The 72,089-nt window shown below is 41.7% G+C and overlaps 1 protein-coding gene across 1 annotated transcript; it reads left to right on the forward strand.

Annotated features, from left to right (window-relative positions):
• The first annotated feature begins 2,120 nt into the window (after positions 1-2,120).
• On the forward strand, positions 2,121-36,204 carry LOC147608623 (uncharacterized). Its single transcript, XM_086789152.1, has 12 exons — positions 2,121-2,416; positions 2,547-2,655; positions 2,832-2,908; positions 20,422-21,291; positions 22,791-23,192; positions 23,392-23,453; positions 32,269-32,367; positions 32,553-32,658; positions 34,494-34,565; positions 34,736-34,852; positions 34,952-35,818; positions 35,920-36,204. Exons 3-11 carry the CDS (start codon positions 2,840-2,842, stop codon positions 35,804-35,806), a joined length of 2,652 nt encoding a protein of 883 aa, XP_086645278.1. The 5' UTR covers positions 2,121-2,416; positions 2,547-2,655; positions 2,832-2,839; the 3' UTR covers positions 35,807-35,818; positions 35,920-36,204.
• Positions 36,205-72,089: the final 35,885 nt, after the last annotated feature.

The raw sequence follows: 72,089 nt of genomic DNA on the forward strand, positions 1-72,089 counted from the left end.
TGTGCTCATAATGAATTGAGGAGGAAAATAAAACTTTAAATCGCTCAGTGTGCAAGCACCACATGTGAAGTTTTGAGGAGGAAAATGAAACTTTAAATCACTTGCAGTGTAGGCACCACATGTGAAGTTTTGAGTATTAATTGAGCTTAAAATGATTTGAGGGAAGACTTTGAAATAAAACTTTACATATTAAATCTTGCCAACGTTTGAATATTAAAAGGCCATTTTGAAATGAAAAGATTCTAATACCCATGAAAAAGATGGAGGAACAACTCTGAAGAAGTAAGCAAGGAGGAAAGAGACATACAAACGAGAAAGGGATTGTTAGAGTCAAATGCATGATTTTAGGTAAATGCAAGAGTAATAGTAACTATTGGCACATGAAACAAGGCTCAACATCCTTTAGAAAGTTGCTTTGCCATTATCTCGATGTTTGTATTGGCTACCTATTACTATTGTGAGCTATCAACTCATCAATCACTCATTAGCATCTATTATGCCATTTTCTTTAAGGTAGGGCTTTCTTCCATGCACAAGGAAAGGTTGTATCTCAAAATATATTTTAAGCATAGTTTGGTTGTCACTGATGCATATGGTTGAACTACCATTGCTAAATGTTAGGAGAATGAGTGAGATTTGCAAGGGTGGATGAAGCCTACCTTTTGCAATATTTAAAAACAACTCTTAGCCTTTACACATGCCTTTTAATTTGGTAGATGGTGTGATACTAACCCTCTTTGAAATTGAATACCCTTCTTTATGTAACAAGATTAAAACATGGCTTACATGAGGGGAAGATGCACTGGATGGGTGAACACGCTCATACTTACAATTATGAATATGTTTGATGCATGATGAAATACTATTTGCAAGAGGAATATGGATGTAAAGGAAGATGATTTGTCATCCAAAGCATTGTAGATGTTGATAGCACCTCCATTTAATACAAAACTTTTATCATATCGATACAATGTTGATGTTTGATCCTCATCATACACATTATTGGCCATTATACTTGCTAGTAGTTTTTAAAGTTTCCTATATAAAAATATAATAACTTTTGTCAAACCCAAGGTTGCTTACCAAAAATTAGCCATATATGGATAGTCCGTTTATATGCTAGTTTAAATGCTTGCATCCACTAGCTTTTTCTTGCATGGCAACTATGTTAGGTTGTTTTCATTCCCCATCCTCTACTTTTTGCAAGCCTTCTGTGAGATTTGTCATCCATAACCATGTTAGGGTGTTCACATTTATATAGCAATGCCCTATCTAGGTCAGAGAAAAGTTCCACTAAAAGGCTTGACCAATATGATTGATAAGAGAAAAACTCTCTATAATGTGGCTACCGTGTGTGTGTGTGTGAGAGAGAGAGAGAGAGAGAGAGAGAGAGAGAGAGAGAGAGAGAGAGAGAGAGAGAGAGAGAGAGAGAGAGAGAGAGAGAGAGAGAGAGAGAGTTTGTTTCAACCTTCATACAAAGCGGATGGGGCCAATAAGCCATGATTGGGAAAGGTGGGTTTGCTTCTACCTAGGCTGGTTGATTAAAAATAAAATAAATTTGGGAGAGGTTTGTCGCTTTATTGGACACCTCATGATGTGTGAGAGTGGAGAAGAGAGAGGAGAACATTTTAACGTCGTATCCCAAGAGACCAAATTGATCTATCCGACAAGATTTGAACTCAAGACCTTTGATTCAAGAGGGGGGTCGAGTCTACCTTTGGGCTATTGTCCATGCATGCAAGGTGGCTCAATTTGGTTCTTTTTTGTTCTAGAGTTGGAAATTTGAAAGCAAATTACCAACACCACACCCACGCATGCCACCACTTGCACAAAGAGGAATCGAACCCTTAACCTCGGAGACTCCGCGGGGTTGGCAAAGAAATTGGTTTCGTTGGCCCCGCATAAATTTTCAAAAATCGGATAAATATATTGCACCAAAATGTGTTTTTTTTTTGCATTTCCATTAAATATATGATGTAAATACAAAAATAGTTATACGTGGAGAAATATATGACGTAAATACTTGTTCACTTTCCGTGAAGGAGGTGAAACAAGGACACGTGGGCCCAACGCTAAAAGCGGTGGGGCCCACAAGGCGGCCGCAACGTCCCAACCAGGGCGTTGCGATCAACCTTAATCAGAGTAATTAAGAGCTTCAAAGCTGTACTAGCAGGAGGCTTAATTGCTGATTTGCTTAGTTTAGGTTATGGAGTTAATCCAAGATCAAGTGGATTAATCCTTTTGCACAGTTGGGTTGCTATCTCATCAGCTTCCCAGCTGCCATTCCCCTTCCTCCTTTGTCTCTCCCTCTCTCTCCTAACCCTAACCTCAGAGCTGGCTCCTTCTCTTCTTCTTCTCTGTAATCTCAGAACTATGGCGGTCCTTCATCTTCTTCCCGGTGTTGATGATGAGAGAGGTTGCTGAACAGCATCATTGTCTGCTCTTTCACAGTTTTCTTCTATTCTGTATTGAAATTTTCTTTCGCACCATTGGACATTCTGTTTTGGCACAGATCCACAGCTTCACAACATGCTCGGTTGCTGCAGGCAGCTTACTCTAATGCTCCTATGGAGCGATCCTCTGTAGAGGAGAGGAGAAACCTCCGATTCTATCCGGAGATTTAGCAGGTTACTTGCAACAATCGGAAGCCAGAGTGTGAGTCACTCTACACTTGCTTAGGCATTACGCCTCTTACAGATCTTAGGCTCCTTTGCCCTAATTTGGCCGCAGAACAACATGGATCAGCTGACGATGACGAAGAAGATTGCTTTTTTCTAGTCTCCTGTTTATCATTCAAACCAAACTGATTTTGGCTACCCTTCCTTCCACAGGTTTTGATATGGAGACAGGAGTAGCTTTCCTGGGAACATACGAAGAGGAAGCTTTTGACCAGCACGATCATCTACAAGTATGTTCTTGATGATTACTCAGTATATAAAGCTTCTTTGCTTCCTAAATAATGTGCATGTTTCCACTGACCTTCCCTTTCGTGATCGAAGTCCCTCTTAAGCTGTGGTGGGAGCCTTTGGCGTGGTGTAAGTCGTAAGCTGTTGATGATTAATGTGCCTTTAGTCTGAAATAATGACCTATTTCAGGTATCCGATTGATCTTTTTGTAGCCGAGGAGTTGCCACTTGGGAAATGCTTAGTAGAAAGTCTCTTTATCCAGAACTCATCATTTTTTTGTAAAAGTCCTGCAAAAAGTGAGTACAAACATAAAGAAGAGAGAATGGAAATCACTACCTTGCATGCCTATTCTGATTGCAAAATGCAAGTACCATCTTTTTCGTTACTCTCTCCTGTTTGGCTTCCTTTTTTGGCCCAGTTAATGGGTTTTTAGAGTTCAATTGTATGTAGCAAACCGGGATAAAGATCCAGATGCCCTGCTAAGCCAAATGGTTTTTATGGAGGGGACAGCTTGAACACGCTTTATGGCGGAGCGTTAACGAATATGTCGATGCATGCCCTTTAAAGCTTATTACTTATGATGGACAAGCTTGTCTTTGTAAATCAGCATTCAAAGCTGAAAAGGAATGGGTGCCATGGCCCTTACTTTATTCATGGCGATGAAATTATGCATGTGATGCTGCAATGCATTCCTGATACAACCGTTGCATCGGTAATCAGGCTTCAATCTGGAGCATATCTCAGCCTTGCATGTCATGGAGTCCAGGAACCTCTTTCCTACTGGAAGATTGCTGCTGGTTTCCACAGATTCACTTTCAAGGTGACATGAAAGGGACAAGTTTAAGTGGGCTATTTCATAGATGGAGAGCACACCGCACCTCCCACTTTGTATTGTGTCTTCTAGACCCATTGCAAGGCACTTGCACCCCTAATAGATGGTAAAAATGCAAGAGAACAATGAAGGAGAGCTGGCAAATACACTAAATCACTACATGGTGTGCTTGAACCCTACTTGTTCTGCAATCTGCAGGGAGGAGAGAAGATGCTGAATTTCTAAGCTGGCTGCACAGCCCATTTTTGCAAGTGCCATGTGGCTGACCTGACCTTTTCTCTTCCCATCTTCCCATCTTCCCTGGTGTTTGCTTCAGGTCTCATCTGCCCTGGCCTGGTGCTAGTTCAGCTGGATTGCGGGGCCTTGCTTAAACCTGCATCTGGTCAATCTGGCTAATGAGGCGTGCCCGGTTACCCCTCACTAGAACTGCAGGCGGCCTCAGTTGCACGACTTTGTGATGTGCTCAGAGGTTTTGATGATTAACAAGATCAGTTGAGCTTGGCTTGCAACTGAGGTTTACATGTTAAGGAAGGGGAATCGGGATGTACAACACTGAAGCAAAGAGTATGGGCTACTGGAATTGATCTAAGGGGATGCAGCACACTTTGCAGCCTGGGTTTACTTTGCACTTTTCTTTCATGCCGTTGTCATCTACCATCTTTCTGATATTTAGAAGCTATTTTTGGGCAGCAGGTAAGGCCAAAGGAGCAACTTGCACAGGCGAACAAGCTTATCTGCAGATTTGAATCGTTGAGCACTTGCTTTCGAGACTTGAAGGAAAAATTTGCAACTGCTGCACTGAGAAGATTTTCATGAAACTTGTCACAACGTAGTAGGAGAGATAAACTTCCATCAACAAACAAGATTTCTTCATTTCCTCCTTGGGTGATTGAATACACTTTCTTTGAAAGACAATCAATGTTTTAGCTTTGATATCCTTGGAGTCTGGACTTTTGGTGCAACTCCTGACCTTTGCATCTACCAAAAGTTGGGGTGCGAATCCGCCTTCTGCCCTAACACAAATAATGTCAGGCACCTCAAAATCTGAACATTGCCCAGTAGTACTATGCATCAGAGATCTAGGGGGTCAGAGGTCCTCCTCGTGTGCACATTCCTGAGTCTTTTTACTCAGATGCAGAACGCGGTGGAAGTTCGGAGTTCCTATGTTGCTCTTGATGCTTGGCAGAGTGTGGCTTTGGCTTTGGAGTGTGTTTCTGACTTCTATCACAAGGTGGTCTTGGCTAGGAGGCAGGAGGTCATTGATAGAAAGAGAGTTGTAAGATGTAGGTTATCTGCATTGCAGAGGGAACACGAAAATCATCCTGATGGTGAATGGATTGCAGACACTTTATGCTCTGTTAGGGCTGAATTGCAACACTCTTTGGAGTAGCATGCAGGTATTGCTATTGTGTCCAGGAGTCCTTTTGGATATGGGAGGTAGATGCAACAATGTCACGTGCACACATGTGGACATGGCTAATCTCACAGCTAATCCCTGGTTAGGTAGCAGTCTTAGGATAGATTTAGGGCAGCCCGCACACACAGGAGTACTTTGGCCATCGCTTTACTCGTCTAGCATCAGCAGGAAGCTGATCGACAGCAGCAGGTACTCAGATATGGGCATCATCAGGGCTGGCCGACATGAGCATTCAGGGTTTATTAGCATATTATGCCAGTCGTGGACAAACAGAACCGGCCGACAGCGGTTATTCTGGTCGACTTGTGAATATTGAGCCCTATAAATAGCAAGCAATAGTTCAGTCAATGAGCATCTGATTCCTACTTTGTGAGGGCAAAAGGACGAAAGGACCAGATGTGCGAGAGATTAGAGCAAATCAACACAGCATGAAATGGATGAATGAGTGTATGTATAATGGTGAAGGAATTCAGTACAAGAGGCCTCGAGTGCAAGGCTCTGATGAAGCAACTCGATATAGTAGTAGATCGGTGACGATGCAGGGATGAAGTCGATGCAGAGTCGTGTGATCAATGATGAAGGCTCGCATCGGTGGACAACAGTGGCACTCCGTAGGTAGTAGTCGAAATAGTCGAAGGCCACCGAAGTGCTGCAGAACTGAGGTGGGATCAGGCTGCTTACAGAGCTGCAAGAGGGCGTGATCAGAGCTGTTGATGTGTGCTGCTGTAGAGGCGTTGGTTAATGAAGGTACAGGCGGCTGCTACAGTGGTAGAGCCGACGAGTTGATGGAGTTAGCTGGGCTGCTGCTTATGTAAGATGCGCAGGTGATGAAATTCCGGTTGCTGTAGAAGGATGCGCAAGTGATGTAGCGTGCAGCAAGATGATGTTGATCAATGATGCATTAGTGATCGTTCAGCCGGCTGCAGTCGTATGATGTGCATGGCTGCTGAGTTGATGTAGATGCTCACCGAGCTGTTTGAGCCGACGACGCTTGTGCGCTGGTCGATGACCATGATGATTGATGCCAATTGGTGATGTGGATGTGTGTTGGGTTAGCCGGCTTATATAGGCATGGCTGGTGTGGTCGGCCAGCCCCAACTGACCAACAAAAAAAAATGTGTTTTTAGATAATATTATGGTGCCCTTTTGGGCTGGTGGTCATAGACCTCCTCTCGGGCCAAAAAGGGGACCATGAGAGAAGATGAAGATTAATGTAATTGGGTGAAGAGAAACACGATGAAGTATTTGGTTTTGGGTGGGGTTGGTTGTTGCGGGTGTACATCATGTGCTCTTCGTCTTTGGTAGAGTCTTTTGAGTTTGGGCTGTACTGGATCAATGCCACAATGCAAGGGTTTTCACATGTAGGAATGCACATTTGGGTTTTCATTCATACATGCGCTCGAAACACAAAAAACAGAATGCGATGCAAAGGGAATGCAAGATGGTAAATGCTATGCAGTGGGTTTTCACGAGCAGTGCCCTCATGGGGTTTCACAGACTCATGCGTTCTTTACAACAATGAAATAATCCAAATGGTGAGGACGGTCCCCCTCTCAAGATGCTGAGGGTGATGTGCTCGCGAAGATGATCGAGGATGGACGGGTTGACAGACTTTGTAAGAATATCGGCATGGTTGTCCCGCCATAGGAATGTACTGGAGCCTGATGGTACCAAGCTCAACCTGTTCCATGGTAAAATGAAAATGAACCACAACATGCTTGGTATGGTTAGAAAAAATAGGATTGCCGGCGAGGGCAATCGCACTCTGACTGTCAACGAAGATGATAGAAGCTGTGTCCATAGGAACGTGCATCTCTTCAAGAAGCTGACGGAGATAAATAGCCTCAATGGTGGCGTCATAAAGGGCCCAATACTCGGCCCTAGTTGAAGAGCCTGCAATGGTATCGTGCTTCTTGCTAGACCAAGAGAAAGGGCGAGATCCAAGTGAGTATAAATAACCACCATGATGAGAACGCCGAGAATTAATATCACCGGCCCAATAGGAGTCCGTGTAACCACGTAGGGTGATCCCATGACTCAAGTAAAGTCCAAACATATAGGTACCTGCTAGATAGCGAACAACCCTCACTGAACTCCAATGTGGCTCCTTCGGAGCATTGAAATATTGACTTAAGATGGAGGAAATGTCAGGTCTAGAGTTATGAGCCATATAAGTTCCCCAACCACTTGGTGGTAGGCTCGCTCTTCATGTGGGGGTGAATCTGATTCGTTTGTAAGTTTGATGGATGGATCCAGTGGGGTGGCCACAGGAAAATAAGAAGTGATTAGTGTTGGCGGCTATCCAGTTGCCAGTCACCACCCAGCCTCGAAGCTAGTCTTGCCGCCTAGTGTATCTATTGGGTAACAAACTCTTGGGTTGGAATCTTCTTTCTTGTAACAACTTTGTAACTGATCTTGCCTAAGGGTAGTACCCGGGTAGATGAAAAAGAAGTAAGGGGAACTATCCAAGGGTTGAGATATACGGGATAGAGAAGAGAGTAGAGAGTGACTACTGAGTGTGTTACTACATTGTAGTGTTGGGCTAAGCCTTCACTCGAGGAATTCGTCTGTGCAATTCTCTATTCTGTACTGTATAAGTCTATCTAATTCCTAGTTTGTGTTAAGTACTTTCCTGTCTGGACATGTCTTCTAACTGGAATCTGGATCCAAAGTCATTCCTATCCAAACATGACTCCTATGTGGAAACAGGATCAAGAGCCTTGTTAGGAATCATGTTAGACGGAGGAACCAACCTCTGCATTGTCATGACTATCTCCCTTAGCTTAGGTAGATCGGCGAAGCAACGCACTAGCGTTAGCTTATCGCATTGGGCACAATTGTATTAGTCGTCACTCGTCCGGAGCCGACTAGGTGGTTCGGAACCACGCAAGTGCCGGGTCTTGACCGGACACGGACACTCTTGGCGATCCTGCTGGGGAATGGTACGCCAGGTAGGGGAGTAGAAAGATAGAGACCAGTTCTAGGTTAGTCTTGCACAGTCAGTCAGTAGAGTAAGCTAGCCAAAAGAAGTCTAGAAAGAAAGCGCACACTAACTAGTGTCAAGAATGCTCACTAGAGAGTCATAAGAGCACAATGGAGCAAGCATGGAGAATGAAGGTAGCTCAAACAGAGCAATGCGGTACTACCGCAGACAGGCCGAGGCTTCAGAGCATAGAGGACAACTGCACCGTCCAAGAAGACTAATAGAAGGGATTCCACGCAGCTGGAAAGACAAATTCTGGAACCATTGAGGAATCCGGAAGAAGATCGCCAGGAGCCACCGAACAGGAGGCAGGAAGCTCAGGAAGGAGAAGAACTGGCAGTTGTGGGCAGGATGTCCCTCAAGTTCCCTAAATTAAAGGGCAAGAGTGAGGAGGATCCAGACGCCTACATCTTCGCCTCTGAAACCACGTTCCTGGCCACTAGAGCTTCGTTGCCACAAAAGACAAAGTACTTTGCGACAATGTTGGGTGGCAAAGCCACCAGCTGGTACGCCCAATACGGTCTAGAGCACTTCCAGACATTTGAAGAACTGAAGAAGGCTTTCTTGAAAAGATTCAGCTAAGACAAGACCGTAATGGAGGTGCTGAAAAAGCTGCAGAAAAAGAGGCTAACAAAAGACTATGCGGCTGAATTCTGAGTAATGCTGATGGGCCTGGATCAGCCCAACCATCCTGTCCCAGCCATGCTGAGCTAGTGGTTTGTGAGAGGACTGAGGGAAAAGCTCCAGACAGCAGTAGCCTCTTACGACTTGAAAAGCTCCAGTGCACAAGGAATGGTGAGGACAATGTAGTAAAGCCCGCTCCTGGAATATTTCGAAGAAAATCTAGACAGGACAAACCTGATTAAGAAGAGAGAAGAAGTTGCGGTTGGAAAGAAGCCGGTGTGCAATGGGAGAGCAACGGCAGGAAAGATGTTGAAGTGCTAATTGGAGCCAATTACAGCCCAGAGCAGCGGAAGCGTCACAAGAAAAGAAATGGAGGAAAATTTGAAAACCATCCGGATAGGAAAGCTGACAAGGGAAAGTCAGGAAAAGGAAAGAGAAGTGAACCAGGAGAAAGGAAGAATGTGTAGTGGCCAAGGCGTGTCCACCGACAAGGAGAAAAGCAGCAATTCCGTGAAGGAATATGACTTACAGGAGGATCTCAACAAAATGAAACTGAATATCAATCTGGATCAAATGCTGAACCTAGTTTCCACCTACAGACAAAAGCTGCTTCAGGCCATTGTACCAAATGAGAAACTAGCACAGATGTCTCTGCAGGAACCGAAAAACTTGGTGGCGGAATGCAAAAATGTGGAAACGGTTCACGACTGTGACACGTCCGTTTTGGAAGTGACCATCAAGATCACAAGACAAACAGTGGAGAGGGTCATTCTGGATGGAGGATTAGGAGTGATCATTATATCAAATAGCCTGGCCAAAAAGCTAGGTATCACTGATTTGCAATGAGCCCCATTCCAGATCCGCATGGCTGACCAGAGAAGGGTCCGACCAGTCGGAATAATCAGAGGCTGCATGTTCACTGCAGTGTTCACAGTCCTCAAGATGACGGAGATAGCGAGTGCATATCCCATGCTGTGGGGAAGACCATGGCTCAGAAGTGAAAGGATAAAGCACGACTGGGATACGGATAAGATCACGATCCGGAGGGGGAAAAGAAGGTATGTATCTCAGCTGCAGGAAAGGACAAGTTGAAATTGCCTAGTCGCCCATTGCACGCAGAAGGTCTCAATTGCCTAGAAGGGCTAGAAGACAATGAGGAAGAGCAGATCATGAAAGAGAATCCGGATCTACTGTCACTATTTGAGGTAGACATAGAAAGGATTGTATAGAGATATGATCCAGAGGTCCAGGTGGCTCATCTTGAAGTGATATTGAATGAAGAAAGCACTCAAGAAGAGGAAGATGAAACTCAGGACAATGTGGAAGAATTGTAGGCTGAGCAGGAAAAAGCCATGGTGGCCCTAAAGCAGGAGGAAGCCGAGCTCAAGAAAAGGAACATCAGAGTTCAAGAAGATGAGCTCGAAGAGGTGAACCTAGGGGATGATCAGCAGCCCAAGATAGTTAGAATTAGTGCCAAGCTGAATCAGAAGTTTAGAGGGAGGCTCCTGGAATTGTTGAATTCCTACAAAGATGTATTTGCCTTGAACTATTCTGACGTGAAGGGGATTGATCCAAGTTTCTATTAGCATAAAATTACAATTAGGTAGAGTAGATACAGAATGAACCCAAACTTGCCAAACAAGTGAAGGAAGAGATTGACAAATTGCTAAAGGTAGGGTTCATCTTTCTTGTGGATAAGGTGGAATGGCTGTCACCGATTGTCATTGTCCTGAAGAAAAATGGGAAGCTGAGGGTATGCATCGACTACCACAAGCCGAACGCCTCCACTAGATCGGATCCGTTCCCATTGCCATTCATTGATTCCTTGCTAGATGCAGTAACTGGGCATGAAACATACTCTTTCTTGGATGGGTTTAGTGGGTAGTAGGGACAACTAGGTACGAATGGCTTTGGAAGATAAAGAAGAGACAGCTTTTGTGACAGAGTGGGGAGCGTTCACCTCCAATGTCATGACCTTCGGGCTGAAAAATGCTCCTGCCACATTCCAAAGGATGGTCCAGGAAATATTCTATGAATATTTGACCTCCTTCATGAGGGTGTTTGTGGATGACTTTAGTGTCTTCGGGAAGAAAGAAGAACACATCACCACCTCACAATGTGCCTAGACAAGTGCAGAAAGGCCAGACTGAGCCTGAATCCAGCAAAGCCCGCCTTTGCTGTGACAAGTGGATCCCTCCTAGGACACATTGTATTTGCAGAAGGATTAGCAGTGGATCTGGCCAAGGTCGCAATCATTGTGAAGCTCCAACCGCCCAAGAATGCAAAAGAATTGGCAAGATTCCTTGGTCTAATCAAGCAGCACAACAAATTCATGAGGATCTCGGCGAATGTGGCCATACCCCTGTACATCCTGACAGTGAAGGATGCAAAATATGCGTGGTCAGAATCTTGTCAGATCCGTTTACTATGCAAGTAGAAGGCTATCCAGAACAGAAAGGAACTACTCCACTACAGAAAAGGAGTCACTAGGAATGATCTAGTCCATCAAGAAGTTTAGACACTATTTGTTGGGGAAGGTGTTTGAGTTCCATTTAGATCACAAAGCACTATTGCACCTAGTGAATAAGCCAAACCTGGTAGGAAAACTGGCTAGATGGATGCTTCTGTTGGAATTCGAGCTCACCATTAGGCACATCCCTGGAAACAAACATGTAGTGGTAGATTTCTTGTCAAGATTGGAGACAGGTGAAGATCCAGAGGGGGTGGATGATGACTTCCCAGATGCCCAGCTCTTCCTGATAGATGGAGAAAAACCGAGCTAGTACAATGAAATGCTTAATTTCTGTGAGACTTGTTCTTTCCGGAGTACATGTCTAGAGATCAGAGAAAGAAGCCGACTCTTCGAAGCAAGTCGTTCATGGTAGTAGCAGGGAAGCTATACAAGATGGGTGTCGATCAAATTCTGAGAAGATGTGTCCCTGAACATGAACAACAAGCTGTTCTGGCAGAAGCACACCAAGGAATAAGCGGAGGTCTTTTTTCCAGAGAGGTCGTCGGTAGAGAAGTGTTCCAGGCAAGACTGTGGTGGCCAACTACATTAAAAGATGCACACAAGTTCGCAAAGGAGTGCGACATGTGCCAGAGGCTGGGGCAACCGAATGATGCAGATAGAATGCCTCATAACGCAATCCTGCCACTCGAGCCATTCCAGAAGTGGGGTATGGACTTCGTCGACCCATTCAAACAAGCCAACACGAAACAAATACATTTTGGTGGCCACGGATTATTGTACAGGTCAAGGCCCATGGAGACTACAAGGCGTCATCTGTAGTAAGTTTCCTTATGAAACTATAATGACAAGATTCGGATGCCCAATAGAAGAGAGAGTCAGCGACCAAGGGAGCCACTTCATCAATGAAGTGATCAAGAAGTTGACATAATAGCACATGATAATACACAAGAAGTGGACAGTCTACTACCCACAAGCCAATGGGCAAGCAGAGTCCACCAATAAGATCCTGAAGGGAATCCTGATCAAGACAGTAAATGAGAATAGGAACGACTCGGACATAAAGCTGCACTTAGCATTATGGGCATTCCGAACAGCTTATACGAGTGCAATAGGACTTACACCCTTGAGCATGGTGTATGGACTGGAAGCAGTAGTGCCCATGGAGTTCCTTACATAGAGTCTTAGGATAGCAGTGGCAGAAAGGCTCTCTTTGGAAGAATCAGAGGTGCACAGGATCGAACAACTCCTCAAGTTGGATGAAAGGAGACTGCACAACGCTTGGATAGCAGAAATTGTGCAAAAGAGAAGGAAGCTGCAAGTGGACAGGAACGCAAAGTTCAAGATCTTCAAGGAAGGAGATGCTGTCTTGTTGTTCTCATCAAGAATGGGACTCCCAGTCTCCCACCCAAGAAAATTGAAAATGAGATGGGCAGGCCCATACAGAATTGTTAGGAAACTGGGGACAGGAACTTTTGAACTAGCGAGTCTGGATGGTGAAAAACTCAGGAAGTTGGTGAATGGCTACGAGCTGAAGCCCTATTATGGAAAGATGCTAGATGAAGGAAAAGGGTGTGCAAAAGGAAATCAGGATCGTGATCTGGAGATATTTCAGGAATCAAAATCTGAGTCCAGCCAGGAGCAAGACAGGATTTGAGAGAAATTAAAAATGGTAAAGAAAATAGCCCAAAAATAGACTTCCCATATGTAAATATGATAACAATATGTACAGATACCGAGGAGCTAGGTGGCAGCAGCATGGTGCACGCAGGAAAGTCGAGGTTGCTGCCACGAAAAAGGGTGCATGGATGAAGGAAAACATCACCATTGCCTATTCTCGGCCCGGCCATTAATGACCTTGTAAATAGTGCAATAGATACTGATGGTCGGATAGCATGGAGGATATGGGGCAATCATGAAAATATGGAGCAGTTATGGCCGCCCTTGAGGAAGGTGCACCTCACGACAATGGCCGAATGCCTCTCCATCGAAGACTTTGTTTCGAAATCACCTTTCGAAAACTCTCTGCTACCCTGCGTGCTTAACTCTCTCTCTCTCTCTCTCTCTCTCTCTGTGTGCTAAACTCTACTCTTTTCTCCGCCTTTTGTCGCTCAGTCCCAGCATACCTGAAGCAGAAAACATGGTGTTGGAATTCGAGCCTCTATCCTCCATTGTGTACAAGGAGGTGGATAAGAATACTTAATGGTTGGAGAGGATGGGATTGAAGGAGTTTGTTGAGCTGCCCTAGGAGGAACTCCAACAGAACTACAAAGCTGCGGAGCAGTTGCAAAAATCAAACACCATCACACTCCCATTGGGTGAGAAAAGGTTGTTCGATCCCCTCTATGTGGCCGAAGTCTTCAAACTACCGGCTAAAGGGAAAGGCGAGGTCAAGCCAGTGGATGAAGAAGACCTGATAAAGGAGTTTGGTTCTTTGGAAGGTAAGGCAAAAGAGTTTAAAATTACAGGAACGCTAGATGAGGACTGGCAAAAGCGTATGCGCTTCGTGGTGGAGATGATGAATTTCATCCACAAGCCATATTGCATGTCAAGAAAAGCATTCGGGGTTAGCCACCCAAACACCAAGACAAAGATTGGCCCTTACCTAACAGCGCTTTTTAAACCACAAACAGGAGCTGGAAAAGAGGAGAGCCAAAGGGAGGAGGCAGGCCACAAAATACACAAGGCACAAGGAGGATGCAACTGCAAAGCCCTAGCAAGAGGGGAGTTCCGGACAAGCAGTCTCGAAAAGAAGAGAGCATTTGAATTTGAAGAAGAAGGGCAAGAAGGGGAAAACATTAGAGGAAAGAAGCAGCAAACAACTCAAGGAGGACTTTGCCGACATTGGGAAGTCCATTCTTTCACAGAAGCTGGAAGAGTAGCAACAAGAAACCTCAACCACACAACGTCTGCATCTTGAACAAGCAGAGCAGGAAACCTCAAACATAGAACGCTTGCACCTCGAACAAGCGCAACAAAAAATCTTCGTCACTAAACCCCTGCACCTTGAAAAAGCATGGGCTGAGCCCCTGCACCCCGTCTTGCAAGTTTTCTGGGGTCCATTGAAAGAGACTGGGTACAAGGATGCCTCAACTATCTACAAAGATGCATGACAAATGGATTAAAGGAAATAACCAAGCTGCAATTGGTGGTTAGGGAGCAGGAGGCCATCAACTAGACAATGAGAAGCCAACAGGAACCCTTGCAGGAAGACCTGAATAGGAGGAGGAGGGAAGCGGGCCGGATGGACGAACTGCAAAAGCAGATGCTAAGCCTCTAGAAAGCAAGTCAGGAAACAAAAAAGGAGATGGTGATAATAAAACGGGCCTTGGCTCGGACTGGAGAGACAAACAGGCAGCTGAAGGATGCAGTAGACAGGGCCTTGGAAAGCCAAGCAAGGGCTGAAGGCCAAATCCTGCTACTCAAAGAAGAACACATTAATATTATAAGAGAGGTGTAGGCTAGGGCGGATAAGGACAAGGTGGAGCTAGTCAAGGCGGAAGCCAGACTGGTTGTTTTGGATGTGGAAGAATTTCTTGAGCTATACGAGTTGGAGGCAGAGAAAATGGAACAGTGGGAAAGCCATGTAGTGAAGATCTAAAGGAGGTGTGGGGAGAATATCTAAAGAAGTTGACAGTGGCAATGCAAGCCCCTACACCTACATGTAGGCAAGTGGTTACTCAAGACAAGAATCCAGATGGAGGATCCGGAAATCCTGACACAACAAAACTAACAGGACCAGATCTGACAAGTGCGATGGGAATTGCTGAACACAGTCAAGAAGGCAAGGAGGCCGGGGGCAATGGGGGTAGTGCCAGCAAAGAAACACAGCTGCAGAAGGAAATAGAGCAGCTCAAAAACGAAGTGGAGGTCTGGAAAAAATGGTTCACTCTTCTGAAGGGTGATGGGAAGAAACCAAAGGAGCAGTCTGAGGGGAAAGGGAAGGAGCTTGTAATATACAAGGGGTCATTAATGGACCTAATCCTCGATGATGAGCTGCGAGAGCATGCTTGGGCAGCCACGAAGGAGCTGGAAGAAAGGGCCAGCAACGATGAGGCTGCTCTTAGGGCCCAAATCGAAAAACTAGAGGGTTTGGTGGAGGAATTCAAGGAGCAACAAAGGCAAGATGGGTTGACCATAAAGGCCCTCAGGAAGGAGTTAGAATCTACATCCCCTGCCAATAATACAGAGCAAACGCAAGAAGAACGACGGTTAATGAGCTGAATGTTGCTCTGACAACAACCCATGCCGATCTAAAGAACAGACAAGATCAATTGGATGCCATGAGAAGAACACATGCAGAGGAGTTGAAGGCATCTACGACCGAACTCAGGAAAAGGCAAGAACAGGTGGAGACCATGAAGAAAGCACATGTTGCAAAAGCGCGGAATAAAGAAAAAATGATTGAAGACTTCCAAGGATGGGCCAAAAGGGAGAAAAGGGAAAAAGAAGCACTGTAGCAAAGACTCCAGGAAGAGAGGGGGCAAAAGTGCACAAGTGTCTGGAAAGAGACAACTCTCAACCACATGTGGAACTTAATTCAGGTTGCTAAGCAGGTATGAGTTGTAAGACCGTCTAATCGGGATGACATTGCAGAATTTATAAACTAGTTGGACGCGTCTCAGGCAGAGAAACAAATTGGACAACAACGACAATAAGCTATTGTGGGCTTCGTTGCTGGCGCAACGTCCACCGTGATTGCCAGGCGTTGGCGGCCATCCAACCGTCGGCTGCCACCCAGCCTTGCCGCTAGCCTCGCCGCCTAGTGTGGGCAATAAACTCTTGGGTTGGAATCTTCTTTCTTGTAACAACTTTGTAACTGATCTTGCCAACGGGTAGTACCTAGGCAGGTGAAAAGGAAGTAAGCGAACAATCGAGGGATTGAGATATACGGGATAGAGAAGAGAGTAGAGAGTGACTACTGAGTGCGCTACTACATTGTACTGTTGGGCCAAGTCTTCACTCGAGGAATACAGTGATTCATCTGTGCAATTCTCTATTCTGTACTGTGTAAGTCTATCTAATTCCCAATTTGTGTTAAGTACTTTCTTGTCTGGACATGGCTTCTAATTGGAATCTGGGTCTAGAGTCATTCCTATCTGGAAACAGGATCAAGAGCCACGTCAGGAATCATGTTAGACGTAGGAACTAACCTCTGCATTGTCATGACTAACTCCCTTAGCTTAGGCATCGGCGGCGCAAGGCACTAGCATTAGCTTATTGCATTGGGCACAGCTGTATTAGTCGTCGCTCGTCTGGAGCCGACTAGGTGGTTTGGAACCACGCAAGTGCCGGGTCTCGACTGGACATCGACAATTAGTTGAAGGTAGTACTATTGTTGTGACACAAAGATACCATCAGGATGTTGGACCACCTCCATGCTAAGGAAATATGAGAGAAGACCGAGATCAGTCATCTCAAATGTTCGTCTAAGTTGTGTCATGATGGAGGAGGAAAGCTCCTCAAGTGGCGGAGTAATAGTCGATTGATTGGGTTCATGTGGCACAGTCAGAGATTCTTGTTTGGGTGGTATGGGTAGCGGAAGGCAAAGTAAGTCCCGCTCATCAAAGACAATGTCTCGACGAACGAAGACAATGGCGGAGTAATAGTCGACTGATTGGGTTCATGTGGCACAGTCATTGATTCTTGTTTGGGTGGTATGGGTAGCGGAAGGCAAAGTAAGTCCCGCTCATCAAAGACAATGTCTCGACGAACGAAGACTTGTTTAAGCCTTTGATTAAGAAGAGTAGCCCACAAAAGTGAGCAACTCACTCCTTGGCTCAAGCTTGCCCCTCGTGTCATTTGGAGTGTGGGTGTAAGCACGACACCCAAAGACACGAACACGGGAAAGAGTCGGTTTCTCGCCATAAAATGCCTCAAACAGAGGCCTGTGAGGGATAGCGGTAGTGCACTGGTTTAGAAGGTACACCCCGCAGTATTGACCGATTCTGACCAAAGGCGTTCAGGCTTAGCTGCAAATAGCATGGAGCGTGCCATATCCATAATGGTACGGTTCTTGCGCTCGACCACTCCATTTTGTGAAGGAGAGTTGGTGGAGGTGAGCTGGCGTTGAATGCCCTGCTCTTGCAAGAACTCGGCAAATTGATGGGAGATAAACTCACCACCATTGTCACTGCAAGCAATCCCAATCGATACGTCCATTTGGTTAGTGACTAACCGAACCCACGTGGTAAAAGTATTGGAAGGCATGTGATTTATGCTTTAGGAAATACACCCACATGTACCTCGAATAATCATCTATAATCAACATGTAGTAGAGTGATCGGTTCAACAAGGGGTTGGGCAGTGCCGAGTCAAGTCGAAGTGAATCAACTTGAGAATACCCTGAGCACGATGATTAGCATGCTGTGGGAATGGTGTATGATGCTGCTTACCCATTTGACATGGCTTGCAGACATCCTTGGTTAGTTTGAGGCGGGGTATGCCTTCAACCAATTGGTCTCTAGACAACTCATAGAGTGTGTCATAGGGCAGGTGGCCATAGCGATAGTGCCACGGTCGTTCAGTGTCCGAAGAAATAGGCACGAAGCTAATGAAACTCAAAACTCTCAGAAGATAGCTCAGATAATCACGTGGACAACTCACTTGTTGAAGTAAACTCTACGATTGAGTTGGGTCAGCTGGGATACATAAAGTAACTTAAGGCCCAAGTTAGTAACAAGATAGACATTGTGCAAAGATGCGTGGTTGGGGCTTGTGTTTGTGGCAAATAAGACAATGCCAATAGATTTGATGGGCATCGATGTGTTGATGCTACATTAAACTTCACCCTTAGTAGGATGCTGAGAGATGAAAATGTCGGCCATGCCATATGGTGTGTAGCTACACTGTCGACTATCCAAGTGACCGGATGGCCATGGGGAAGAGTTGGGTGGACTTCGATGATTGGCTCAGATTGATCATCAGGTGACTGATAGATCTGAACGAGGGCAGAAGCTTCAATATGCTTACTGCCTCGTTTAGCCCGATGTATCTTCTTCCTTTCGGAAGAGTGGCCAGAGTCTTAACTCATATGTGGCTTGAGCAACATTGGCTGAGGGGCCGGGATGTGGTGTAAGTGATGACTAATCAGACATCCCTTTCGGGGTGGCAAAGGATACTGACTGGGGGGTGGACCTTGAGCAACCTGACCAGTGGTTCGCCACTGAGAAGATCTAGGCCAATTTGTACCAATGCCTTGTTGCTGGTTCCTTGGTGGGGACCTTGCAGAGTAGGTGTTGGAGTATTACCCCCTCTTGACCACCAATTTGGGGCATTGCTGCCACCTTGGTTGTTTTGGCGATTCGAGTTGTTGGTGTTGGGGTTGTTACCCCTGTTTTCCCTGGCTTTAATGCCACACTCATCATCAACATGTCCAGACATCTGGCAATGTGTGCAGTATCTATTCTTTTTGAGAATATTCTGCTAGTAAGGGAGTGGGTGTCGAGGCAAGGTTTTTGGGATCAGTGTTGTTGCTTTGGGGTTTGTCTTGATTACCTGGGTTTTCCCTTGCTGCCCTTTGTGGGTAGAGGTGGTATTGGAAACAAGGGTCCCCTCTTGCGTAGAGGAGGAAGAAGATGACTTTTTGGGGTGAAACTGGTCAGGCAACCGAGCAAAGCGCAGGAGTTGGCACTCACACTCATGTAGGTTCGGCATCGGTTTGAAACTAATGGACTGTGTGACAAAAGTAAAGAAACTAGGTAGCTAGACAAATTTTGCAGGGAGAGAGACCAAGGTTATGGTCTTCAACACATCTTATGCAGTCACCTCACGATTTTCTTTCATATACAGAGATGTCCCAGTGGAGATTGTGCAGAAGTATGTATATCTTGGAGTCACTTTCACAGGCCCTTTGTATTGCATGATCACAGCTACCACTGATTGACTTGCGAAGGGGCATGCCTCCCTAGCCCGTATGGAGAGAGTGTTTCCAGGCACATTTCCAAGAACCTCGCACTAAGTGCTGGCTCTTTGATACTCTAGTATGACCAACGGCTATGTATGGTGCCCCCTTTTGGGGGCTAGGTCTAGGGAAGGATCACTGGAGGAGCATAGAGAGGCTACAGGTGATGATGTTGTCATGCATGATCAGGAGTAAGCCATATGTAACACATGACATTCTACATGCAGAGTTTGGGGTGGCCCCATTGGTTACAGATGCCCTTTTTCAGACTGTCACTTATATTCAGCATGTATACACCCTTGACAGAGATCGCCTCCCACGACTAGCACTAGAGTCCTCTATGCAATTATACGGCGAGAGGGAGAGGGAGCGATTGAGACAAGCTGGACTGCCCTCCTCCTCAGTGACACGCCCACCATCATTACCGACACATGCATGGTACTCTGAGGTAGTCGAGTGATTTCATGCACATGGCATACAGATGGACCGTCTCCCCCTGTTTCAGTATAGCTTGGATTCCCGCCCACAACAGTTCCTCTACTACGACATCAGATCCACCACCCGTACCCACGCTCCAGCTCCACGCCCTAGAGGAGTTCTTAGCGAGAGAGGTGGATCCATTCTGTGAGCCAGACGTCCACGACCTAGAGCATCAAGACCCCCCACCACACAGAGACAGATTCGTGAGGTTCTCTGCCGACATGACACGCTCCCAGCATAGAGGCCTGACATTCACTCCACCATTAGATTGATTCTCGAGGCAGGTATCGTCATTAGCTGATCACAGCATATGTCACTCTACACACGATCATCTGTTGATCACATGTACTGTTAGATGTTTTCATTTTACTTTTTCTTTGAGTTTTCCATGGCTCGGTATATCCATGGAACCATTGTATTACTTTTGGTCTCATAGGCCCTTGTAGACGTTAATATAACTTTCTTTCTCTCTCTCTCTCTCTCTCTCTCTCTCTCTCTCTCCCCCCCCCCCCCCCCCCCCCAAAAAAAAAAAAAAGAAAAAAGAAAAAAAGGAAAAAAGAAAAAAAGAAAACACACACACACACACACACACACACACACACACACATTCCCACCCTAACACACCCACCCGAGCACGCTTGTGCACTCGCATGCATGCATGTGGGTTCCCACACATGCATACCACACTTGGACAAATGCCACACAAGTACGCCACGCGCGCGCGCGCGCGCACACACACAGATTTTTCTGAGAACTTTTGGGGGTATAGAGTCATTTCTGTAATTTATTTTAATTTTGAATTCCAGGGGCAGACGTCTTTTGATGGAGGGCTTGGTGAATCTGTATCTTTTGGGAGATTTGCAGTGGATTCCCTTTCTTGGGTAAAGAGGTCCTCTTTCAATCACAATCAATACCTTGAAGAACTTGGGAGCTGCTCCACACCTGGTTCAGTTCGTCAGAAAAAGGCATATTTTGAAGCTTACTACAAGGCTATTGCGAAACGGAAGGCTTTGGAAAATGCAATTGCTGAAGGGAATGCTGAAAGCGTGGTTAATGGATATGATTACAGCGAGGGAAAGCAAGGAGATGCTACCACTGTTGAATCAGATGCAGTTATGGCATCTATGGATACAGGCAAGACAGATGGTGCTAAGGTTTTGGAGCAATGTCCATCAGTGGGCTCACCAGGAGAGGAAGAGACAGATAGGGTTGTTCTCCTGCAAAACTTTGAAACTGCGCAAGTATCGAATGCTGAACCTCAACAGACCAACGCTGAAGATGCTGAAGGAGCTAAAGAACTCAACTTCGAATATACTGAAGGATTAAAGTCTGATAGCTCTCAAGATTCACCCCATAAGTTATCTGTGGAATTAGCCGAAGATGATGAATTTTTGCCGGTTCCTACCACAGAAAAACTGGAAGATAGATTTGTTCAAGATGCTGATGAACTTGGAAGAAAAAGCATTGAGAATTTACGAACTGAAAGGGAGGAACTTGCGATTCAGTCTGAGAGCGTTACACAGGAACTCTCACAACTTGAAAAGGGGCTTCTAACTGAATTCGACAACTTCATACCTGAAGAAAATGTTGACAATAGGCAGGATGCTGAGATGGTTGATAAGTTTGAGACAAGCGGACTCCCAGGACAAGAAGCATATCATACTTCTAATGTTCAGGTGGGCTTTTGGATTTCTGTTTTACAAATTTGCGACGGTCAATGCATTGGTTGTTCTCCCTGTTTGACATGCTCATTAGCTACCAGGAAATGAAAAGTGGTTTCGCCTGAGAGTTTCCTGCTTTTTGAACATAGGGGCAAAAAGGTTGACATTCTCTGTCTAGTTGTTGAGCTTTTGTAAAAATTAAAAGTAATTGTCATCTAGTATTTACTAGAAGAGGGCTTATTCAAGGTTTTACTGCATGGTTTTTTGCATCTGGCAATGCGGTAGTCTTTGGCGCAATGGATATCCTGCATTATTTGCAATGTTACTCGCGCACTAGAAATAATTTGTCACACCATTATTTGGTATTTATTTCTTGACATGCTTAGTTTAGCTGATCCATTATTGAATGCTTCTCATTGTATGATGTCGGAGTAAAGGCTTTGAAACAACATGGTGCATCCGTGCCAATTTAGAGATGCGTTCAAGATTGGATGCTTGAGAAACAAACCTTTAATTTGAGAAGGTAACAAAGTTGTTTCAACCAACTTCATAGGGGCGTTAGGGTGTTGGAAAGTGTTATTTTGTTTCCTTCAGGAATGGAGCTAGGGTGTAAAAAGGCTAGATTGAACAGGTGGCAAGGTTACGAGTTTGGTAGTGTACAAGAACAGGCTTTCGGAACCCGGAGAAGGGGGCAGGGAACCCTGAAAATGTAAGATCGGTACTGAAATGAAAATTTTCCTTTCTCAGGCCTCTTGAGATCGATCTCCCAGCTGGTTTAACTTTTGTAGGCTGTTTAAGCTTTTTACAAACTGGATTTTTTTTTTTTTGGGCAATTTGTATGCACATGCGCGTGTTTATTGAGGTACGTGACCATTTATATGTATATTCATGGATTTTACTTGTGTGTGTTAGTATGCACTTCATAAATTTTTAAATAAATTTATAGGGAACATTAAATAAATTTAATGTGCTTGAGTGAGTGTTCTGTTCTATCATGCATAGTCGTTCTATTGCTATATTTTACACATAGGTATAACTTTCTGCATCTACTCATGCATGATGGAAGCAAAGTGACACATATCTGATGCATGACCAAAAGAACAATATGCATCAGTACTCTCTGCATGTACACATGCATGATTACGTGGTTCATTTATGTGTGCTCAAGAAACGACGTAATCTGTGCATATATAGGTGTTCAGGTTTGTCATGGAAAACTTCTTCATGAAAGATCCATATGCACCCATTAATGTATGCGTACTTGATGTATTTGTGTGCATAGGTCTGTATGTGTTGCATGTGTTGTGTTCAAGCCCTTATGACAATCTTGTTGGAAAACCTTGTCTATATTTACATACTAGTGCAATGTGTGTCTCTGCCTGATGCTTCACCATTAATCCTTACATTTGTTATTTTGTGCTTTAGTTTACTTGTGTGCTTGGAAGGTTTAATTTGGTATCTGAAACTCATTGTCGTGGTTTTTGGTGTGCACGATGTTACGCGTGTATTGGCAGAAGTCTTCCACACATTCGGCAGAAGGATACGCTGATGTGAATGTAAGCAAAGTTTCAAAAGTGTCCACAAAAGAGTCTTTACGTTTAGTTGCTCAGAGCCCGAAAATAAAGGTGACATCCAATATGATGTCTGGAACTTCAAAAACTTCATCAAAGCTAAACAAAAGCAGTGCCCCGAAAAGGCAGGGGCTTAAAGGTGCAACGGAGATGAAAAGCCATCCACGGTTGATGAATACTGGAAATTCGCACACGAATGTTACAGTGCCACAACCATTCGCACTTGCGACCAATAAAAGAGCTGCTGTGACAGGTGTTCTACCCGAACAAGATGGAACCAAATCTTCAGGGAAGCCAGCTCACAATGGCTCTTTAGTGCATTCTCCACCTGTGAAGAAGACTCAGGTATGCTGTATTTGACGATGGACCGACTTTTTATACAAGCATAGTCTGTAGGTGTTATAAACAAGATCTACTGCACACTTGATTATCCATGTCACCAACACATTGAGTGAATGACTGATCCAATGCATTGCTTCTCTACTTCTTTACTTATTAAACCATTGGCACAATGTGAGACTCCATACCGTTGTTTATTTTTTAGGCTCTACTGAAGACAGAAAGGAAGTTTTCTGGATGCAGATCTTCGATGCAGGAAAGAAGAAAGTAAGATTCTTTGATGAGTTGCTGTAAATGATGGCTTGTTCATGGTCTTCTTAAGCCATAAGGGTTTACATGTCGTCTTACGCTGCAAGGGTTTACATTAATGACTTTATGTTATTATGCTAGTTGGTCAAAGAACTGCTGCAGTGTCACTTGAGGATTATGAACACCATGCTAGCATATTCATGGTGGTGGTGTTGCTCTAAAATTTCAGCCTTGATTTATGCGCTTGAATTGTGTTGGAATCAATTGGGTATACGGATCTTTGAACCTAAGTAGAGGAAAAGTCAGGTCTCATTGTTTTCTTGTAGATAATGGGATTTCAGTTTCTAGACACAGCTGTGTTTGTAAACCTCTCCAAAGGTCTATCCATATCTGCATTCAAGGCAATCCAGCTTCCTTGCGATGGGACTGGTGTTGTAAGTGGCTGCCTGTTTTTTCAATGTCCATTTAAACACGTACAAAGGGCCTATTAATTCAGGTAATCACGAATGCCAAGTGTGCGTGTTGCAGTGGTGTTATAGCAAGCATGATTAATGAATAACATCTTTTTGGATCTTTGAACACAGCTACACATATGAAGTAGCTCAAAGACGCATGTCCTGGGTTCAAAACTCGACTTAGATCTTTTTGGACCTTTGAACAGTGAACACAGCTACACACATGAAGTAGCTCAAAAACACATGTCCTGGGTTCAAAACCCACAAGGTACTTCCTCGGTGGCATTGCCTTCGGGAAGATAAAAAGCACCTACGGGTGGTGAAAAACAATACTACGGGAGGACACATGAAGTAGCTCGAAAAGCAGAGTTTATGACTTTAACAGAGGAGACATGAAAAAAATTGTGTTTTTAGTCCAACAGAGCAGGAGTGTGTAAGAAAGCTGCCTTCAATTTTTAATGAAGTTGAGATGAAACAACAGTTTGCTGATTATATCTTTAGTGGTTTAGCAAAATGGAAGAAACAGACATTTGTGTGAGGTGTTGTTATGTACCTAGTACTAATCTTTAGGATTAGGTCTAATCTGTGTTAGGGGAGTCTTCGGATTAGAGGAAGCAGGCTGATACAGGTGGTTAAGGCTCATGTTTAATATACTAAGTATACTGGCTATTTATGACCGGACAATCATTTATAGCAGTAGTAGCCACAATGGAAGTGAGACTTGGGTTATTATTGTTCACAGAGTGTTATTTGCTGTGTGGTATGTAATGGACCAAGATTACCGTCGGGAACATGATTGGATGACGGATCATGGACAGTCATGCCGAAGGCCTCAATGTAGCAGGTGTTGGTGGCATACCACTGTTGAGTGGCATGGTTCGTGGGATTGAAGCCTTAGCCTCTAGCTTGGGGGAGGTTTGTGGACATGTACCTACTGTTGGTGGTGAGCTAGCCTGCACCCCTCTTAGGGGTTTTGCACTAATTAATCGTGTTTTGCATTTAGGAGATCCTTAGCATTGTAACACTTGGTAGCAGAGCAACCTAAACGTAGAAGATCACACAATGCATGGGTGAAGGTCTCAGTAAGCTTTTCCTATTTGCTTTTGATGGTTCCTTCTAGAGACCTGATGGCTCTTTCCTCTTTGTTAAAGGGTTTTGTGGGTTTTACACCCATGAGGACCAGAATAAGATTTTTGAGTTGTAGTTAGCTGAACAACATGGACTAAGATTCTCCTTGATTACTCGAATTCATGGTAGACCAATCTAATTTTGTACCCCCTGGAGGACTCCATGGTAGTCGCTCTGTCATCCCTGACTGAGGCTACCATCGCTTGCCTTTCCTTTTCCGAAGAAGATCTCCAGCTCCTCGCCATAGTTGTCAGGTACGATACCGTACGGAAAAATACGGTATGATATAAAAAAAATCTTATATCGTACGGTCTTTTAAAAAAATACTTACAAACTTTAGTATTTTCAATTTCAAAGAGAAGACAAGTTGTCACATGACACAAACACCAAAATTCCATTAAAACCAAGTTGAAAACATACATAGATGATAGATGTTAGGCTAAAGTCTAAGTCATACAATGCGAGGCGCTCTAGGTGCATGTAGCCATGGCCGGGTGGCCCGGTCCCATAGTAGTAAGTACAAAAAGTGGTGCACAAAAAAGAGAGGCTAGAGGGTTGGGGCTAGAATCTAGGTGGAGAACTGATCACTATTAAAATCAGAGCTCTCGCTCACAGAAGTCACCCTCACTAAGGACGTTGCTCTCGTCATCAAACTCGGGCTCTCTAAGCTCTTGTGACAAGGCAATCGGAGCATCCTCATTTGCAGGAGCGGAGGAAGAACTACCGGAACCTCGTCGTGTGTAGGTTTGCACTATGCCACTTGAACGGGGGCAAAAGATGCATCCGTCGCGAGTGCCTACTCACACTCCTGTGCTACTAGGTCGAGTTGTTGCATGCCCACGACGAGTACGAGAAACTCGTCGATCAATCTCCTTGAGCTCTGCATAGAGCTCCACATATAGTCTCTCCTCCTCCTTATCTACCTCCTTGTGGACACTCTTGACAGAGTCTCTTGTGATCTTAAACTCGTCCACATTGACCTACAAGCGATAATGCGCATTGGCACATAGTTATTATCAAATAAAACTCAAAAAGCAAAAAGCTAGAAGTTTACAACTTAAGTTCTAACTTTTAATTGGTCATTAGTTGTAAGTTGTAACTCAAAAGCTATACCTGTCTAGCCGAGTCCATCTTGTGCATGGCACGCAGCATGCACAAGTTAGTGTGGCAATACACTAGCCGCTCTAATTGCCATGTGCTCAAGCGATTGCGGAGCTTCGTGTGTATGAGAGAGTAGGTGCTCCAATTTCTCTCACATGCACCCGAAGCACAATCTTGAGCCAAGAGTCTCAAAGCCACCTTTTGGAGGCGGCTGAGCGTGTAGCCAAATGTCTCCCACCAAAAAAGGGGGTTTCACAAGATACTCCCTTTTCCAAGTAGGTGGTGATGCAAGTGCAGCTCCCCCCCCTCTGGTCGTTGTAGCTAATGAGCTCTTCCAGGAACTTCCCATGGAACTCCTCTGGCAATGCCTTAGGCAAGAAGGCATCATGGTCCTCTAGCAACTCAATGTCCGTGAAGAGGGTGGGTGATTTGTAGGCCAGATGTAGCAAGGTGGCAAGACCATGGATAGGTCGCCGCATCCACCTCCATCTCCTATCCACAATGTGCAAAAGATCTTCACGCTTGTCCTCATCGAGGGAAGAACAGGCGGTGGCATCTCGCACGAAGTGGACCAAGAGGCCCAAGGTAGCTGCCTCCATGTCGGTCATGTGCAAAACCCTATAGAAGGGGGTTATGGCAATGACAATGCTTCGCACCTCGGCTCAAAAATCCTCATGCAAGCACAATTTTTGCATGTCTTTTGCCTCACTCGTCTCTCTCTCATCCCATTCCATCCACTCGTCTCTCTCTCATCCCATTCCATCCACTCCGGGCTGACCACTGTTTGGCGAAGAGGTGTCTTCACATCATATAGCCTCTCCAAGAGAACCCACATGTATGCGAAGCGTGTGGTGGAAGGCTTCTTTAGCTTGTGCACGGAACATGGCAAGCACCTTCACCTTTGAGGTGAAAAAGGTGACGATGGAGGTGGCTTGTCGCATGATAGTCCTCATCCACTCCAACTTGCCCATGTCCTCCGTGAGCAAGTCTACACAATGAGACGCACATGGCGTCCACACTATGGAGGGATAATCCCTCTCCAACAAGCGACCCATTTGTCGGCAATTCGATGCATTGTCAGTGATCACTTGCACCACATTTTCTGGGCCAACCTACATTATACATGCCAATACATTTAAAAAAGTAAGTTAGTAACGTAATCATACTTTCAAGAGAAAAAAAAGCAAGGCACACCTCACGATTCTCACCTCAATGATGGCTTGCTTGATATGTCGATATATAAAGTGGCCGGTTGTCTTCTTCCCCTTCTTCCCGGAATCCATCGCTCGTACAAAGTATGTGCCTAGAGGGGAAGACACAAGCATATTGATGATTCCCCTCTTCTTTCTATCACTCCACCCATTTGAGAGGATGCTACACCCATACTTGGCCCATCTTGCTTGTATGGGTGCTAGAGAATTATCAATTCTCTCCCTCTCTTCGTCAAGTCGTTTTGTGCGCATGTCGTGGTATGAGACGCCGGTCCATCCATCTTGTGTCGGGCCCACATTTGCAATGGCTTTCACCATTGTCTTCCATTGCTCCACCTTGAGCACATTAAAGGAGAGATTGCACTCAATAACGGTGCATGCAATCTCTATCTTCGCTTGACGTTGACGCTCTCGAAGATGGGATAGGGGACCCATGGAACCCCCAGTAGCTTCGGCTAAAGAAGATTGCCTCGTGCCTTGGTCGGACCTTGGCCTCTTTGCGGAGGCGGAGGTGGAGATGGCAGGAGAGGAAGTATCTCGTGGTGGGGAAATGACCTCATCATGGGCGCTTGAGTTCCTACTTGGGCGGTTGACACCCCTTACAGCTCTAAACATCTCATCGGCGATGTTTTGAGGCACTTCCTTGCATGGTGCCACTTGCCCCCCCACCTTTGCAATGTGCTCCCGAAGCCTAGTGAGGCCGCTCACATAAGCCTTGCCACAATACTTGCATGTCCACCTATAGCATTTTGATTTTCCGGCGGCTTGTGAGACATGGATGGGATGCAACCATTCATGTCTCTCGTCATTGTGATTGATGGAGAGAGAAGCGGCTTGAGAGAGAGGAGTATAGAGAGGAGGAGGAGGGATGCTTGAGCCTTGGGCAATGGATTATGGAGCCTTGAAGATAGAGGAATAAAGGATAGAGAGGGGGGCAAAGAGAGAGAGAGAGAGAGAGAGAGAGAGAGAGAGCTTCAAGCTTGAGAGCTTCAGAGAGATCATAGATGGAGAGCTTGAGAAAATGAAATGTTATATTAACGTCTTCAAAAGGCCAAAGTGACCTTTGAGACCAAAGTTACAACCATGTGACATCTGATACATTGTCTGGTTGGAAAGGAATCGGAAGGGCAATGGTGGATGGAGCTTTTACGAAGGTATGCCACTAGCAAAAAGATTGAAACTTACTAGAAGCATGCGTCATTTAATTGCTAGGAACAAAACTTCATATAATTTGACAAGAAGGGTAACAATGCATGGAACTAATGAGGGTCCTCCAACAATAACTTCACCTTCCAATTTGGCAAAAAATATGAGAATAGTTGTATCAATGAATGGAGCCAATGAGAGTGTATTAAGAAGATAAACAAAGAATAGAGATAATGAGGGTGTAGTATCTTCATCTTTGGCACCTAAAGAAATGAGTTGTCTGTGCACTGGGCGGCTACCGACAATCTTGCATACTAGAGTGGAGGCTCTAATGATGCAATAGCCATAGCGAGAAGCTGAAGATCCGCTTCCAAAAAGGATAAGCAAGTAGTGGCGGCCTTAGTCGGGGATGATGGAGAGGTTACCATGGAGTCCTCCTGAGGGTGAAGACCGGAAAAAAGCCAAGACTTGCTGAGAGTAAAAACTCTCTCTAAAGAAGTCAGTAATCTGTCTCTGTGTGGACTCCCTACCAGTCGGGCGTCTGCTCCTGATAATGGACTCTCTGAGCCTGCGGATCTCCAGGAGATAAAAACCCAAGCATCGCTGATCACAATAGTCTATGACTCTAGCCAGTGGTCCAAATCCCTCTCTGAAAAGGCAATGGTAGCGCCCTCGAATCTCATAATATGCTGTGCAGCGACAGATGTAGTGCTCCTCCGTCTCTGGCTCTATCCAACAAATCTGACAAATCCTGTCCCCTGGGGGTATGCCTCTAAATCTGCCTGTCTCTCTCTCTAACTGATGTGAAGAGGTGCGGATCTGCCCAATGGCGCACCTCAATCCATGAGACAGATGGGTATCCATGTAACTCGGTCTAAGTATAAAGCCATCCTCAGTGGTGTGGAGAAGATGGTCTCTATAGAAAGCCATCTTCGTCCCCAACTCCTGTGAGGGCTCTAGCCATGTCCTCCTAGTGTCCAACTGAATGAGGTCCTGTCTGATGACTCTACTAATCTCAGAATGTGTCAAGGTGAGAGAGGGTGCCTCCAGAGAGTACTGGAAGGGTGGAAGTCTGTCTAAACTGAACCTGTGGAGGTCAAACCAGGATGCTATCTGCGCATACCAACATGAAGTGTCTCCCTCCATGGCTAGCTGATGAGAGGACTCTAAAGCAAGTCGTGCATACCGGTGTCGGGGAAGCTCCCAGGTGCTATGAATGAAGGACACTGATCTGGCAAGAGCCTCGACTACGATCGGTGGTTCTCCCATCTCGGCTCTAATAATCTCATGGGGTACTGAGGCCTTAGCCCAAATCATCCTGGAGATCAGGGACACAAGTGGTCTCTCCATCGATCTCCATCCATCGTATGTGCGTCTTGATCGACTGTGACGATCTAGGCTAGGCCCCCAGATCTGTACTCCATATAGCATAGCCGATGTGACCAGCGTGTCAAAAAGCCACAGCTTAGTGCGTGGCTCCTGAAACTGTACCTGTGAGCACATCCTCTCTAGACCTCCTAGTGCTGCATATCCTCTAGTCAATCTGGCCTCTGCTGCCCCCCTCATGGAAAATGTGGGCCCAGTGAACACCACTCCAAGCTATGTGTATGAGTCAACATACTCCACTGTCTCCTGCCCATATGTGAAAATAGGCGCTGATCTCCAAACCCACTGAGCTGTAGTGTTAAACACCATAACCTTGGTCTTACCAAGGTTAACTGAGAGCCCACTGTCCTGTGCATAAGCATGTAAAGTATCCAAGTGCCTCTGCATACCCTCTGGTGAGTCTGCTATAAGCACAATATCATCAGCATATAAGAGCAGGGGTATCCAAGTGCCAGCCAACTGGGCTCCTCTGTCCCCTCGTGTCCCAATATAATCAGAGATCTCATCAATGTATAGTCCAAATAGAGTCGGAGAGAGCGGGCAGCCCTGTTTCACCCCTATAGTGGAGTGTACTAGGAGAGACCCTCTGAAGTCTGCACCTGCCCAACTACTGTCTCATAAAGTGCCATAATACCCCAAATGACCTCACATGGAACCCCCAAGTCTTGTAGCCTGCGCATCAATCTAGCTTTGGGCACTGTGTCAAAGGCCTTGTGGAAATCCACAAAGCCACAGTAGATCCTCCTCCCATGTGCTCTGCCCTCCTCAATGATAGCCCTGAGGGTAAAGATATGATCCAAAGTAGAGAATCTCCTCCTGAAACCGGCCTGTCCCTAGGCTCGGACCCCTTGTCTCTCTGCCCATTTGCTCAACTCCTGCTCAAGAATAGAGGCATATAGCTTGGCCAGCGAGTGACCAATCATAATGGTGCGGTAGTTAGTCGGCAGGCTCGGATCTCCAGACTTGAGTACCGGCACAATCGTGGAAGTACTCCAAGTCCCAGGAAACCCCTCACACATGGCTCTATTAAACATGAGAGCTAGCAAGTCTACAATCATATCTCTAGCATGTATGAAATGCTCGGCTACAATGCCCTCATGATCCTGTGCCCTCCCTGTATGCAATCTGTTGATGGCCCTCCTCACCATCTCTGCTGTGAAGAAGGTAGAAGTGGGTGGACAAGGCTCTGGAGGGTTCGGTAGTGGTGGCTGCCATGGTACTGTGTAGAGGGAGGCTGCATACTCGCCCCATGTATCTGGAGAGGTAATGGCCGGAGGTGGGGGGTGCTCTCTAAGCAATCTCCAGGCCTCCCCAGAATCCTGACTCAAAAACAACTGATAGATGTCTCTCTCCAGCCGAGCTAAGAATGCTCTCTTCTTCCGCCGAATGAGGGATCGGAAGATGATGCGTGACTGTCTATATGTAGTAACACCTGTGGCCACCTCTCTCTGTAGTCGGGCTCTGAGCTCCCTACAGTCATCATCATACCAACTATTCTGGGGCATGCTCCCAGGACGTGGTCGCACTTTGGGCTGCGTGTGTGGGAAGGCCGTCGCTGTAGCTGTATGTAAAGCCTCTGTCAGGATCTGTGTGAGCTCTGCTAATGGCCTCTGTAGATCCTCTGCACTCAACAAGCTGTAGATCTCTGCGGTGTATACTCCATCAGTCTCTCTACAGAAGGTATATCTCGGGTGATAGGAGGACTGCCCAACCTGGCGGGTACTGTAGTGGAAATCCACCATAAAGGAGAGAAGTGCATGATCCACCGTAACTCCGATGGGCCTGGGGCCAATCCCAAAATCCAAGATACTCGAGATGAAGGTTGGCGAGGCTAGAACATAATCCACTGTGCTGGCCCCATGTCTGTGTGGAAAGCAAGTAAAGCCACGGGCAAGTGGATACCTCGCCAGGCCATTTAAAATGGCCAGCCCATGTGCAGTCCCCATCTCCAAGAGGTATCTCCCATACTCAGTACACTCCACCTCATCCTGTGATCTCCGAATCAAACACATCTCCTCCACATCTCTCTCTCTCAACATCTCCGAAGTGTCAAAGAAGGAGGTCTGGTACTGAGCCGTTCGAGCATTAAAGTCCCCATTTATTTTGATTATTGCTCCCTCTACGGAGCTGAGTTTGTACTTAGCCTACGTGGCTGTTCTTTTTGGTAGCTAGTATGGAAAAGAACACCTTGATTATGGTAAACGTGTTTCATTGCACAAACTTGACCCACATGCTTGTAGTCATCCAGCCCTCAACAATTTCTAATAGTCCAAATTTTTTTGGTGATTTCAGAAGATAATTGATTTCTAGGAAATATTGAGGATTTATGTACAATTTAGGGGCAGAGCAACACGTGGTAATTCATTCTTTTGCTTAGTGCATTCATTACTTTGTTTGCTTTTTCAGGCAACAGGAGAAACCTAAAACTTCTGGTGAGTTGAAGCAAGGTACCATCATTTCAAATGTGTTGAAGCAACAAGACATGGAACCTAATGGAACAGCTCAGTATCCTTAGCTATCTCTTTGTGGACCAGGAACACTTAATATCTCTTTGTACTCTGACTATGTCATTTTGCTGTTTCTGAAGTGATTAGCAACAGGTAAGTTTGTTACTAGCAGTCTTATGTATGTATCAAGGCAATGCCCTGGTGCAACCGAGTGGTTAAGTATTCTCCTTGACATCAAGCCAGGCCGGTTCAAACTAGGAACAGTGGAATATCAAGACCAAGTCCAGCAAAAAGTCATACCAACACATTCAGCTTCAAAAGTGATGAAAGAGCTGAAAAAAGAAAAGAGGCATGGAGTTTATACATGAATTTTCTATAGCTGTATGTTTGATTTGTTTTGCCATCTGAATTGAATAGTTGCAGAAATGTTCATTGCTGTCTGCTGTATGAGGCAGCCAGCATGTATTGTTGTGCTGCCTTGGTTGGTTGCTGTTTTAGAGGGCCTGCACCATCTAGCATTCAGTCCTTGCTGAACAAATGATCAATTTCGCATACTGTTCCTTCTCCCTTCCCAATCCCTTGCTTCAGCTGTGCTTCATGCATGACATGCATGCTCTGGGAAGACAAGGAATAGTGTGCAGATACAACTTGTCTGCAGTGGTAATAAGAAGAATTAAGAGGAAGGGATGTACAAAGGCAACCTTAGTGTGTGACTTTTCCCAGAAGTGAAAAGAGACGGGACACACACACATCTCCTATACGATTTCCTTCCAGTTTTGAAGTAGCCTCCTCCTCTGACTGCTGAATGCTGCTTCGTCTCTCTCAGCCAACTTCTAGAGATGTGCTTGGTGGATTTCACTCGAAACATTGTCCTACCAGCTGCTTAGCTTGGAATTCTTCCTGAGAGAGTCTAGATTTGTTTATCTCTGTAATGATCCCAACAACTTAGTTCTGAAAGAAGTATCTTCTCAGTTGGGCTGGTTGGTGGGGCCACCATGGAAGTCATTCAAGGGATATGAAGGTAAACATTGTGTATTCCAAAGCTGTTTGAGCACAAAGAAAGCAATACAGGGGGGCTGGAGGGTTCCCGGGGGGGGGGGTGCGGGGGTGGGTGGGTTGTAAAGCAAGTTAATGCAAACTCCTGGGCAAAAGTGGGCAAAAGACAAGAGCAAGTGAGTTAGGGTGGGTTGGGCAAGTGCAAGTGCTGGCAGGAAGAGGAGATTGGGATGGCCATGTGCAGGGCTGAAAAGGTGAATAGGGGCACGAAGGTGGAAGAGCAGAGTGGGACAAGAAGAAGCCTGCAGGTGTAACGAACGGGTACCAATAGAGCATGGAACTACGTGCTGGCGGGTGGGCTCAGTGGTAGTTCGCAGGAGGGAAGGATGCTATGGGTCTGGAGAGACCGGCCGAGCTTCAGATATGTATTTCAAAAAGCATGGCAGGACAGTTTCTTGAGACAATTATGTGTCACTCAAGTTTAACCTCACTGTTTCTCTTGCGGTATTAGTTTTAGGATCAAGATGCTATTAAGAAATGTATGAATAGTACAGGTTTTGAAAGTATTGATCCCTAGAGGGGAGGTTGGCTACGCGTCTACAGGTGTACATGATGTTTTTGAGAAGACAAGGAATAAGGGTCAATGAGTACCGTTGGAAGATGGTCCCTTAAGAGCCTCGTTGAAATGTGATGAAAAGATATTATAAACCTAAATTGGGTGGAGTTCAGAAACTTCAAAGGAGGAGCATTTCATATATAAAGTGGATATGGTTTCTTTAGTATGGAATGTTCCATATGGTTGAGAATGTTTTCTATGGAGAGTAGGGTTGTGGAATGAGTTCTGAAACAACTGTGAATGGAGGCAGACCTTTTATGGTATGGGATTGGAAGTTCTTTAGGTTTGTAGACAGTGTCTAGTTGTATAGGGCAAATTCTGCTCTATGTCAGCTCTTTTGTGTCATGACCATTAGAATTTGTCCTCGTTCGAATAGATTGTCTTCTGCTGTAGTCACTATAGCCTTGTATCTAGCCTAGCACAGTGCAAATTTTACAATCTTCTTATTGTCTACATATAGGCATTTGGTTTTGAAGCTCTCACAACTCTGGGAAGAACATGTGTTCCTTTCAGCTCAATAATAGAGGTGCTTCAAGTACTTCCTAATAAGAGGTTTTCTGGCTTGATTTCAGTTCAATTCCAAGATGGAAGCCAAGTTTAGTGCTAAGGAAGCAGAAAAAAATCAAGCTGAAGCTAAAACACAGGTAATTTGATTGTTGAACCACCTGAGCCATTTAAATGGCATGCCGTAGGAGGCATATGGTTCAAGTGTTCAGCTCATGACCCTTTGATGTAGCCTCTGCATTGAGCAGGGTTGGCAGCTGTCGCTTTAGAAATTCTTTAAGCTTATTACACGTTACCGAATTTTGACCAGGAAGAGGCAGAGGAAGAAATCAAACAGCTTCGAAAAAATCTTAATTTTAAAGCCACACCAATGCCCAACTTTTATCAGGAGTCTGCACAGCCAAAGACGGAGACAAAGAAAGCTGGGGTAATTGGTTCGGTTCAACTAGTGTGCTTGTTGTTCAGTTCTATTTTTGCTTGTTAGAGTATTTCTTTTGTGACTGCACTTATGTTTCTTTACATGCAGATACCAACTACTCGTGCAAAATCACCAAAACTGGGAAGGAAAAGTATTGTTGGCACGGACAATTTTGAAAATAATTCATCCCATTCAAGTCCAGCCTGTACCTCAAAGCATGCTATGCATATTCATGGTACCGCTGATAATCATGTGAAAAAGGAGGCTTCTGGTGATCCTGAGATATCCAGAAATGGCTCTGTGCTGCCAAAGAAATCGTCCAAAAAGTTTTGTAAGACAGTTTTACCTTTCGAGAGCTCAAGATCTCAATCCTCTGGGGCTAGACACGTTGAAAAAGTTCCTGATGTAGAGAACTTAAAAACTGGAAGTAACCCTGTACCTGACCTTGACAACTCTGTGGAAGCTGCAAAAATATTGAATTCTCTGGAAGAATCTTGCCCTTTTGAAGCTGAAAGTGGTAGTACAGCTGCTTCTGAATCTGCTGTAACAACTGATACAATGCATGTCAATGACAGTCAGCGGGTTCAAAAATCTGCAGTTGATAACAAATCCAATTTGAACGAGTCTTCTAATGCAATAACATCATTAGTTGAGGATGCAGTAACAGAAACTCTACCAAGCAAGAGGGGGGGGAATCCTGTTGTTGTGACAGCACATTCTATTGAGGCTGCTGCTGCCTCCAAGGAAAGGCGGAAGAAGGATTGTCATTTTCAAAATGGGGCACATGGCGAGAGGATAAGGGGTGAAAGGACACCAAAGAGGGATCGTGTCAGAAGTGGGGTTTCTCCAGCTACCAATTCAAACAGAGTCCAGAAGGACCATTCATCAAAGCAATCGATTAAACATAGCGATGATTTGGTTGAAGCAATAACATCAAACGAGGATGTATCTGTGGCTTCATAGGCTGCATGGAAGGTATGTGAGAAACTCTCTGCCATGTTCTCTACATCATGTCTTCTCATGTGAAAGGTGTTCTGATTGATTCAAGATGATGATTTCGCGTGTGCACCATGCAGGTTCTTCGGGCTTTCTGTATTTTCTTAAATCAAGGAAGCTTCAGTTTTACACTATACTCCTGTAGTACATATCTACTGTGAGGGATAAAAGCTTTTGCATTAGAGGATGGCTCTGGGTTCATATGGATGTATGTATGTCGAGCCTCATTATTTGATGTAGTTAGATAACTGGAAGGTCAAGAAAGACCTGTTAAGAACGTTTGTATTTTAAGGCATTACAAGGACGTTCTTTTGTCAGGATGTATATAAAGAAGAGTGGATTCTCTGAATCTGCGCTTTTTAGCACGATTGGTCCCTTTACTCATGATATCACATTAGCATTGCTTTAAGGGTAGGCTGTTATTGAATAGAGATGGAGTTGGTGCTCGTAAGATTATATGTAACCTGGCAGAAACTGTTTATGCACAGGATAGGACTCCTATAAACACACTTTTCTTAGCTAAGCACCAGAAGTTGCCCTTGATTAGCAGGTAGAAATTCTGTATGATGATGGTTTCCACATCTAAACTGGTCTTCCAAGGAGCACTTTTCTGTTTTCTGTGTTTTCTTCAACAGCGTCAAGACATTTTTTTATTGTGAAGAACCTCCTTAGCATTTCAATGGATACTAGTGGAGGGTAGAAAAAGGTAGTTATTAATAGAGTTTGAATGCATGCACAAACAAGGCTAGATCTTGTGTGTTTCTAGGCCTAGATATGCTATCGTGCAGGAGGATAGCAAGCTTTCATCGAGCTGCTCCCTTAGCCAAAATCAAGGTTTGCATATCGTTGAAGTCCCGCGGCAATGTGTTTACGTTCCCCAATCTGATGGGTAAGGATGTTGTTAGGCACACATTGGACAGGGAGGTTTAGTTCAAAGGAGGGAATATGCTATAAGCCCGAAAGGTCATAACGAGCTATGTTTATCACGCAGGTTAGGCCAAACATGCCTTCTGGAGTGTCGATGGTCGGCAAAACGTGAAACCAATCCTCAGAGTCGGAAGGCTCCGTGAGGGGCTAATAATCTTGGTTCTCATCTTCAACATCCAAATCTTGTTACAAGCTCTACAGACGGTCTGAGCGGTAGGTATATCAAGAGCCCTCTTTGCCAAGAGCTTCAAATCAAGAGACCCTTCACAGACACAAGGATGCTCCTTGGAACATTAAATGTAGAAGAGGTGACACTACATTTTATGTCAGGAGCTGTCCCTGCCAAGAGCTTCATATCTGAGAGACCCTTAAGAGACACAAGAATGCTCCACCATGGAAGGTAGATGTAGACAGCTTGTATGAGGTACTTGATGCGGGGACACATTGATCCCTATTGGCCACATAGAGGGCTTGTACTTGAGATGCTATGTTCTTTTCTTTTTTAGTTAGGTTTATGATGTAGTTACCTCATGCATGTATTTTAACACTGTTGGTCTGTAGTAGACTCTCTCTCTCTCTCTCTCTCTCTCTCGTCTCTTCGCCCGCATGTGTGGCATTATCAAAGAGGGCACGGTTCCTTGGGAAAATTGGACGTCCTCACCCTCACCCTTAGAGATCCAAGCCATCCTGAGGACCAAATGGCAGCACTGCAACGGGAGGTGGACAGTGATAGTATGGTTGGGGATGGCCACGCATGGTGAGGTCTCCTTGATTTCGTTGTACTTGCAGGGTCCGCGTGCGTTGTTTTCATTTGGTAGTGAGGTTCCCCCCCCCCCCCCTCCCCCCACACAACTATTATTGTATTATATTCGATAACAGTGTTACTTTCCGCACATACATATTTGAGATCCATTCATTTGCCTTTTAATAATAATGAAGTATGTAAAAGAAAACATCATGAAGACAACTCCCATCAATGGGTTAGCATGCTAAAGGAGTCAACACCAAGCAACACAATTCACATGCAACCTTGTTTTTGCTCTCATCACCTAAATGCATATGATAAGGAACAAAGAGAAAGACATGGTCAATTTTATAAGGACGAATGTGTTTTTGAATTTGGTGTACTAACTCCACATTGATTGGGGCAAATTTACTAATAAGATGCATATTATATAATAAGTGCTTTGATGATCTCAAGATTGGGTGATAAAATTAGGCCATTTTAGATAGGTCCATACATAGCAATATGTAATAGTGAGAATTGGTATACTTAGAGGCACGGTTTTGTGGAATGAGTTTGGGTGCAATGATCTTTTGAACTTTGGTTATTTGGTTGATACCTCAATGCAAACAATATATTCAAAGTAAACAAGACGGATAAAATTGTTTATTCTAAGCTTAAGAAGTTGCCAGTTGCTTAGTCCATTTTTATCTTTAGCCTCTGTCCTTGTTGTGACCATCTCTATTGCATGCATCACATTTGTACTTTTTTCTACAATCTTCACACTAGTACCAATATACAAGCTTGTATGAACTACTTTCTTTTCTAGGATTTTAAAATAAGACTGGTTGACCTTGATCATAACACAACCCTTAATGTCTATAGGATCTTATTGACCATCTTGTCCATTCCTCCAAGCTTGACATCACAAAAGAACATTTAGAGTCTCTATTGGAGCTCATCAAAGAGGTGGGATGACTAGAGATGAAAACTAACTCCTTAGTAACAATACATGCTTTTGGGACATAGGACTTGGGATGGACAACCCTCTTAGGACTAAGTGACTATATGTCACTTTTGGGGCAACGTATAGACTTGTTTAAGACTTGGGTTTATGGACAACCCTCTTAGGAGTAAGTGACTATATAAGTCACTTTTGGGACAGCTTATGGACCTTTTTGATATATTATACACATTTACCTTTCTTGGGGCTTATGTAAGCTTTCATGGTTGTGTCATGGCCGACTTCCCATGTCTAGGTGCTACTCATATGATGAGTGGATCTATGGTGGTACTCCTTTCATGAGTGCAATCTCCATCTCTCTCTAGATCCCTCTCTTGCATTGGTATCAAAGCTTTACATCGATTCCATTTTTTCTAAAAAAAGTCTTGAGATTTTTTAAACCCTAATTCAAGCATGTTTTCCCAAGGTTTTCTTTAGCAGTCTTGAGCTCCCAAACCCTAGAATCTTAGGTGTCTCTGTTTTGGAGCTTAGTAGCAATTCTTGCTTGACCATTTGCCTTGTTGGTGGCAACATCTTCTTGGTCAATGTCTTCTTGATTAGTATCAACACAGGCAGCCAGTGTGTTTTATGCACAACATAGGCGGTGCGTCGGTTTAATGTCTTCTTGCTTACCATCAATGAAGGCGGCTAGGGTGTCTTGTGTGCAAAATAGGCAATGTTTTGGTTCAATGTCTTCTTGATGAGCACCACCAATGCAAGTGGATCCTATGTCTTCTTTTTCTTCTTCGTGAGCCTTTACCACAATAATTGCGTCCGTCTCGTCAAGCTCTGTAGGAGCTATGTCAACTTCTTCTTCCTCAAATGAAACCTTAACTGTTACAACATCCAAATCGTCCACATCCTTCTTTGTTTCAACCATGGCAAAAAGTTTTGGCATGTAGATCCTTCTTTGTAGAGACGGCCTTCACTTCTACAACAACCACCTTCTTCTTCATGTTCTTTCTTATCACAAGTGAAGAAGCTTTATGGTGCTTGTAGTTTCTCTGCCTTATGATATTAGAATTCATGCTTTCCTCAGCACAATTTGGAGCTTGCACAACACCTCTTTCTCCATCTTCTACAGAATTGCCATCTTGTTCTTCATGCTTCGCCATGGTTGCTCCTTCTAGAAATACTCATGCCCATGGAAAAAGGCTTCATTAGGCTTGAACTAGCCATTAGTGGCTGTTGAAGATATGTTAGAGTTTTATGAGTAGTACTTTGAAGCTTTTGGAAGGTCCTTGATCAAATTTGAAACCCTTCTCATATCCTTGGCAAAACCTTAACCATTGGCAAGCATAGTCAAGGTGCTTTTGCAACAACTGTTCTCTACATATGTTCTTGAGCAATTTGGTGCAAGATTGCCAAGATTGAGCTTCTACATGCTCCCTTGAAGCGTTAGCAAGAATTCATGTCTCCTGTGGTGCCATTGGATGTGTTAGAATTCTTTATTACCAATTAGTATGCTTTGGATGGTAATTGCTATGTTGAGATGTATACTTGGGTTGATGTGACTCCATATTTCTCTCTTGTCACATGCATACAAGGCTAAAAGAATAGGAGAAAGCATTGATCATTTTTAAGAGGTATAAAGCAAGGAGTGGACGTACTTGTGCATTCTTGTGTTTTTCTTAGCCTTGGTAAGAGGCTTATGCTTGATGGAAGTCTTATATAGATGGATATGGTGCAATGGAGAGCAATGGGATGAAAGTGGTATTTAAAAGCATGAGTCCATGCTATGGATTGTAAATGAACTCTCATATAAATCTCACTTGTAAGCTCTTTACATTATAACTTTCAATTCCAAGTTTATAGAATTTAGTATGTGGTGAGGGTACTCTTGGCTAGAGGTGGAAGAGGAGCTAAGAGGGAGATTTCTCTTGAATTCCACTACCATTGAGTGCCTTAGAAAATGTGGTAATGGAAGGATTACGTACATGTGGAGGAAGACAGATTAACCTCATCATCAACATTAAACTCGAAAACATATCTTCATCACATACTTGTTGGTCCACATGGAAACTGATGCCCTCATTATATATATCATCCCTCGAATGATGTAAGGCATGGTCCATTATATCAATGTCTCCTTGGACAAGATCCACACGTGTATAACCACCTTGGCCTTGATCGCGACCTCTACCTCTACTTGAATTTGAGTAGAAGGCCCGTTCTTAAGTGTTTTTGCTTTGGGAGGAAGAGTCTTCACCCAAAGACTTCTCTTCTATGATTAACATAGACACCGAATCTCAAAAGTTGGGAACATTCTCTCTTACAATAATAGAGGTCTTGAATGGTTTGTATTCTTTGCCAGTAACTTCCTTGCCTATGTGTTTATTTGGAACATCTTACTGGAGTGTTAGCATCCTATATATGCCCTATCATAGTGTCTGTGTGTGTCACACTAACTGAAATCAATACACGACTTTCCTTACACCCTGGTTTGAGTCTTTGAATGCCTTTATCTCTGCGCAGGAGCAGTGTTCTCTTTAGGCAATTGGTGCGAAGGTACCATATAGGTGCGGAGGTGAAGATAGCTCCTTAATTGGAGACGTGTAGCTCTCATAGCTACGTAGGGGGTCGTAAGAAGGGGAAGAGATGATGATGCTCTTCCCTGTGTACTGCTTCCTTTGCTTGCAGAGCAGAGCAGCTCAACTCCTTCGCTTGAACTAGGCTTTGCTACCATGCAAAGATTGGGAGATGAGAGAGAGCACGAGCTCTTGCAAGCACACACACACACACACACACACACACACACACACACACACACACACACTTACACATCAATGTATAAAACACACACAAAGATATAGGCTGAAATCTTCTTATTCTTGTTACTCTCAAAAGAGGTCTACAAAAGAGAAAACCAATATAAGTACTAGAGTACTATGTACAAGTGGTCCATAATGTGAACACGCTAAGTAGGTGAGCCAGCAAGATAAGTATGCCATAGCTTAGTTGGCCTAGGTAGGTGTGGTCTAGTTATAGAATCACTGGGGGAGATCTATCATGTCAGAGTAGCTACCAAATGCGCCAGTGGTGTGAAGGTGGAACAGTCACCCCCCAGACACGTTGTGAGAGGAGTCTAGAACTGAAATCAAACATGGTGTGTGGGAGCATGTAATGTATGTAGAGTGGTATGAAATGAATCCTAGGTGGAAGAGACACCGTGGTGGGCGACCAAAGTGGATAAGCATAGATGCAAAAAAATAAAAATAGAAGGTGTATGGGAGAACAAGGGAACTGGGCAACACAACATTCCAGAAGGTGGAGAGGCATCGACGGGCCTAAGAAGAGGAATTGTGGAGATTTTCAGGGAGATAGAAGAAAGAAGAAGAGAAGGGAGAAGCAAGAGAGTGAGGATTGTGGAGTGAGGTGAGAGAAGTGACTACACTGAAGAAACTACCTGTAGACAAAAGGTCTTACATTTTTTGAAGGTTGCAGAAGTGAAATTCAGTGCAACAAAGGTAGAATTGGATAAGCTAGAGAAAAGGATGCGTTGTGGAATAGAGAATCAAATAGGAGAGGCGGTTTCCCTCTCATTTCGGTGTGGTGACTCTGTTAGAGATATGACTTAATCCAATTTTTGTTCAATTGTAGTTGTCAGTCAAGCTGAGTGTGCTGATTTGTGTCTGTTGGAAAGACCTATAATTTGTGGTTTGCAGTGTGAATTCGTGGGTGAAGTTGAGGCTTTGGGAGAGTGGGGTCTGATTGTGAAGGATCCTTAAGTTTTAGTGTGTTCTTCTAATATATTTGAACCCATGTCTCAGGGGTGTTGAGACAAAGTCTGTCTTTGTTTTCGTGAAGAGAGCTGAGAGTTCAAAGCTTGAATTTGTGTTGTGATTCATGAGAATTTTGGATATGGAGTTGGTTTGAGTTATTTTGATTGATTTGGTTGAGATAGAACAACTATGAATGTATGTGTGATGTTCTGAGAATCAAAGCTGACTTATAATTGAATGCGTTATCTTTAGTTGAGAGGATTCGGAGTCAAATATGAGTCAACAGCAGCAACAACCAGCTGTGCATCAAGAATGATCAGCTGAAGAGGTAGAAGGGTTGTTAATGAGCTCAGGAGTTAGACAGCTGGGTTTGTGGGCGAATTGGTCATTTAGAGTCAACTGTGGTTAGAGGAGATCAACTGAGTGTCTATAGGGCTGGATCCTTGTGTGGATTGAGTGTTTAGAGGGTATAAGGTTATCTATGGACACAAAGCAAAGGAAGTCTGATCTAGCTGAGTCAGCGATCAGCTCTGTGAGAAATCAGTTTAGTTAGACTAGTCAGCTGCATATAACAAAGAGTCTTGGTGTCATATCTCTATGAAATTAGAGCAACCTAAGGGTAGAGTCAACGGACAAGTAAGAGAAAGTTCTTGATTCAGTAAAGGCAGCTAAGTCGCCTAGGTCTGTCTTAGTTAGCTGAATCAGTATCTGTCAAGATCAGTTGGATTGGTGTGTGTGGAGCATAAGGAAGGTGTTCAACGTGGTTATGGGGTTGAGAGCTTGAGGTTAGCTAGAATTGGAGGACAACAAGATATCTAGGTAGACTCATTTCGGATTGGAGTCGGTGTCAGTCTTCCGAAGAATCAATTTTCAGACAGCTAGGTCAGACTAGTGTCAGTAAGGAGTGAGCAAAGGAGAGATTACATGTTTTGTGGAGTTTCGAGGCAAGTATTTAAACTTTGCTAACGTTGGAAGACATTCTGGGAGTCCGACAGATAGGTTTCTGATTGGGATCAACTGTAGGTATTCGTTTTAGACTATAATTAGAATTTGATCAGTTGTGTGCAGCTAGGAGGGATTCAGGTTAGTTGCTTGTCAGCAGAGGAAGTGAGCTGAGGCATTAAGGCTGAAGATCAAAGGTGTTGGGAGTTAGATTTGGCTCAGGAGGATAGTTGGAGGTATTAGCCGAGCTGGATTGAAGGTGGATTGAAGGGTGTAGAGGTGTCCATTTGTGTCAGCTCAAGGTCAAAGGAGGATAGATTCCTAGCTGATTAGTGCCTTCTGAGCTGGGATCCTAGTGTCCCCTAGTTCTGATCTCCTTATACATTTTCTTCTTGTGTGTCTACGGTGTTGTAGAGGAGGCCATCACCTAGCCACCACATATGCTTTGGTGTCCCCACTGAGGAATAGAAAGCTCTTGCTTAGGACTTTGATGAACACATTGGAAACCAATTGTAGATTAACTGAGGACCTATGGCTGATTTTGCATATGATGTTTTCATAGGTGAGAGAGGGGAAGATGGCACTCAGATCCTCAGGAGGTTGAGTTGGCAACATTGATAAATAATAGGGATGATGATGCATATAAAGCTCGAATGATGATAGGATTTCTTCTAGAGGGAGCGGCCAGGGAAAGGTATAAAGATGTGTTAACAGAGGAGTAGAGGGGTAATTGGGAGTACGTGAGAAATGCATTAAGAAGAAAGTACGAGAGGATTGAAAGTCCAGAGGACCTTTGGAGGGAACTTAGTAGGCTGTACCAAGGGGAGGAAGAAGAGATTTCTGCTTTTGCAAATAGGTTTGAAGGGGTTTGTAGAAGGATTGTGAGGGTATTAGGGGAAAATCAGATCACCTGATTGTGAGGTTTGAAGGGGTTTGGAGAAGGATTGTAAGGGTATTAGGGGAAAATTAGATACCACCTGATTTCTTGAAGAAGGATAGATTTATAGGGTTGTTGCATGGGGTTATAAAGGATAAGGTGGAACTCAAAGGCCTTGATACCTAATGTGAAGCAATCACACGATGACATCATAACAATGGAAGAAGAAGGTGCGAAAACATGAGCTGGCTCAGAAAAAAAGAAAGGGAGGCAGGTTTGTCACTAGATATGATCATGGTACTTATGGGCATATGGTTGAGCCTTTACCTGTTGATGTTCATGTAGAAAGAGATCGTCATGTCGAGATTCCAAGGGCCGGTGAGTTAGATAGAGGTTAGGAAGGTCTGCATCATCAAGAGATTCAAAGGCTGACTGAGCAGACTAGGAATCTCAATCTTGCCATGTAAGTCATGCAAAATCAGGTCCGAAGATCACAGGGAAAAAAAGACCACAAAGAAATAGGATGGAGCACTTTTAGTGCTACGAATGTGGAGAGAGGGGGCATATAGCTCCACAATGTACTTAACCAAGGAGGGAGCCAGGAGGAGTATACCCAATTATTCAAAGGCCGAAAGGTAACAGAGGAGTCGGCAATAGGGAAGTGAATAATGGAAACTAGGGACCAATACAAGGGCAGATGCAACCCCAAGGCCCTTTGGGGAATGTACACATGCTTGAAACTACTGAGGAGGAGGAAGAAGTTGACATGTTGGCTAATAAAAGAACTAGGATGCAAAGATCGGAATCCAAAGGTGCTGATAAGGAAACATGGGCCAAGAAGAAAGAGAGAAAGGAAGTCAGCCATGGAGAAGCCAAAATCTAGCAAGCAAGGGAGAGCTAAAGCGAGAAGGAGGAAAACTGGTATGGATGACTTTCAGCTGGGTGAGGAGGAATCCCCTTACAGTCTCCTGTCAGATGTGAAGCATAAGAAGGCATATATTACATATGGTCAGCTTTTTGCAGGCTAAAATCTAGCATAGGAAGACAGTGGGAGAAACTTACAAGATGGGTTAAGGTTAAAAACACCCCAGGCTAATGTGATTTAGCAGAGTACAATGCCTAGCATTTTACCTATAGTTGATGTGTGGATTTAGGGAAGGAAAGTAAGCAAGGTGTATGTAGATGGTGGAGCCTAGGTGTGTGTTATGACAGAGGAAGTAGTCCATGATTTGGGTTTGGAGGTGATAGGTAAATCCATATTCAGTGTCAAGATGGCCAACAATTCAAAAGTTAAGTGTCTTGGAGTGATTCAAGGAATTCAGATGAATGTACTTGGACAAAAGGTAGTAATTGATATGTATGTCATGCCAGCAGGGGTTGGGGGCATATCCCATTATTTTGGGAAGACCCTGGCTTATTGCGATGAGATCTAGGCAGGACTCGTATAGAGGATGTATTGATTTATTTGTTGATAGGCCTAAAGAAAGGAGAATTAGATATGATTTGAAAATATGTAAGATTCTGGAGATTGAGGAGGAGTTGGAGACAATGAGAGGAGCTGATTCAACTTCTTTTGATAGTTATGATGACTACTCTATTGGTTCCTTTGATGAAATTGATGGGGAATTAGAGTTTGTTAGAGTTGGAAGCAAATATTTGTGATGTGTAGATGATTAACCATACAATGGAGATGTTTTGTGCTGTGCATATGATTAACCATACGCGACGGAGACGGTTTGTGCTCCAACTGAGAAGCCCAATGTCCCAAAGGCTGAGTTAATGCTAGTAGATGATTTGACCAATGATGAAAACGAGCAATATGGAGAACTGCTTGATAGGTACCCCGAGCTTCTTTGCTAAGGACTATACTCAAATGAGGGGTACATCTAGTGTTGTTCATGAGATCAAATTGAAGGAGGGGGCTAAGCCAATAGCCCAAAAATTAAGGAGATTAGGGACAATACAAAGACATATTTTGGAGACAGAGGTCACTAAGTTGGCTGGTTTCATATATCCAGTTGATGATGTAGATTGGGTGTCTCCTATTGTTATTGTGCCTAAGAAAGGGAATAAGTGGAGAGTATGTGTGGATTATAAACCACTGAATGCTGCTACAAAGAGGCATCATTACCCTCTTTCCTTTCAGGATGAAATTTTGGATTAGGTGGTAGGGCATGAGAGGTATTTAGTTTGTGATGGTTTAAGTGGATATTATCATATTAGAATAGCTCCTAAGGATCAGAAAAAGACCAGTTTTATTACCCCATGGGGAATGTTTTGCTATAGAGTGATGCCTTTTGGATTGCTCAATGTCTATGCCAGTTTTCAGAGTTGGGTCATTGCCCCATACCTGGGAACCTTTGTTAGAATATTCATGTGATAGGCTGATACATGTAGAGAGGCTTGACATTGTCTTTAAACATCTTGATCATGATGGAGCCTAGCTCAACCACCCAACAAAGTGCAAGATAGTAAGGGCTAGGGTAGTGCTCTTGGGGCATGAGGTGGGTGAGAATGGCCTAGCCCCAGACCCTTTAAAAGGTAGAGAGTTTATTGAAAATGGAAAGCCCTAGGACAATCAAAGAGCTAATGAGATATGTTCAAAAGCTTAAGTATCTATCTAGATCTTTCTGTATGCTGGCTGAGTATGTTTACCCTTTACAAAAAGCTAGTCAACAAGATCCATTTAAGTGGAGTCAGGTAGAAGAGGATGATTTTGAGAGTCTCAAAGATAAGCTATCTACCTTGCTAAACAATGATGCCCCTAGATTGGAGCCAACCCTTCTATCTGAGCCTCAATGTTGGGAAACAGTAGAAGCAGTGCTGATGCAGAAAGGAACAAAGCAATCATATATGAGACCTGCTTTTTTTTATCAACATGGCAATGGGTGAGATAGAAAAGGCTTGGCATGAGGTTGAGCTATTGATTTAGACACTTGTATATGCCACAAAAAGGTTGAAACCTTATTTGATCTATAGACCTTTTGTTGTTCTCACCTCCTGTAATCTTCTTCTTCATGTGATGAAGTATCATGGTGACAACCCAAAGGTACAAAAATGGATTATGACATTGCAGGAGTTTGACATGAGATTTATTAAGAAAGATAGTACAGTGAGGGATCATATGGTAGAAATGCTAACCTATAAAGAGGTACAGGTTAAACCCAAACCCATTAAGGATATTGAAAAGCAAAAGGTTCCTAATCATGGGATTCCTGAAGAATTGATCGATATAGATGTGACTCTATTCTTTGACAGGGCTTTTAAAAGGAGTCTTGGTAAAGGGGATGCTGGGTTTGTTTTTGTAAGCAAGCAAGGTCAAGATCTATGGTTTGGTAGCCAAAAATATAGGTTAAAAGCAAGAGTGAGGCTGAGTATAATAGCCTCAGTTTGGGTCTTGACGATTGTAGACAAAGGAAGGTGAAAAGACTGGTTTTATAAAGGGTGATTCTTTGCTTGTTTATAAGGCAAGCAGCACAAGGAACTTGGAAAGTTAATAAAGATGAGATGAAAACCTGGTTCTTTAGTGTGAGGAAGCTTCTTAATTTTTTCTAGGCCTTTTAGATCCGGCATGCATCCACCCAGGGAGGGCAACATGAGAGCACATGAGTTAGCAGAGCAAGTTTTCTCCAAGGATTTACATGCTGTGATGACAGTCCAAAGACCATTGTATCAAGGCAGGTCCCTTTATGAGGAAGAGCAGGTGCTTTTGATAGTTTTTTCAACAAGAGGATTGGATGGTTAAAAAAGGAGAACAATTGTCTGAAGAGCTATGAGATATGTATTGATTGGTGACATATTGTATCATAAAGGAATAGATATGTATTGATTGGTGACATATTGTATCATAAAGGAATAGATGGTGTTTTGAGAAGGGTTTTATGTCAGTATGAAATTCAAGTTTGCTTGAAAGCCTACCATGAAGAAGGATGTGGAGGTCACTATGGGGTTGACATTACAAAAAGAAAGGTATTAATAGCAAATCGCCCCATATCATTTTGGTGTATGGAGAAGAATGTACATTTTCAGTGAAGTACTGCTTCCCTCGCTTGTTCTTTTGTTGCAGCATAATATGACCCAGGAGGAACAAGGAAGAGAGAGATTGACTAGTTTAAATTCTTTACTATTGGTGGATAGAGAGGAAGCCATCATTTTGGTGTATGGAGAAGAATGTACATTTTCAGTGAAGTACTGCTTCCCTCGCTTGTTCTTTTGTTGCAGCATAATATGACCCAGGAGGAACAAGGAAGAGAGAGATTGACTAGTTTAAATTCTTTACTATTGGTGGATAGAGAGGAAGCCATCAGATGGTATGAAAAGATTAGTCAAAAGAGGATTGAGACATTTAATGATAAGTTGGGAAGCAAGGATTTGAAGGAGGGAATGTTGGTTTTGAGGTACAATAATGCTCTTGATACTACATTTAAGACCAAATTTAGTCATATGGGAGGGAGCTTTTATTGTACATGAAGTTTTTCCTAATGTAACTTATCACTTGCAAGACCTTGGAGGTCAGGTGCATGCCAGCAGAGTTAATGGCATGAGGTTGATGCCATATCATATCCGAATCATGTGAAGTAGGAGACACACAGTGAAACACTTGAAAGTGTTTCACTAAGAGGTTGGGGCAATATGTGAGAGGAGTCTAGAACTCAAATCAAACATGGTGCATGGGAACATGTAATGGTGTGAAATGAATCCTAGGTGGCACAGACATCATGGTGACCAAAGTGGGTAAGTGCAGATGCAAAAAAACAAAAATCGAAGGTGTATGGGAGAACAAGGGAACTGGGCAACACAACATTCCAGAAGGTGGCGAGATGGCGAAACGACGGGCCTAAGAAGGGGAATTGTGGAGATTTTCAGGGAGATAGAAGAAAGAAGAAGAGAGAGTGAGGATTGTGAAGTGAGGTGAGAGAAGTGAAGAGACTACCTGCTGGACGACAGAAGGTCCTACAGTTTTTTTCGAAGGCTGCAGAAGAAGTGAAATTTAGTGCGGCAAGGGTGAAAGTGGATAGGCCAGAGCAGAGGATTTGCGTGGACTAGAGAATCAAATAGGAGGTGGTTTCCCTACGATTTCGGTGTAGTGACTTTGTTAGAGACATGACTTAATTGTAGCTCCTGCCAGTCATTTGAGTGCTGATTTGCGTATGTTTGGGACCTATAGTTTGTGGTTGTTAATTCATTGTAGTGTGAATTCGTGGGTGAAGTTGAAGCTTTGGAAGAGTAGTTTCTGGGGTCTTCCTGTGAAGGATCCTTAAGTTTTAGTGTATTCTTTTGATATATTTGAACCCATGTCTCAGGGGTGTTGAGACAAAGGCTATCTTTGTTTTCGTGTGAAGAGAGCTAAGAGTTCAACGCTTGAATATGTTTGGTGATTCAAGAGAATTTTTGATATGGAGCTTGGTTTGAGTTATTTTGATTGATTTGGTTGAGATAGAACAACTATGAATGTATGTCTGATGTTCTGAGAGTCAAAGCTGACTTATAACTCAATGAGTTATCTTCAATTAAGAGGATTCGGAGTCAAATAGGAGTCAGCAAAACAATCAGCTGTGCATCAAGAATGATTAGATAAAGAGGTAGAAGGGTTGTTGTGATCTTTTTGGGTTGAAGGGAAGAAATTTCGAGTCAAGTTTGATAGTTAGGAGATTGGCTATAGTCAGTAGTCAGACAGTTGGGTTTATGGGCAGATTGGTCATTTAGAGTCAGCTGTGGTTAGAGGAGATCGGCTGAGTGTCTATAGGGCTGGATCCTTATGTGGATTGAGTGTTTAGAGGGTCTAAAGGTATCTAAGGACACAAAGCAAAGGAAGTCTGATCTAGCTGAGTCAGCAGTCAACTATTAGAAATTAGTTCAGTCAGGCTAGTCATCTGTAAGTCAGCTATTAGAAATTAGTTCAGTCAGGCTAGTCATCTGTAAGTCAGCTATTAGAAATTAGTTCAGTCAGGCTAGTCATCTGTAAGTCAGCTATTAGAAATTAGTTCAGTCAGGCTAGTCAGAAATTAGTTTAGTCAGGCTAGTCAACTGTAAGTCAGAAATTAGTTTAGTCAGAAATTAGTTTAGTCAGGCTAGTCAACTGTAAGTCAGTAAAAAGTCTTTGGTGTCATATCTCTATGAAATTAGAGACAGTAAAGAGCCTTTGGTGTCATATCTCTATGAAAAGAGAGCACCCTAAGGGTTACAGAGATTCAGTGGGACATGTAAGAGAAAGTTCCCGATTCAGTAAAGGCAGTTGAGTAAGCTAGGTCTATCTTAGTCAACTGAATCAGTATCCGTCACAAGATCAATCGGATTGGTATCAGTAGAAGGTTGCGGAGCATAGGGAAGTGTTTAGCGCGGTTATGGGATTGAGAGATTGAGGTTAGCTAGACTTGGAGGGTAATAAGAGAGCTAGTGTAACGTCCCTCCCAAGCCATGTATGTATGTGTCTCTTTTAATATAGATTTCAATAAGAAAAGAGAGTGTAATTAGAAAGAGTGAGACAATAAGGCTAGAAACATTAGAAAAGTGTTAGAATAAAAATATTAGCTCCAAAAATTCAAAAGAAATAAGAACATAAGAAAGAGATAAGTATCCCCAAAAATAGAATTTCGATTTTAGGTGATGAGAGGTCATATTTAGAGTACTTTTACACATTTAGAGTCCATGCATACTAAAAATGTAGAAAAACAACGCGTTTCTAAAGATAGTGTATTTGCGGCTATATACAGACGTTTTTGCCTATTCTGCCCGCGTTGGCTTGTAGACCAGATGCCTCCCCGTTCTTTTGACTGGTTACATGACCATATTCTGAGTTTTAATCAGAGAGTTATGGCCGAAACAGTTTGCTGTTTCTGTCAGGGTCTCTACATAGAGAAAACTGTGAGAAGACAGCAAGTAGCCTCAAGGTAATCCTAGAGTTTGAGATGCATATATCCCTTCATTCTTATCTAATATCTTAGAAAAGAAGCTTAGATTTTCTATGGTCTTTCGGAGGAAGAGACCAAAACTCCATAGCTTTTCTTTTAGAGAAAGAATAGTATGCCGTAGCCCTGTAAGAGAAGGCTATTTTGCCATAGATCTTAGAAAGAGAGAAGAGTCACAGTATGATTAAGAGGAGATAAATCTTGGAGATGATTGGATGATTTCAATCATAAGAGAAGGTATTAGAAGACTCTATATTCTAAAGCTCTTGTTAATAACGAGCAAAGGCAACGATAAACGACAAATTTCTGTAAGGTATATACATATTTTGTTTTTCAATTATATATCATTCTTAGGGGTTGAGGTATGGCCCCGGCTTCTCTATTGATTGTTACAGTGATCTATTTGATTGATTTACTATTTAAAGTTTGTATTCTTTTAAGCAATAGCATATGCCTGAATAAAGAATGTCTTATCGCAATCTCAAGTTGAAATGCTAAAATCTTTGTAAAAAGGATTGTTTTCTTGAGAAGGTAACATGGATTCTAGTACTATGGTTTAGTTGAATAAATGGATTGCTATCTTGGTTAAATTAAGGTACAGGTATAACTTCTCCCTGCCTTGACGCTGCCCCGTTCTTGTGCTTGTATAGCCGGACGGCGGAGACGTTAGTAAGGCCCGGAGTTGGCCCATGGTATCCCTCATACCATTGGGAGAATGAGGTTTGCCGATTGAGGCAAGTGATTGTGATGATGCTGCCTAGTTCTGAGGGCCCAGGCTAGTGCGGTGAATTAGCCCACCCTAGTGCGCAGACATCCCTCTGAGGGGCGGGAGGATCGAGCGATGGAGCCTGAGAGGACGACAGGCCGGCTTGAGTCCTCGCCAGCCGGCCGACGATGAGGTGTATGGTCCCGTAGGGTTTTGCCCAGCATGTGGAGGCTGGAAGGCCGAATTCTAGATCATCGGCGGTATAAAGGAAAAGAATAAGAGAGCCAGTTTGGCTTGTATGAAATTGATTCATGTTTAAACTTTGTTTTTATAAATCTTATCTTTGGCATTATTGTATTGTGGAAAAAGGCAAAGGCTGTTTTAATAAACCTTGTGAAAGGGCCTTAATTAAGGAACATGTTTGTTTATGTCAAACAGTGTGGTAGGATTAATTAGAAAACAAATTGACGCGTGAGTAGGGTGGAAAGTGGGAGGATGGAATGCCCCGACGGCACCATCCTACGGACGGGTGGACCCGATTAGTCGGGTAGCTTTCCAACATATTAAGTGAAAGCCCTACGTTAGATAAATAGGTTCTCGAGCAATTCTATTCTAGAAGACTAGGCCAACGGCTGTGCCTTGCATGGATGAGAAAAAAAGCGTTGTCTCTAGGAATCAAGACTAGTAGTTGCCCAATTTATGATCAATTGCCCTATGGGTGATTTGATGTTTAGAAGACTACGCTCCCCCTGCGGGATAGAACTAGGTCTTACCTATGAATCGTATCCTTGAATCTCTGCATGGTCAAGGTGTCGATGAGTAGGAAATTTTCTCCAAGTTTAGACTTAGTGGACTATCTTAAGTGTTTCCCCTATTTGTGGAAGGGGGGAACCTTACAAGTGGTATCAGAGCCGATCTTAGTTCCTAGGATTTGTTTTTCAAAGGTTAACTATCAAGGGATTAAAACAAGTGATTGTTTATCATATGAGGATGAATCAATCATCTCTACTGGCCATAGAAGTGATTTGAATATCCTCACATGTTGAGACAATCATCCTATGAAATTGTGCTTGTATCTTGGGGGTGCACACGCAAGATATTTGTACAATAAATTTGAGAAATTAGATTGGGGAGAAAATATTTTGTGAGGAAAAACATAGGGTGATCAAATTAAGAAACTAGTGAGAGACTGAATAGAAGGATAGACCGAAACTTTGTTTAGAGACATTTTCAGGATATATCTCATTAGTTCGGATATTATAGATTATAACTCCATTAAGATTTGAATAGTTGACGTGTGAATGCCATCCGTTCGATACTGTACACTAGGAGGATCATCCAAGATCTTTAAACCATCTCAGACAAACATGGGTCGTCTTGGATGTGTAATTCCCAGAGGATCATGCTCTTAGATGTGTTAATCCCAAGATACTAGAAAACTAATCATCTTAGATGTGTCAATCCTGATAATCTTTGGATGTGTCAATCCCAAGGCACCAGATGTGTAATTCTCAAAAAAATGAAGATCTCAGATGTGTTAGTCTTGACTACCTTCAAATGCGGTGCTATGATAAGTATTTGATAGTTTTGAACTTTTAATGGATATAATGAAAGAAGCAAGCTCACTCTTGCTCGCGTCTAAAAATCGTAAGAAATGCCAAATTAGTTGGAAGCACTGTTGTCCATTGGAGCTAGAATTAGATGCCATGAAATTACACCTTTGTGAAAGGTTTTGTCTTCTAGGATTTCGAGAGGATAAAATGAATGAATTTTTGGAGCTAACCCAAGAAGGGAAGACCCTAAAAGAATATCACCAAACTTTTGTTAAACTTCTCCGATTTGCTCTAGAGATGGATGAGGTAACTCTTCTCCATCGATTCATTTGGAAGCTTAATCTATCTTTGAATAACCTCATCAAGAATGTGAAACCATCCTCTATTTCAGAAGCCATAATTATAGCCAGAGACTGTGATAAAGTTTTTATATATAGAAAGTATCGAGAAGGACATGAGTCCTTCCATGTTAATCAAGAAGAGGTCCCCTAATTCAAGAGGTCCCCTAATTCAAGAGGAACGTCAAGTCCACTCTTGGCTACAAGGAATCATGAGCTAGAGCAAAAATTAGGTCAAGAAATAGGGATAGTAGGGTTAAAGTCGACCGAATTCAACAAGTATTTCTATGAGTAAATAGAAGAGGATTGGTGCAAGATTCATGTGAAGTAATGTGCATGATGAATAGAGCTATTCTACAAGACGATACTAAGATTATGAAATTGCTATCATGGGTTAGATTACGTAAAGGATTGATTCCCTTACGTTTTTCCATGATAATTTGTTAAGTATCATATTACATGGGGGGTATAGAATAAGGAATTCGAAGGTTCATAGCATTTGAGAGGTATATGGATGCATGAATTTAGGATAATAAGGCCAATTAACTTTAGAATAATAAAGACCTTTTGGAGGCACAACAAAATGAGCCAAGCACATGAAATAAAAGACTCTTTAAGAACAATGTTTAGATAAAAGAGGATTTTTACCTAGTGTGGGGACACCACTTTGAAAGAGACATGAGGATTTACTTAGATACTACCCCAGCTCGCGAGATGAGGACATCTCGAATCTTTTAAGTGGGGGAGATTGTAACGTCCCTCCCAAGCCATGTATGTATGTGTCTCTTTTAATATAGATTTCAATAAGAAAAGAGAGTGTAATTAGAAAGAGTGAGACAATAAGGCTAGAAACATTAGAAAAGTGTTAGAATAAAAATATTAGCTCCAAAAATTCAAAAGAAATAAGAACATAAGAAAGAGATAAGTATCCCCAAAAATAGAATTTCGATTTTAGGTGATGAGAGGTCATATTTAGAGTACTTTTACACATTTAGAGTCCATGCATACTAAAAATGTAGAAAAACAACGCGTTTCTAAAGATAGTGTATTTGCGGCTATATACAGACGTTTTTGCCTATTCTGCCCGCGTTGGCTTGTAGACCAGATGCCTTCCCGTTCTTTTGACTGGTTACATGACCATATTCTGAGTTTTAATCAGAGAGTTATGGCCGAAACAGTTTGCTGTTTCTGTCAGGGTCTCTACATAGAGAAAACTGTGAGAAGACAGCAAGTAGCCTCAAGGTAATCCTAGAGTTTGAGATGCATATATCCCTTCATTCTTATCTAATATCTTAGAAAAGAAGCTTAGATTTTCTATGGTCTTTCGGAGGAAGAGACCAAAACTCCATAGCTTTTCTTTTAGAGAAAGAATAGTATGCCGTAGCCCTGTAAGAGAAGGCTATTTTGCCATAGATCTTAGAAAGAGAGAAGAGTCACAGTATGATTAAGAGGAGATAAATCTTGGAGATGATTGGATGATTTCAATCATAAGAGAAGGTATTAGAAGACTCTATATTCTAAAGCTCTTGTTAATAACGAGCAAAGGCAACGATAAACGACAAATTTCTGTAAGGTATATACATATTTTGTTTTTCAATTATATATCATTCTTAGGGGTTGAGGTATGGCCCCGGCTTCTCTATTGATTGTTACAGTGATCTATTTGATTGATTTACTATTTAAAGTTTGTATTCTTTTAAGCAATAGCATATGCCTGAATAAAGAATGTCTTATCGCAATCTCAAGTTGAAATGCTAAAATCTTTGTAAAAAGGATTGTTTTCTTGAGAAGGTAACATGGATTCTAGTACTATGGTTTAGTTGAATAAATGGATTGCTATCTTGGTTAAATTAAGGTACAGGTATAACTTCTCCCTGCCTTGACGCTGCCCCGTTCTTGTGCTTGTATAGCCGGACGGCGGAGACGTTAGTAAGGCCCGGAGTTGGCCCATGGTATCCCTCATACCATTGGGAGAATGAGGTTTGCCGATTGAGGCAAGTGATTGTGATGATGCTGCCTAGTTCTGAGGGCCCAGGCTAGTGCGGTGAATTAGCCCACCCTAGTGCGCAGACATCCCTCTGAGGGGCGGGAGGATCGAGCGATGGAGCCTGAGAGGACGACAGGCCGGCTTGAGTCCTCGCCAGCCGGCCGACGATGAGGTGTATGGTCCCGTAGGGTTTTGCCCAGCATGTGGAGGCTGGAAGGCCGAATTCTAGATCATCGGCGGTATAAAGGAAAAGAATAAGAGAGCCAGTTTGGCTTGTATGAAATTGATTCATGTTTAAACTTTGTTTTTATAAATCTTATCTTTGGCATTATTGTATTGTGGAAAAAGGCAAAGGCTGTTTTAATAAACCTTGTGAAAGGGCCTTAATTAAGGAACATGTTTGTTTATGTCAAACAGTGTGGTAGGATTAATTAGAAAACAAATTGACGCGTGAGTAGGGTGGAAAGTGGGAGGATGGAATGCCCCGACGGCACCATCCTACGGACGGGTGGACCCGATTAGTCGGGTAGCTTTCCAACATATTAAGTGAAAGCCCTACGTTAGATAAATAGGTTCTCGAGCAATTCTATTCTAGAAGACTAGGCCAACGGCTGTGCCTTGCATGGATGAGAAAAAAAGCGTTGTCTCTAGGAATCAAGACTAGTAGTTGCCCAATTTATGATCAATTGCCCTATGGGTGATTTGATGTTTAGAAGACTACGCTCCCCCTGCGGGATAGAACTAGGTCTTACCTATGAATCGTATCCTTGAATCTCTGCATGGTCAAGGTGTCGATGAGTAGGAAATTTTCTCCAAGTTTAGACTTAGTGGACTATCTTAAGTGTTTCCCCTATTTGTGGAAGGGGGGAACCTTACAGCTAGGTGGATTCATTTTGGATCAGAGTTGGTGTCAGTCTTCCGAATCAGTTTATAGATAACTAGGTCAGACTAGTGTTAGTAAGGAGTTAGCAAAGGAGAGCTTACAGGTTCTGTGGAGTTTCGAGGCAAGTATTTGATGTTTGCTGACGTTGGAAGACATTTTGAGAGTCATATAAACATGTTTCTAACTGGGATCATCAACTGTAGGCATCTGTTTTAGAGACTACAGTGAGAATTTGATCAGCAATGTGTTAGTAGCCGAGAGGGATTCAGGTCAGCTACTTGTCAGAGGAAGTCATCTGAGACATTTAGGCTAAAGATCAAAGGTGTTGGGAGTTACATCTAGCTTGGGAGGACAGTTGGAGGTATCATACATAGCCGAACTAGATTGAAGGGGGTTAGAGGTGCTCGTTTGTGTCAGTGGAGGTCAGAGGATAGGTTCCTAGTAGGCTTATTGGTGCCTTCTGAGCTGGGATCCTAGTGTCCCCTAGTTCTAATCCTTATACATTTTCTTCTTGTGTGGTTGTTGGTGGTGTTGTAGAGGCCAACACCCATCCACCACATGACGTTATGAGTGTCAACTTGTGTTGAGCTTGACATCTCAATATTACTAACTTAACCCATGAGGAGGAGACTATATTAATGGAGTTACTTAAAGAATACATGCATGTGTTTGCTTGGAGTTAATTAGATCTCAAAGAAGTCACTCTAGAGACTAGCATATGATCTCATCAATAGATATGATGTGACACTAATTAAACAAAAGCCTTAACATACAATGAAACCTACACCAAGACCATCAAGGAAGAAGTCTCGACATACTTATTTCTATAGGTTTTACATATGATATTGAGCACACAGATTGGGTTTCATCTCATTGATCATAGTACCAAAAAATAATGGCTAGACATGAATTTGAAAAAGGTATACTGAACATGTGCTTGAAAGGGTAGCAGAGAAAGAAGCTTAGAACTTCTTGGATGTTTTTTTAGGATGATAAAAACAAGTGTTCATAGATTTCAAAGACTAACATAATATTGCTTTTAGTTATAGAGGATGGGACTTTTTGTTTGTGTGTGTGTGTGTGTGTGTGTGTGTGTGTGTGTGTGAGAGAGAGAGAGAGAGAGAGAGAGAGAGAGAGAGAGAGAGAGAGAGAGAGAGAGAGAGAGAGAGAGAGAATGTTCCTAGGAATGTTTTTTAATCTCCATCTTTTTGTGGCAATCTACATCATTGAGCTAAGAATAGCTAAAATAATGTAATTTATATGCTACACAAGATTAATTTGAATTGGAATCCATACACACACTAGATCGGGTAGCCATACCAAAAGTTTAAGTTGTGGGATTGTGTGGGATGCAAGTGCTTAAGTAACATGATTAAGCTATATGTTTCAAAATACAAAGATTAAAAAATATGTATTAATTATTGAGAAGAAAAGATGCATGTAAAGGATATACTTTCCCTTGGTTCCATAGCTAGCTCCATTCTAGGAGGTTTTTGTGCGAAGGATGGTCCCATGAATCTATAAGTTGGCACCCCTAACAATGCTTCTCTTAGTTGACTGCATGTTTGAGGGTATCCATGCATTGGTGCTTTCTAACCAAGTTTTATGCGTGAATCCCTATTATCTTAGATCTTTAAAGTCTCACGATCCATCCCATATGTATTGATGCTATTGGTTCAATCAAGGTTATTGGCATGGTTCTTTTGAAAGGCTCTCTTCTCATAGTTCTCCTCCTAGATAGTGGAAGCTGGAATGCACCTGGTAGTATTGGGTCTAATGTGGAGGGAAGCCTCAACTCACCTCGACTTCCAGTATATGGTTTGTATCCCTTATGGAGTAAAACAAAAACTCTCCTCTTGCCACTATGCTTCTTGGTCTTGAAGTGATCTCTTTTGGAGAGGTCCTTATTTCATTCGGCCTAATGTTCTATGTTCCAGGTCTATGTTGGATGGGAATACTTCTCTTTGCCCATAACTTTCCTTCCTCCTCAATTCCTCCACCATGAGTCAGGATATATGTATTACCATCTTTATCCATACATATTATCAAGTTAGATGATAACATTTGCTAATTTGAGGAGTATGAGGAAACTTATGGTTTCTCTCTTAGCATTCCTTTATGTGTTTGTAATGCTAAATAGGTTTCCCTGAGCATTCTTATCTATGTGAGATCCTTGTTCCCACCGAGCAACGGATTCGGGTACTAGCAGCGGAAGTAGCACTTCTCGCGCAGGACAGGGGTCCCACACTCAGGGCCTCACCCACGGATATCCGGATAAGAGACTAATCCGTCGGTTGTTCCAAAACCGAACCCGGAAAAACTTCCTTTACCGGAAAGCACGGGCGATTCCACCAGGATAACTTTTTACTCTAACGTAGTCAAGATCATTTCTGATCAAACTGATCCAATTGCATCTATAAGATATTTGGTCAGATCAAGGAAGAAACTTGCACTTGGATCATTGGGATCAACGCTTTTTTCCCCATTCAAGAGGCACAGCCGTTGATTCCTATCCATAGAACAATTACTGTCCGGGATTTACTTTATCTATCGTAATAACAAAAGTTGAGTCTCGATTTATGGATCCATCAGTCCAGCCTAACCCCATCCAATCCCATGGGTTAGCCAACCGCCCAACCACTGTAGTGATGGGATCCAATTTGGAATTTGGTTAGGTTTTGTCCCGGGTACCAAGGAAAAGAGTTCCAAGGCCTCCTAGCCGGAAGTTCATGCAAACATAAAACTAGTCACACCACTTACACACCCAATATGAAATTGCCTTTTTCTTAGCATCAGCTAACTTTAAAACAATCCTTTAATGAAACCATAGTACCACTGATCACAATCTTCCAATTTATCCGGTTGATTCATAATTTCCCATCATTCCTTCATCAGAGTATCTATGGCATCATTGGCAACTAGAACGCTCACCACCTGTCCACTCACTCAGGGGTCTTTTCAATAGTTCCTAGCCCATAATACTCGGCAATATAATCACTTATAAAAATCAAGATGGACTCTCGTTGAAGATCAGCAAGATCAACCAACAGATCCATAAAAAGAGCCATGGACTCATCCATTGAAGACCAGCAAGGTCAATCAACCAGATCCATGTCCGGTTCCAAAAAACAACTCTTACTCCTTGTTCCAATATCTTCCTCGACGCACGCGTGGGTATCCTAGGCGACCCAGAGCCCGAGCACCGTATGGTCAGCACCCTCTAGGATCCTTCGCAGGTGACCTAGCGCTTCACTCATAGGCCGCTTCCTTGTTCCCTCATCCACCGTACACCGGAAGTTCACCATTTTAATCGAACCGAGGCTGGTCAAGACCTCGGTCGACCTTGCTACGCGAGACGTCCTCCATTGACTCTCCGTCATCAGCAGTTGTAACTTTATCAGTTAGGTCTCCACGACCTTAATCACAAGACGGTCAAAATGCTTCCCCAGCATTCTTGACATAAAACAACCATTTACAAACAGCATTTACAAACAGTTTACAAATACAATTTCTATATTAACTCTCATTTTTCCACATTATCCCTCATTAATCCACATTCCATTTATATGTGTACTCATCCAATCACATCATTTTCCATCTCTTCACTTCAGATTCCTTCACATCACATATCATATATTCACATCCATATCCACATCCATACATCCACATCCACATCCACATCCACATTCACATCCATACATCCACATCCACATCCACATCCATATCCACATTCACATCCATACATCCATATCCACATCCATACATCCACATTCACATCCATACATCCACATCCACATCCACATTCACATCCATACATCCACATCTACATGCTTACCTCCATTTTCACATCCTCATTTATACATCCACATCCCATATCCACATTCATACATACACATCCACATCCACATTCACATTCATACATCCACATTCACATCCATACATCCACATCTACATGCTTACCTCCATTTTCACATCCTCATTTATACATCCACATTCATACATACACATCCATATCCACATCCATACATCCACATCCACATGCATACATCTACTATCACGTCCTCATTCATACATCCACATCCACATACATACATACATCCACATCCACATTCCCATTCACATCTATACATCCACATCTACATCCACATACATACATACATCCACATCCACATTCCACATTCACATCTATACAGCCATATCTACATCCACATTCACATCTATACATCCACATCTACATCCACATTCACATACATCCACATCCACCTTCCCATTCACATCTATACATCCACATCTACATCCACATACATACATACATCCACATCCACATTCCACATTCACATCTATACAGCCACACCACATTCATACATCCACACTCCCATCTCCACATCCACACATCCACACTCCCATCTCCATCTCCACATCCACACATACACATACACACATACACATACATACATACATCCATTTTCACATTCCCATTCATATAACCCCATATGCCTTCACATCTAATCTTTTACATCACATCCATTCTCGCCCTATCACAACCCATATACATCTTATCCTATCACATACACTTCTTACCTCATCCCATACACATCTTATCAAATCTTAATTCATCTTATCACCTCATAACTTATTTCATAAGCATCTTATCACCTCTTGTCACATCTTATACACCTCTTATCACATCTTATACACCTCTTATCACATCTTATCACATCTCATATCTATTTATAGAATACAAGAGAATTCTTATATTTGATATAAGATTTCTTTACACATTTATTTATGCATAAATTCTATTTAAGGAGATTAATACTTTCGAAGTAAAAATCAATCTTTTATGCATCTTCTTATGCATAAATTCAATTTGGTAGGAATTACACTTTTAGAATAAAAGAATTTCTCTTATGCATCTAAGTTATGCATAAAATCCATTTATGATGAAAATCACACTTTTAGTATAAAAGAATATCTTTTATGCATACCTCTATGCATGAAATCCAAATATAATAAAAGTCACACTTTTAAAATAAAATAATCAACTTTTATGCATACCTTTATGCATGAAATTCAAATATAATAAAAGTCACACTTTTATAATAAAATAATCAACTTTTATGCATACCTTTATGCATGAAATTCAAATATAATAAAAGTCACACTTTTATAATAAAATAATCAACTTTTATGCATACCTCTATGCATGAAATCCAATTATGATAAAAGTAACACTTTTACAATAAAATAATCATCTTTTATGCATACATCTATGCATGAAATCCAAATATGATAAAAGTAACACTTTTATAATAAAATAATCAACTTTCATGCATACTTTTATGCATGAAATTCAATTGTGCTAAAAGTAACACTTTTACATTAAAATAATAATCTTTTATGCATACCTCTATGCATGAAATCTAATTATGATAAAAGTAACACTTTTATGTTAAAATAATAATCTATTATGCATACCTCTATGCATGAAAATCAATTATGCATAATATAAAAATCAATTTCTCTATGAATAACTTCAATTAATCTAGGATGATAATTCCTAGAATATGGTAGGAAGTCCTCTTTTCATGCTTTGAATGAAATTATTTTATGCGTAATTTTTATAAAAATTTTGCCATAGCTCCACTGCTATGACTGATAAATCTCAAATTTTTCTAAGGGATAAAGCTTATCATTAAGAATTAATTAAAATGATCCCTAATTTGATCAATAATCCATAATGGATTGAATCATTAATATTCATGAAATACATAAACTAAAAGCATAGAAAAAAGCCATTAATTTGACCTCAAGTATAGATTAATCTTGGATTAAGGAAAAGCTTTATGAAAAGCTTCATTTGGATTGAGAATGGGTCATGAGTATGACCATTTCTTGAGTGAGAGAGAGAAATTTCATAAAAACCATTTGAATTAAGCATAAATAGAAATTTATGTAATTCTTAACTATCATTAATCAATTAACTTCAATAGCATTCATCAAATTATGTAACTCTTCACTACCATTCATCAATTAACTTCAATAACATTCAAAAACCATTCTAATTAAGCTTCTCAAGCTTGAGAGGGGTTGAGAAGAGAGAAGCATTGAGAAATTATAGAAAATGATCAAAATTCACTAATTACCTTACAAATTGCTTGATTCTTTGTTCACGGTAGAGGCCCCCAACCAATCAATTGGTTAAGTATGTTGATGGAGCCACCAATGGGGATTGAAGAAAGAGGGAAGCTCCAAAAACTAGTGAATTATTAATGAATTCACAGTTCTTGGCTTAGGTGGAGTAGAGTAACGATGCATAAACACTATATATTTTTCAACAAGGGGTAGGCTTCTGTTTATAGGAAAAATTGAGCTCCTAACCAAACAAACTGATTCTAGAATTTTCCAAATCAGTTTGGTTAATTTTTGACCATTTTTAGGTCAGTTAAGCTAACTTTTTGGAACTAGACTTGAATGAGGAGAGAGGAGAGATGAAATATCTCAATTTTTATGAGTTTAAAACTCATTCAAGCATGTGAAATATGCACCTCCTTTAAAGAACTCCCCTTCCTTACATATGTGTCAAAATGGAATCATTATACCCAAATATCTCATATTTTTAATATTGCTCATAGTTTTTTACTAATAAACCTTGTACATTTTCAACTCTTCATCTTATGTGAAATATGCACCTCCTTTAAAGAACTCCTCTTCCTTACATATGTGTCATAGTTTTTTTTACTAATAAACCTTGTACATTTTCAACTCTTCATCTTATGTGAAATATGCACCTCCTTTAAAGAACTCCCCTTCCTTACATATGTGTCAAAATGGAATCATTATACCCAAAATATCTCATATTTTTAATATTGCTCATAGTTTTTTACTAATAAACCTTGTACATTTTCAACTCTTCATCTTATGTGAGCATTTACTCATTTTTGGATACCCAAAATATCTCATATTTTTAATATTGCTCATATTTTTTTACTAATAAACCTTGTACATTTTCAACTCTTTATCTTATGTGAGAATTTACTCATTTTTGGGTATCTTCTTTTACAAATTGGATTTATCTCCTCTCTACACATGGATTGATGCTATTGGCCCATAGGAACCTTAATTGGACCATAATCCAAAAATTTCTGAAAATCTAGACCCTTAGGCTAAGGTCCTTTATACACATTTCCAATTAATTCCAATTGCACATTGGAAAATTCTTTTTGAATTTCTGTTTCAGGGGAATTCATCTTAATTATAAGAGATATTTTTCTATCCAAAAATATTCAAAATCTGAATATTCTCTCTCTAGAATATTATCTCTCTCTAGGTTAAAATAGTTAGAGACAAGGTCTTTATATTTCTGAAGAGGGGTTGATTACAGGGAAAGATACTAGACATCAAAAAGGGGGTGGGGGAGGAATCTTACATTCTATCCCACTTAAAAAACGCGAGATGTCCTCATCTCGCAAACTAGGGTAATTTTGCAAGATGCAGGAATATGAGACTTAGAGAAAAATTTTAACACTAGTTTGGTACCAAAACAGGACACTTGAGTGTCCTTTTTTGGGGGTTGCGAAAAAAAAATCAAACTCCTAATGTAGGCTTTAAAAACCAAAATGCTTCATTGGGCATTTAGAACATAACCCTATGCTTATGTAAAAAATGCTAAACATATAAAATGCCTTTTTATTTGGAAGTACATAAGCAACAAAGTAGCATATGTCTTGAAAATGAACATTTTTCAGGATTTTTCAAGATTTTTCCAAATATGCAAGCATCATTCTCTCAAAAAAAAAAATCCAATGATGTCAATAGCATTTTTCCCAAGATATTTTGATAGCATACATCAGTCCAAGGGGGTAGAAGTTCACCAAAAAAATCATTTTCCTTTCCTAGAATTTTTTCCAAAAAAGTTGTATAAAATCAGCAAAAGTAATGCGTATTATCAAAACTCAATCATGCCACTAAAAAAAATTGTAGCCCTATCAATGAGAATGTTGATTATTGGTTTTCATGCTTGAGATGAGATAAATAAGCCATAATTTGATGTGTATGACACCAACTTAGCCTCCACTTAAGTAGGTTCTTATCGCCTAGTTCTAAAAAAACTGTAAAAAATAAAAATACAAAATTTGATCATCTTTTTTCAAAAACTAATCATAACTATGCTTGCACAAGTAGTCTACACCTATAGTTACAATAAATAATGCACTTACACAGCTTTCCCCTTTGATGAAAATCAAAATTAGGCTCATAATTAGACATTTTACGTATTAAAAACAGGTTGCGCAAAAGGCCATGTATGAGAAGAGGCCCAAAAAGTGGCTCTAAAGTTTTGGAAAATTCAAAACAAAGTAGTATTTACCCTATATAACATGGGTGCACCTCAAGTTTTACATTATTAGCTTGCATATGGAAGGAGAAAAATTCATGCTCCACCTGTATAAAAAACATCATTTCAATATTAGCGAGTCAAAAATTTATCCAATAATTATTGTTTGATGATTCCAAGATTTAGTTTACATCATGGGCTTTCCATCAAGCCAAGTTTCATGGTCAAACTATGTCCCTTCTAAAAGTTATGTACAAATTACTACTATTTTGAAAACAGCAAAAATCATGCGTTTTATTAGCATGTGTCTAAGAAAAGTAAAATATTGCCTTGCAAAAGCTAAGAAAAGTGCAATTTAAAAAATCTCAAAATTTTTTTGGGTCTTGAGGAACATCTGTGGATGTTAAGCATTTCAAAACTCTTAATAGATTGCCCACAAAAATTCAAGAAAAATGCTAACTTTCAGGACACTTTAGTGTCCAATTACAGAACTAGTGTTAATCAAGATTAACCACCAAGAAAAGTCTCAAAGAGAGCAAGATAAGAACAAGATTTAAACTTTATTCATTCTCGGAACTTATACATTAAAGATAGAAGAACTCTTTACACTTCCATAAGCCCGTCCATCATATGGTCACAAAAGCAGCACTCACAAGCTGCACAAGTATAAGGTAACTCATCTATGGGAATAATTCTGTTGGTTATTGCCACACCTATCTCAGTGGTATGAGGTGATCTAACAAAAGGACCTCTGAGAGGCAAGCCAAAAACGGGGTAAAGGCATATCTTCTCATGAGGAAGAAAACACGCCAGTAAGAAGACCCGCTCAGAAAACCCAAGATGCCTTGATCTCATGACACAGTAGTATCGGGGACCCAAACCCAAAGCTTCAATAACCATGGCTAAGCGGACATTGTTACGAAAGTGCTGCTGACTCCAGGGTGTTACCCTAGTTATGTCTTGATAGGTCCGCCATTTGGTCTGAGCTACAGAAGTTCCCAAGTGAGGGAAAAGTGAGCGCTCATACTGTTCTATAAAATCCTTCTTCAGAGACTCACTTGCGTCTTGAAGGTGAGGAATCATTATGGATAAAACTAATTCTTGTTGCCAAGACATGAAGGAGATTAAGAAAGAAAGGAGATCGATGGCAGTAAGATTACTGTGAACGACAAGTAAAAGTTACGACTTATATAAAGGAAGGAGCTAGCGTAACTTAGAAGCCAACGGTAACTTGCCCCCACTGAAGTTTTACCGTCTTTCCATGATTTGGGTTTGGCACATTTTTCTATAGAGGGCATTCAGAACTTTGAGATGAGGAGGTAAAAGAAGTTCGTAAGCTAAATCACCTACTTTCTTTGGTCCACAATATCTGGGAGATAACTTCTTATACTTCCCAAGAGATAAAGAACTTCTTTTGGGCCGTACTCGAATGAAGACCAAAACCTTGATATCCAAAACATCGATTCTCACTTCTGAACTCATTGTTCTGAATCCTTAAAACAGGTGGGACTCTTGAGAAGTATTCAGGGAAAAGGTTCTTCCTTTTTTAAACAGAATCTTTCTTTTATTTTAGAGAGAGAATAATTATAAGATCAGAAAGGGAGATTCTTACTCTTGTATACCTCGAAGGCTGGGGGAGAATCTTACATTCTACCCCACTTGAAAAGTGCGAGATATCCTCATCTCGCAAGGTAGAGGACAACTCTTTTTCTTAAGATCCAATTTATTCTGGGGTTCCTTATATTCTGGTCAACCCAACAGAATACGGGGATAATTATCCCTTATATAGAACTCATCATTAAATAACAATTCATTCAGATCATATCATTCATATCTTTAACACGATAATGGTCCATTAGACTGAAAATTTTCCTTCTGAACATTCCTCCACAGGAATTTTAGTTAAGCAAGTTCTCAATTTGTCATCCCTTAACTTAATCTACCGTCTCAAGTGTTAACAGTAGCAATCTGACAGCACAATCCACTAATCTCATAGTGATTTGTTGAAATCATTATTATCATTCCAGTTATGAATATTATCACTGGGACTCGTCCCATTCATCCTCATTGTGGTTTTGCTCAGCTTATTACATTTTAACTAAATTTCAGAAATCATCATTTTTCAATCAGAATCCAAATCAATTTCATCAGCTCCCAAACAGAATTAAAAATCATATCAATCACATTCGAATTCATCATCTGGATAGCATTAACGCTTATAATTTCAAGTCTTAGATTTACTCGTATATACTGTCAGTAAAGAGCTGCAGTATACTCTCGGTATATACGGGTAGTCACGGCCCTTGGAATTATAAGGTAAATACTATCATATCTAGGCCTCAAGCAAGTCAGGGATTCTATATAATTACGGTATTTCCATCTGAAGACCCAATTACCAAATTACGAATTGCAGTTTGAATATCAAATTGTATGAATTATATCACACAATTATAACCTTTTTTGTGCTTCTTGATAAAATTTTGACATATTTGGTTTCTTAGTTGATCTTTATTAGCCAAATGCTCTGATACCAACTGTGAGATCCCTGTTCCCACCGAGCAACGGATTCGGGTACTAGCAGCGGAAGTAGCACTTCTCGTGCGGGACAGGGGTCCCACACTCGGGGCCTCACCCACCACGGATATCCGGATAAGAGACTAATCCGTCGGTTGTTCCAAAACCGAACCCGGAAAAACTTCCTTTACCGGAAAGCACGGGCGATTCCACCAGGATAACTTTTTACTCTAACGTAGTCAAGATCATTTCTGATCAAACTGATCCAATTGCATCTATAAGATATTTGGTCGGATCAAGGAAGAAACTTGCACTTGGATCATTGGGATCAACACTTTTTTCCCCATTCAAGAGGCACAGCCGTTGATTCCTATCCATAGAACAATTACTGTCCGGGATTTACTTTATCTATCGTAATAACAAAAGTTGAGTCTCGATTTATGGATCCATCAGTCCAGCCTAACCCCATCCAATCCCATAACCACTGTAGTGATGGGATCCAATTTGGAATTTGGTTAGGTTTTGTCCCGGGTACCAAGGAAAAGAGTTCCAAGGCCCCCTAGCCGGAAGTTCATGCAAACATAAAACTAGTCACACCACTTACACACCCAATATGAAATTGCCTTTTTCTTAGCATCAGCTAACTTTAAAACAATCCTTTAATGAAACCATAGTACCACTGATCACAATCTTCCAATTTATCCGGTTGATTCATAATTTCCCATCATTCCTTCATCAGAGTATCTATGGCATCATTGGCAACTAGAACGCTCACCACCTGTCCACTCAGGGGCCTTTTCAATAGTTCCTAGCCCATAATACTCGGCAATATAATCACTTATAAAAATCAAGATGGACTCTCGTTGAAGATCAGCAAGATCAACCAACAGATCCATAAAAAGAGCCATGGACTCATCCATTGAAGACCAGCAAGGTCAATCAACCAGATCCATGCCCGGTTCCAGAAAACAACTCTTACTCCTTGTTCCAATATCTTCCTCGACGCACGCGTGGGTATCCTAGGCGACCCAGAGCCCGAGCACCGTATGGTCAGCACCCTCTAGAATCCTTTGCAAGTGACCTAGCGCTTCACTCATAGGCCGCTTCCTTGGTCCCTCATCCACCGTACTGGAAGCTCACCATTTTAATCGAACCGAGGCTGGTCAAGACCTCGGTCGACCTTGCTACGCGAGACGTCCTCCATTGACTCTCCGTCAGCAATTGCAACATTATCAGTTAGGTCTCCACGACCTTAATCACAAGACGGTCAAAATGCTTCCCCAGCATTCTTGACATAAAACAGCCATTTACAAACAGCATTTACAAACAGTTTACAAATACAATTTCTATATTAACTCTCATTTTTCCACATTATCCCTCATTAATCCACATTACTTATTCCACATTCCATTTATATGTGTACTCATCCAATCACATCATTTTCCATCTCTTCACTTCAGATTTCTTCACATCACATATCATATATTCACATCACATATCATATATTCACATCCATATCCACATCCATACATCCACATCCACATCCACATTCACATCCATACATCCACATCCACATCCATATCCACATTCACATCCATACATCCATATCCACATCCATACATCCACATTCACATCCATACATCCACATCCACATCCACATTCACATCCATACATCCACATCTACATGCTTACCTCCATTTTCACATCCTCATTTATACATCCACATCCCATATCCACATTCATACATACACATCCACATCCACATTCACATCCATACATCCACATCTACATGCTTACCTCCATTTTCACATCCTCATTTATACATCCACATTCATACATACACATCCATATCCACATCCATACATCCACATCCACATGCATACATCTACTATCACGTCCTCATTCATACATCCACATCCACATACATACATACATCCACATCCACATTCCCATTCACATCTATACATCCACATCTACATCCACATACATACATACATCCACATCCACATTCCACATTCACATCTATACAGCCACATCTACATCCACATTCACATCTATACATCCACATCTACATCCACATTCACATACATCCACATCCACCTTCCCATTCACATCTATACATCCACATCTACATCCACATACATACATACATCCACATTCACATTCCACATTCACATCTATACAGCCACATTCACATCTATGCATAAACATCTTCATGCATACATCCCTTTCCACATTCATACATCCACACTCCCATCTCCACATCCACACATCCACACTCCCATCTCCACATCCACACATCCACATACATACATCCATTTCCACATTCCCATTCATATAACCCCATATGCCTTCACATCTAATCTTTTACATCACATCCATTCTCGCCCTATCACAACCCATATACATCTTATCCTATCACATACACTTCTTACCTCATCCCATACACATCTTATCAAATCTTAATTCATCTTATCACCTCATAACTTATTTCATAAGCATCTTATCACCTCTTGTCACATCTTATACACCTCTTATCACATCCTATCACATCTCATATCTATTTATAGAATACAAGAGAATTCTTATATTTGATATAAGATTTCTTTACACATTTATTTATGCATAAATTCTATTTAAGGAGATTAATACTTTCGAAGTAAAAATCAATCTTTTATGCATCTTCTTATGCATAAATTCAATTTGGTAGGAATTACACTTTTAGAATAAAAGAATTTCTCTTATGCATCTAAGTTATGCATAAAATCCATTTATGATGAAAATCACACTTTTAGTATAAAAGAATATCTTTTATGCATACCTCTATGCATGAAATCCAAATATAATAAAAGTCACACTTTTAAAATAAAATAATCAACTTTTATGCATACCTTTATGCATGAAATTCAAATATAATAAAAGTCACACTTTTATAATAAAATAATCAACTTTTATGCATACCTTTATGCATGAAATTCAAATATAATAAAAGTCACACTTTTATAATAAAATAATCAACTTTTATGCATACCTCTATGCATGAAATCCAATTATGATAAAAGTAACACTTTTACAATAAAATAATCATCTTTTATGCATACATCTATGCATGAAATCCAAATATGATAAAAGTAACACTTTTATAATAAAATAATCAACTTTTATGCATACTTTTATGCATGAAATTCAATTGTGCTAAAGGTAACACTTTTACATTAAAATAATAATCTTTTATGCATACCTCTATGCATGAAATCTAATTATGATAAAAGTAACACTTTTATGTTAAAATAATAATCTATTATGCATACCTCTATGCATAAAAATCAATTATGCATAATATAAAAATCAATTTCTCTATGAATATCTTCAATTAATCTAGGATGATAATTCCTAGAATATGGTAGAAAGTCCTCTTTTCATGCTTTGAATGAAATTATTTTATGCGTAATTTTTATAAAAATTTTGCCATAGCTCCGCTGCTATGACTGATAAATCTCAATTTTTTCTAAGGGATAAAGCTTATCATTAAGAATTAATTAAAATGATCCCTAATTGGATCAATAATCCATAATGGATTGAATCATTAATATTCATGAAATACATAATTTAAAAGCATAGAAAAAAGCCATTAATTTAACCTCAAGTATAGATTAATCTTGGATTAAGGAAAAGCTTTATGAAAAGCTTCATTTGGATTGAGAATGGGTCATGAGCATGACCATTTCTTGAGTGAGAGAGAGAAATTTCATAAAAACCATTTGAATTAAGCATAAATAGAAATTTATGTAATTCTTAACTATCATTAATCAATTAACTTCAATAGCATTCATCAAATTATGTAACTCTTCACTACCATTCATCAATTAACTTCAATAACATTCAAAAACCATTCTAATTAAGCTTCTCAAGCTTGAGAGGGGTTGAGAAGAGAGAAGCATTGAGAAATTATAGAAAATGATCAAAATTCACTAATTACCTTACAAATTGCTTGATTCTTTGTTCACGGTAGAGGCCCCCAACCAATCAATTGGTTAAGTATGTTGATGGAGCCACCAATGGGGATTGAAGAAAGAGGGAAGCTCCAAAAACTAGTGAATTATTAATGAATTCACAGTTCTTGGCTTAGGTGGAGTAGAGTAACGATGCATAAACACTATATATTTTTCAACAAGGGGTAGGCTTCTATTTATAGGAAAAATTGAGCTCCTAACCAAACAAACTGATTCTAGAATTTTCCAAATCAGTTTGGTCAATTTTTGACCATTTTTAGGTCAGTTAAGCTAACTTTTTGGAACTAGACTTGAATGAGGAGAGAGGAGAGATGAAATATCTCAATTTTTATGAGTTTAAAACTCATTCAAGCATGTGAAATATGCATCTCCTTTAAAGAACTCCCCTTCCTTACATATGTGTCAAAATGGAATCATTATACCCAAATATCTCATATTTTTAATATTGCTCATAGTTTTTTACTAATAAACCTTGTACATTTTCAACTCTTCATCTTATGTGAAATATGCACCTCCTTTAAAGAACTCCTCTTCCTTACATATGTGTCATAGTTTTTTTACTAATAAACCTTGTACATTTTCAACTCTTCATCTTATGTGAAATATGCACCTCCTTTAAAGAACTCCCCTTCCTTACATATGTGTCAAAATGGAATCATTATACCCAAAATATCTCATATTTTTAATATTGCTCATAGTTTTTTACTAATAAACCTTGTACATTTTCAACTCTTCATCTTATGTGAGCATTTACTCATTTTTGGATACCCAAAATATCTCATATTTTTAATATTGCTCATATTTTTTTACTAATAAAC

This window comes from Cibotium barometz, chromosome 53 (assembly GCF_041138505.1).
Source record: "Cibotium barometz isolate CiBa-2024 chromosome 53, ASM4113850v1, whole genome shotgun sequence".
Lineage (NCBI taxonomy): Eukaryota > Viridiplantae > Streptophyta > Polypodiopsida > Cyatheales > Cibotiaceae > Cibotium > Cibotium barometz.

What these genes read in the sequence shown, in the direction of transcription:
- LOC147608623 (XM_086789152.1), top strand. Translation starts at nt 2,840, where the DNA reads ATGGAGACAGGAGTAGCTTTCCTGGGAACATACGAAGAGGAAGCTTTT. An exon ending in ATCATACTTCTAATGTTCAG is followed by an intron (nt 21,292 to 22,790) that starts GTGGGCTTTTGG and finishes GTGTATTGGCAG; the next exon opens with AAGTCTTCCACACATTCGGC. An exon ending in GAGCTGAAAAAAGAAAAGAG is followed by an intron (nt 32,659 to 34,493) that starts GCATGGAGTTTA and finishes GCTTGATTTCAG; the next exon opens with TTCAATTCCAAGATGGAAGC.